The sequence below is a fragment of the Aotus nancymaae genome, unplaced genomic scaffold, assembly GCF_030222135.1.
Source record: "Aotus nancymaae isolate 86718 unplaced genomic scaffold, 86718_ANA_hifiasm-v0.15.2.pri h1tg000049l, whole genome shotgun sequence".
NCBI classification, from domain to species: Eukaryota; Metazoa; Chordata; class Mammalia; order Primates; family Aotidae; genus Aotus; species Aotus nancymaae.
In genome coordinates this window covers 27,373,415-27,433,663 of record NW_026988463.1, presented here as the reverse complement: position 1 = coordinate 27,433,663, position 60,249 = coordinate 27,373,415, and the positions used below count along the sequence as shown (strand labels likewise).

The 60,249-nt window shown below is 49.7% G+C and overlaps 4 protein-coding genes and 1 non-coding gene across 11 annotated transcripts; 3 read left to right on the top strand and 2 right to left on the bottom strand.

Annotated features, from left to right (window-relative positions):
- The first annotated feature begins 2,218 nt into the window (after positions 1-2,218).
- Positions 2,219-4,480, top strand: SEPHS2 (selenophosphate synthetase 2). Its single transcript, XM_012464491.2, has 2 exons — positions 2,219-2,276; positions 2,392-4,480. The coding sequence occupies exon 2, from the start codon at positions 2,397-2,399 to the stop codon at positions 3,738-3,740; it is 1,344 nt and encodes a 447-aa protein (XP_012319914.2). The 5' UTR covers positions 2,219-2,276; positions 2,392-2,396; the 3' UTR covers positions 3,741-4,480.
- A 16,979-nt stretch (positions 4,481-21,459) lies between these two features.
- Positions 21,460-27,809, top strand: DCTPP1 (dCTP pyrophosphatase 1). Its single transcript, XM_012464492.2, has 3 exons — positions 21,460-21,612; positions 22,324-22,434; positions 26,896-27,809. Exons 1-3 carry the CDS (start codon positions 21,512-21,514, stop codon positions 27,194-27,196), a joined length of 513 nt encoding a protein of 170 aa, XP_012319915.1. The 5' UTR covers positions 21,460-21,511; the 3' UTR covers positions 27,197-27,809.
- A 3,989-nt stretch (positions 27,810-31,798) lies between these two features.
- LOC135269147 (small nucleolar RNA SNORA42/SNORA80 family) lies at positions 31,799-31,930 on the top strand. Its single transcript, XR_010337452.1, has one exon. It is a non-coding gene; the product is annotated as a small nucleolar RNA SNORA42/SNORA80 family (small nucleolar RNA).
- Positions 31,931-33,193: 1,263 nt separating this feature from the next.
- Positions 33,194-51,639, bottom strand: ZNF771 (zinc finger protein 771). Of its 6 annotated transcripts, none has more exons than XM_012464499.3 (4): positions 51,536-51,639; positions 44,861-44,978; positions 43,742-43,891; positions 33,194-34,006 (listed from the first exon to the last, which is right to left on the bottom strand). In XM_012464499.3, the coding sequence occupies exons 2-4, from the start codon at positions 44,861-44,863 to the stop codon at positions 33,194-33,196; spliced, it is 966 nt and encodes a 321-aa protein (XP_012319922.1). In that variant the 5' UTR covers positions 44,864-44,978; positions 51,536-51,639. The 6 variants fall into 6 exon arrangements, with proteins under 6 accessions (XP_012319922.1, XP_012319923.1, XP_012319924.1 ...); XM_012464500.3 differs by lacking the exon at positions 51,536-51,639 and adding an exon at positions 48,475-48,576; XM_012464501.2 differs by lacking the exons at positions 44,861-44,978; positions 51,536-51,639 and adding an exon at positions 44,551-44,852.
- A 332-nt stretch (positions 51,640-51,971) lies between these two features.
- Positions 51,972-56,678, bottom strand: ZNF48 (zinc finger protein 48). Of its 2 annotated transcripts, none has more exons than XM_012464493.3 (2): positions 56,225-56,678; positions 51,972-54,756 (listed from the first exon to the last, which is right to left on the bottom strand). In XM_012464493.3, exons 1-2 carry the CDS (start codon positions 56,301-56,303, stop codon positions 52,973-52,975), a joined length of 1,863 nt encoding a protein of 620 aa, XP_012319916.1. In that variant the 5' UTR covers positions 56,304-56,678; the 3' UTR covers positions 51,972-52,972. The 2 variants fall into 2 exon arrangements, with proteins under 2 accessions (XP_012319916.1, XP_012319917.1); XM_012464494.3 differs by lacking the exon at positions 56,225-56,678 and adding an exon at positions 55,525-56,188.
- Positions 56,679-60,249: the final 3,571 nt, after the last annotated feature.

The following is a 60,249-nucleotide window of genomic DNA, read 5'->3' as shown; positions in this document are numbered from 1 at the left end:
GGCATGGTGTAGAAAAGTATTATCAAAGAGGCCCCTCAGCCAGGGGCAGTGGCTCATGCCTGTAATCCCAGCACTTTGGGAGGCCAAGGCGGGCGGATCACTTGAGGTCAGGAGTTTGAGACCAGCCTGGCCGATATGGTGATATCCCATCCCTACTAAAAATACAAAAACTAGCTGGGTTTAGTGGCGGGCGGCTGTAATCCCAGCTACTCAGGAGGCTGAGGCAGGAGAGTCGCTTGAACCTTGGAGGCAGAGGTTGCAGTGAGCTGAGATAGAGTCATTGTACTCCAGCCTGACCAACAAGAGCGAAACTCCGTCTCAGAAAAACAAAACAAAACAGGCAAACAAGAAAACAAAGCAGCCCCTGCTCTGTGGAACTTACAAACGAGAGGGTCAGACAGACAGGCATGGCATTATCAAATGATTAAAGAACAAATTGGCTGGGCGCGGTGGCTCACGCCTATAATCCCAGCACTTTGGGAGGCTGAGGCGGGTGGATCACGAGGTCAAGAGATCACGACCATCCTGGTCAACAAGGTGAAACCCCGTCTCTACTAAAAAATACAAAAATTAGCTGGGTATGGTGGCACACGCCTGTAGTCCCAGCTAGTCGGGAGGCTGAGGCAGGAGAATTGCTTGAACCCAGGAGGCAGAGGTTGCGGTGAGCCAAGATCGCGCCATTGCACTCCAGCCTGGGTAACAAGAGTGAAACTCCATCTCAAAAAAAAAAAAGAACAAATTGTGCTAAGTGCCAAGAGGAGAAGTCCAAAGAACTAAGAGAATGTATAACCAGCAGTACCTGACCTAGTCACTTTTTAACTCAGGTGAGGTGAGTACAGACATAATACAATGTTTTCCTCTTTCCGTTAGGGATATGAGGATCCTTTCCCTGGGCAATAGGCTGAAATTTTGCAAAACACTTCTCAGCTGAGGTTTCCTATGGTCCTTCCTCTAGATCCTAAGAAGAGATTGTGACGTTGGTTTAACAGAAGTGGAGACTAAGGTGCAGAGAGGCTATATCACTTCCTCAAGGTCAGCCAGCTCACCGATAGCAATGCAGACATCAATTAGTCAATCTATTGCTTCCACATCTATTTTTCCACTCTATCATGTTTTCTTTTTGTTTTTAAAATTCTGAAATATAGCATACTTACAAAAAGAGTATGGGAAAATATCTATGTATTAAATATTTATGTATTTAAAGAACAACCATGTACCATGTACCCACCACCAGCCCAAGGAACGGAATTAAACATAGCCCAGAAGCTCCCTATGTAGCCCTCCCCAGAAATGGCCCCTATGCTAAGTGTTGTGTTCATTCTCTTGTCTTTTAAAAAAGTTTTTTTTTTTCTTTTTTTCTTTTTGAGACGGAGTTTCACTCTTGTTACCCAGGCTGGAGTGCAATGGCGCGATCTCAGCTCACTGCAACCTCCGCCTCCTGGGTTCAGGCAATTCTCCTGCCTCAGCCTCCTGAGTAGCTGGGATTACAGGCACGCGCCACCATGCCCAGCTAATTTTTTGTATTTTCAGTAGAGACGGGGTTTCACCATGTTGATCAGGATGGTCTAGATCTCTTGACCTCGTGATCCACCCGCCTCGGCCTCCCAAAGTGCTGGGATTAGTGGCGTGAGCCACCGCGCCCGGCCCTTGTTTGTTTTTTTAGAGACAAGGTCTCACTCTGTCCCCCAGACTGGAGTGCAGTGGCACAGTGACAGCTCACTGCAGCCTCAACCTCCTGAGTTCTAGAGTTCTTAAAATCCATGTTAACATTTCATTATATTAATGCCGCCTGCAGTTTGCTTACTTAAAGGTAGCAGTTTAATTTCTAATTTCTTATTCTTTCTGTTTTTTTCCTTGGGCTATTTGGCCACCCTAGATCCATCACGTGCTGCCAAGTGCCCCTTGGGACGATCCTGCCGGTCATGAGGTTTGCCAAGTGACCGAAGCTCATCGGAGGGAAGACCGATCTTCCCTCGTCTACAATTTGCTGGATTTGGTAAAGTGACTCGAAAGGAGCAGAGTTCCACCAGCCACTGCTAAGAAACTATTTAATATGAAGATGAAGCAAACGAAAGCACGTGACGTTCGGCAATGCCTAAGCAAGCGGTTTTGCAAGCCCGGGGTTGTTGCGCCTTTTAGAGTCTAGGAAGCCCGCCTCTTGGTGGCAGTTTCATTGGATGTTGAGGCTGTCAATCACCAGGGATATAAATAAGGGAGCTCCGCGGCTCCTCTATCAGGAAGACCTGGAAGGCTGCGTGCAGCGTAAGTCTGACCCTGTGAGTAGTGCCGGGGAGAATCCCTGCGGGTACTATTTGACTTTTACTTCATATTAACCTGAGTGGAAAATAAAAGGGCCCTTTCCTCTTCTCCCCTCCCTTCCCTGTCGGGCAGGCGCGATGGCGGAAGTCTCGGCGACGGGCGCCTGCGGAGAGGCGATGGCGGCGATGGCAGCTGCGGAAGGCTCCTCGGACCCGGCGGGCTTGACTCTGGGCCGGAACTTCTCCAACTACCGGCCCTTCGAGCCCCAGGCGTTGGGCCTCAGCCCGAGCTGGCGGCTGACGGGCTTCTCCGGCATGAAGGGCTGAGGCTGCAAGGTCCCGCAGGAGACGCTGCTCAAACTCCTGGCGGGACTGACGCGGCCGGACGTGCGGCCCCCACTGGGCCGGGGCCTGGTGGGCGGTCAGGAAGAGGCGTCGCAGGAAACCGGAGCGGGCCCCAGCCCCACTTTTCCAGCCCTGGGCATCGGGATGGACTCCTGCGTCATCCCCCTGAGGCATGGGGGCCTGTCGCTGGTGCAGACCACGGACTTCTTTTACCCCTTGGTGGAAGATCCCTACATGATGGGGCGCATAGCTTGTGCCAACGTGCTGAGTGACCTCTACGCCATGGGCATTACTGAGTGTGACAACATGTTGATGTTACTCAGCGTCAGCCAGAGTATGAGTGAGGAGGAACGCGAAAAGGTAACGCCACTCATGGTCAAAGGCTTTCGGGATGCGGCTGAGGAAGGAGGGACTGCAGTGACCGGTGGGCAAACTGTGGTCAACCCTTGGATTATAATCGGTGGAGTTGCCACTGTAGTATGCCAGCCAAATGAATTCATAATGCCCGACAGCGCGGTGGTTGGGGATGTGTTGGTGTTAACCAAACCGTTAGGAACCCAGGTTGCTGTCAATGCCCACCAATGGCTGGATAATCCTGAAAGATGGAACAAAGTAAAGATGGTGATCTCCAGAGAAGAAGTGGAGCTGGCGTATCAGGAAGCCATGTTCAATATGGCTACCCTCAACAGAACGGCTGCAGGTTTAATGCACACATTTAATGCCCATGCGGCCACAGATATCACAGGCTTTGGCATTCTAGGACACTCCCAGAACCTTGCGAAACAACAAAGAAACGAAGTGTCCTTTGTTATTCATAATCTGCCAATAATTGCCAAGATGGCTGCCGTCAGCAAGGCCAGTGGACGGTTTGGGCTTCTTCAAGGAACCTCAGCTGAAACCTCTGGGGGATTGCTGATTTGTCTGCCTAGAGAACAGGCGGCTCGCTTTTGTTCTGAAATCAAATCCTCCAAGTATGGAGAGGGTCACCAAGCGTGGATCGTTGGCATTGTGGAAAAGGGAAACCGAACGGCCCGGATCATTGACAAGCCGCGAGTTATTGAAGTCCTACCTCGTGGGGCCACAGCTGCTGCTCTTGCTCCTGACAATTCAAATGCCTCCTCTGAGCCTTGCTCGTGAGATGAAAGAACAGAAGCTGTTTGGGCCGTAGAGCTGTTGTACACAGTCACGGATGGTTCTCAAGAGTTGATTTTAAGAAATTTCCAAAGAAGGCTGCCTGCATAGTGGTTCCAGCTGCCCTTTCTAGGTGATTGGAATGAGCCCATCAAAAGCAGCCTTTATGTACATCCCGAGGCCAGAGTAACATTTTGAACTTTGTGGGGGATGTTTGTTCATCGCTTCGGTAGAGGAGGAGTAGAAATACCTCTGTTTTCTCTTTCCAAAGTAAGATGAGGCTTTTCCAGGTTGAGGGATTTTTCTTTGCACTGAGTCGATTAATTTCTGCACAGGGATTGAGATGATTTATTAAAACCACACACAAATTGCAAAATGAAAAAAATTACATCAGAAGCAAATGAGTTTTGGACCAATACTGTTGATAAATCTAAATTGTTAAGAGAGATCTTATAATGCAACCTCAAATTCTTTGTTAGATTTTACTGAGTACTGGTTCTTTCCTGCTCTGGACAAGAATTGAGCAGCTTGTCATGACTGGGAAAGGAGGACCTGCAACCATCTGGCTTGGTCTCTGTTAATGACGTCTCTCCCTCCAAACCCCATTAAGGACTGGGAGAGGCAGAGCAAGCCTCAGAGCCCAGGCCTTGGTGGTTATTAAGATGTTAAGTTGTTTGCTGCATATTTCGGTGATTTGATCAATAAAGAGTAATTTCTTCCTAAATAAATAAAACTCTTCTGGCTAATGTTTGGCCATTTGAAATTCTACACAGTCTTACAAAACGAACCAGCTGATACATTGAATCTGGCATAGCAGAGAGAGTGTTTTCCCTGATCCTGGTGGATTGGGGGATTTAACACCCAGATTTAGGGTTGCACCTTCCCCCTGAGATGACAGAAAAGGACTCAAAACAGGCATAAGCCCCAAAGGTTAGAGGGTGGGGCAGGAAATAGCAAAAGTGTCAACAATTCTTGAAAGATGGAAAGGAGGTGGAAGAGGGGTAACTGACTTAGAGGAATCCTTCACAGTAGGGGAAGACAAACAAGAAGATGTGTTCAGAAGATGGGGTTAAGGGCTAGGGATAAAAACATATGGGTTGAAAGTTTAAACACAGTAATTAGATCTCTAGCATTCTCCAAACCCTTCTCACCACACAGCCAGGTGACTGCCTCTCACCTATGCAGGTAAAGTTGGGAGCACCACACACAGCAGAGGATAGGGATCCTAATTGAAAATAATAAAAATTTAAAATGAGATTGCCCAACCCCTTCCTCAATTAGCTATTAGAAACCCTGGCCCGGTGGCTCACGCCTATAATCCTAGCACTTTGGGAGGCCGAGGTGGGCAGATCACTTGAGCTCAGGAGTTTGAGACCAGCCTGGCCAATTTGACAAAACCCTGTCTCTGCTAAAAAAAAAAAAATACAAAAATACCCAGGTGTGATGGCTTGCACATGTAGTCCCAGCTGCTTGGGAGGCTGAGGTGGGAGAACATTGAAACCGAAAGGCAGGGGTTGCAGTGAGCAAACCCGGCAGTCCAGCCTGGGTGATGGGAGTGAAACCCTGTCTCAAAACAAAAACAACGGCTGGCCACAGTGGCTCATGCCTGTCATCCCAGCACTTTGGGAGGCTGAGGTGGTTGGACCACGAGGTCAGGAGTTCACGACCAGTGTGGCCAACATGGTAAAACACCGTCTCTACTAAAAATATATATATATAAAAATTAGCCGGGATAGTGGTGGGCCTCTGTAATTCCAGCTACTTGGGAGGCTGAGGCAGAGAATTGTTTGAACCTGGGAAGTGGAGGTTGCAGTGAGCCGAGATCGCACCACTGCACTCCAGCCTGGTGACAGAGCAAGACGCTGTCTCAAAAAAAAAAAAAGCCCAAAGTCACTACCGCAAGGCCTCCCAGGTGAAAGGCTTTATTGAATGAAGTTAAACTTTTTATTTATTTATTTTTTGAGACAGAGTCTCACTTTGTCACTCGGGCTGGAGTACAGTGGTGCAATTTCGGCTCATTGCAACCTCCACGTCCTGGGTTCAAGTGATTCTCCTGCCTCAGCCTCCTGAGTAGATGAGATTACATTGGGTGCCACCATGCCCAGTGAATTTTGTGTTTTCAGTACAGACGAGGTTTCACCATGTGGGTCAGGCTGGTCTTGAACTCCTGATGTCAAGCAATCTGCCCACCTCAGCCTCCCGAAGTGCTGGGATTACAGGTGTGAGCCACTGTGCCCAGCTGATGTTAAGCTTTTTAATGCCTCATTCTTTTTATTATTATTTTTTTATTGTGTTTTAGGTTTTGGGGTACATGTGAAGAACATGCAAATTGTTGCATAGGTACACACATGGCAGTGTGATTTGCTGCCTTCCTCCCCATGCCTCATTCTTAAATATGAGCAGTGAAGGATCACCAGATATGTGAGGAGAGCCTCCAACTTAAAGCAAACAGAAAAAGGAAACACAGAAGAACAATATAGGGAGTAGGAAAAAAGATTTAAAAACATCCACAAGCAATAATTAAAAGAACCAGCCACTTAGAATATAAAGATAAAATGAAAATTTGAAAGTTTTTAGTAGGGAACGCCTGTAATCCTAGCACTTTGGGAGGCCAAGGCAGGTGGATCACCTGAGGTCAGGAGTTCGAGATTAGCCTGACCAACATGAAGAAACACCATCTCTACTAAAAATACAAAATTAGCCAGGCGTGGTGGAGCATACCTGTAATCCCATCTACTCAGGAGGCTGAGGCAGGAGAGTCACTTGAACCCGGGAGACAGAGGTTGTGGTGAACCAAGATCGCACCATTGCACTCCAGCCTGGGCAACAAGAGTGAAACTCCATGTTTAAAAAAAAAAAAAAAAAGGCTTGGTGGCACGCACCTGTAATCCCAGCTACTCAGGAGGCTGAGGCAGGAGAACCACTTGAACCCAGGAGGCGGAGGTTTCAGTGAGCTGAGATCACACCATTGTACTCTAGCCTGGATGACAAGAGCAAAACTTCATCTCCAAAAGAAAAAAAAAATTTAGTACGAGACAAAGTTGCAGAAATTTATCAGAAAGGGGCTCCAAAAGGCCGGGTGCAGTAACTCACACCTGTAATCCCAGCAGTTTGGGAGGCCGAGGCAGGCTTGAGCCCATGAGTTCAAGACCAACCTGGGCAACATAGTGAAACCCTGTCTTTACAAAAAATACGAAAATTAGCAGGGCATGGTGGTGTGGACTTGTAGTCCAGCTTCTCTGGAGGCTGAGGTGGGAGGATCACCTGAGCCTGGGAAGTGGAGGCTGCGGTGAGCTGAGATTGCACCACTGCACTCTAGCCTAGGTGACATAGCGAGACACTTTCTCAAAAAATAAATAAGAAAATAGCCCATATAGTCATAAAAAGAATGAGATCATGTCCTTTGCGGGGACATGGATAAAGCTTTATTCATCATTCTCAGCAAACTAACACAAGAACAGAAAACCAAACACTGCATGTTCTCACTCATAAGTGGGAGTTGAACAATGAGAACACATGGACACAGGGAGGGGAACATCACACACCAGGGCCTATCAGGGGTGGGGGAATAGGGGAGGGAGAGCATTAGGACAAATACCTAGTGCATACGGGGCTTAAAACCTAGATGACAGGTTGATAGGTGCAGCAAACCACCATGGCACTGTATACTTATGTAACAGGCCTGCATGTTCTGCACATGTATCCCAGAACTTAAAGTAAAAAAAAAAAAAAAAGTAGCCCAAAAAGATGTACAATAACAGAAAATCTGCGAAGATCAAATGAGGCAGGAGGTTCAACATCTAAATGGAGTTCTAGAATAAGGCAGTAAAGCAGATGGAAAAAAAGATATTGTCAGTTTTCTAGACCTTAAACGTTGTAAACCACATACTTCTTGAATTCCTAGCATACTGCATTTCAAAAGACCCATGCTAATTTTATTAAATTTCAAAATGCCAGGTATGAAGAAGAGATCCTGAAATAATGATAGCAGATGTTTATATGGTGCATACTCTGTGCCAGGAAGTGAGTGCTTTATATGTATTAACCCAGTCTTCCAAAAACCCCATTTTGCAAATGAGGAAGCTGAGGTACAGGGAGATTAAGAAATTTGTCCAAGGTTGCATAGGCAGTCTTGTAGGCAGTATCTGACTCCAGAACCCATGCTTCTGATCACTATGATCACACACAAAGATGTGGAAATAAGAATGCCATCAGACTTCACAACCTCAAATTGGAAGCTGAAAAACAATAGAATGCCAGGTGTGATGGCTCACACCCATAATTCCAGCACTTTGGGAAGCCGAGCTGGGAGGATCACTTGAGCCTAGGAGTTTGTGACCAGCCTGGGCAATACTGTGAGATCCTACTGCTACAAAAGATTAGAAAATTAAGTTTAGCAAGGCATGGTGGCATGTGCCTGAGGCCAAGGCATGAGGGTTGTTTGACTAACAGAGTAAGACCCTGTCTTAGAAAATAAATAAATAAATAAAAAACATGGCCGGGCGTGGTGGCTCATGCCTGTAATCATAGCACTTTGGGAGGCTGAAGCGGGCAGATTGTGAGGTCAGGAGTCCAAGACCAGCCTGACCAATATGGTGAAACCCCATCTCTACTAAAATACGAAAATTAGCAAGGCATGGTAGCGCGTGCCTGTAATCCCACCTACTCAGGAGGCTGAGGCAGGAGAATCACTTGAACCCGGGAGGTGGAGCTGAGATCGCACCACTCCACCCCCAACAGAGCAAAACTCCATCTAAAAAAAAAAAAAAGAAAAACAAAAATTTTAAAACACACAAAAATAAAGCAATGGCTTCAAGATTTTGAGGGTAAACAATATATAGAAGTCAATAGAAAGCCACACTTTTCAAATAAGTAGAATAAAGTTACTTGGGGCAGGCAGGGTATCTAAATGGCTTCATCCTACGTACTTTTTCTCAAGAGACCACCAGAAGATGTGCTTCAACAAGGAAGTCTCTTCAACAAGGAAGCAGGCCAAGTATGGTAGCTCACGCCTGTAATCTCAACATTTTGGGAAGCCAAGGTGGGCGGATCACCTGAGGTCAGGAGTTCGAGACCAGCCTGGCCAACATGGTGAAACCCCGTCTCTACTAAAAATACAAAAATTAGCCAGGCGTGGTGGTGGGTGCCTGCAATCCCAGCTACTCCAGAGGCTGAGACAAGAGAATCACTTGAACCCTGGAGGCAGAGGTTGCAGTGAGCTGAGATTGCACCACTGCACTCTAGCCTGGGTGACAAAGCAAAACTCCATCTCAAAACAAACAAACAAGAAAGTAAACTGAGAAAGAGGAAAACATGAGATTCAGGAAATGCAACCCAGCACAGGAGAGAGATGAAGGTAATAGCTATACAGTAGGCTTACAGAACAACCAGCTCACACTGGACAGGGAGCCTGGAAGGTTTCCAGAAAGGCCTTCCAGAAAAGAAAAATATGAACTGATATAATAATGATACATTTAATTGTGTGAAAAATTGTATTGGCAGGATAATTGAAGATGTGAAAAGAATTGGTGGCCAGCCATGGTGGCTCATGCCTCTAATCTCAGCACTTTTGGATGCTGAGGCAGGACTGCTTGAGGCAGGAGTTCAAGATCAGCCTGAGCAACATAATGAGACCCTGTCTCTACCAACAACAAAAAGAATTAGTGATAATCATATAGAAAAATAGCAAAGGATGGCTGGACACGGTGGCTCACATCTGTAATCCCAGCTCTTTGGGAAGCCGAGGTGGGCGGATCAGGAGGTTAAGAGATCAAGATCATCCTGGCCAACATGGTGAAACCCTGTCTCTACTAAAAAAACACAAAAATTGCCTGGGCCTGGTGGCTCGCGCCTGTAGTCCCAGCTACTCGGGAGGCTGAGGCAGGAGAATTGCTTGAACCCAGTAGGCAGAGGTTGCAGTGAGCCGAGATCGCGCCACTGCACTCCAGCCTGGCACCTGGCGACAGAGAGAGACTCTGTCTCAAAAAAAAAAAAAAGAAAAGAAAAGAAACATAGCAAATGACAACCAAAAAATGAAGCAACCCAGCCAAAAATAGCTCTGTAAAACAAATCAACCTACCAACTCCAGCCAAAAACAACCTTATAGAACAAATGAAATATAGTCATACTATAGCATTCGACCTTGAATTTTTTTTTTTTGAGATGGAGTCTTACTGTGTCACCCAGGCTGGAGTGCCGTGGCATGATCGAGGGTCACTGCAACCTCCACCTGCTGGGTTCCAGCGAGTCTCCTGCCTCAGCCTCCCAAGTAGCTCGGATTACAGGCGGATGCCACCATGTGTGGCTAATTTTTGTATTTTTAGTAGAGACAGGGTTTCACCATGTTGGCCAGGCTGGTCAGTAACTCCTAATATCAAGTGATCTGCCTGCCTCGGCCTCCCAAAGTAATCCTAGGATTATAAGCATGAACCACTGCTCCTGGCCAACATTGAATATTTACATAGCCAATTATGTAAATACTATTAACATCAACAACAAAAAATAGGTAAATCAATTCAATCCACTTTTCTCCTGCTCAAAGGGCTAAAATAGCTTTCTTGGCAATTCCCCACCCCTGCTACAGATCTCCAACATCATCTCACAGCACCCTCTCTACCCCCTCATTACCCGCTGGCCCATCAGCCTTCCCTGGGACTTCAAAGAAATCAAGATCCTTTGTGCTTGGAGTTCCCTCTCTTTGGAACCTCACCTCAGACTCACCTGACTGGCTCGTTCTCAGTCCTGTCTCAGTTCAAATAAAACCTCTTCATAAAAGCCCTCTCTCACCTCCCAGCCAACATCCAGCCACTCTCCAGTGCATCACCTTGTTTATTTGCTTCATAGCTCTTAGCCTAACCTATAATTCCCTTGAGAATGTGTTAGTTCACTTTAGAATTGTCCCCTTCTGCTAGTATGTGGGCGCCAGGATGGTAGGGATATTCAGTATCCCCAGCAGCTAGAACAGTGCCTGGTCCATAGTCACTGCTCAAAATATACTGAATGAATGAGTGAATGAATGAGTGACTGACTGAGTAGGGTATGTATTGGGGACCCTAGCACCCTTTCTTTTTACTCTTCTGGGGCTCTTGGTGTCTCCTGCAATGGAAGCTGGTACTGCTTTTTCAATTTGAGACTGTAATTCAGGCTGGAGTGCAGTGGCACAGTCATAGTTCACTGCCACCTTGACATCCTAGGCTCAAGTGATCCTCCCACCTCAGCCTTCCCTGAGCAGCTGGGGCTACAGGCACATACCACCATGCTCAGCTAATTCTTTACATTTTTTTTTTATGTAGAGATGGGGTCTTGCTGTGTTGCCTAAGCTTGTCTCAAATGCTTGGGCAGGGCATGGTGGCTCAAGCCTGTAATCCCAGAACTTGGGTGTAGGGTCCAGCCCTACACGGTTCGGTGAGCCCCTCCCTGCTGGTGCAGAGATAAGAAATTGTAGAAATAAAAGACATAAGACACAGAGATAAAGAAAAGAAAGTTTGGGCCCAGGGGACCACTAATCAAAACTCGGAGTTCAGCAATGGCCCTGAGTGTCCACACACTCTGACTTTTATTGAGTACAAAAGCTGGGGGCAGGGAAGGTAGGGTGTAGGTAGGTCGTGGCCTTGGTAGTCGGCGACTGGGGGTAGGGTAAAAGAGGGTGTGGCAGTGATAGGGTGAAATACATCACATGTCCTGCAGGTAGGGGCTCAAGAATTTTCTGTAGCTGAGATGAGGTGAGGGGCATAATGCGTCAGCACTTTTTCCATACTTGTCACAAACACATTAAGATTTACGTTACCACTGGGCGCAGTGGCTCACACATCTAATCCCAGCACTTTGGGAGGCTGAGGCAGGTGGATCACAAGTTCAGGAGATCGCGACTATCCTGGCTAACACAGTGAAACCCCATCTCTACTGAAAAAGAAAGATTAGCCAGGCGTGGTGGCACGCACCTGTAGTCCCAGCTACTCGGGAGGCTGAGGCAGAAGAATCGCTTGAACTCAGGAGGCGGAGGTTGCAGTGAGCCAAGATCCAGCCATTGCACTCCAGCCTGGGTGACAAAGTGAGACTCCGTCTCAAAAAAAAAAAAAGAAAGATTTATGTTACTTTTACTGACTAATTCTTACAAGAAAAAAGGAACCAGGTGCAGAAGCGGATCGTGAGATTGACATGGAACGTGACCACTGAAACACAACATCACACAGAGACAACTAAGCCCCTGGATGACTGCGGGTTTACCTGACACCCATCAGGCCTTACTACAAGAGCTTGGAGAAGTGGAGCTTTCTCCTAACTCCTCCAAGGAAGGAGACATCTCAGCTATTTTGGACGTCTCCTTCCCTGGCTGGCTAAACAGCGGGCGCTATCCCAGCACTGGCGCTGCCGCACAGACAAGGTGCCCTCCAGCAGCCCTTAGGCAGGCGTGACAGAGGGATTAAAGCGTCTTGACTTAGGGTCCTTCATTTCACAATGTCGCCCCAGGTTCACACTTCCGACCTGAGACCTGAGAGGCATTAGTAAAAGAATTAAGATCACCTATGAATAACTAAGATCATCTATGAATAACTAAGAATAACTAATAACTACTATGGTTATATTTCTAGTTACATTCTTCTTCATTATTTATATGGAAACAGGCTGAAGCTTTTGGCTGTTGCCTCAGCACTTATGGGATCTCCCCCTACACTTGGGAGGCTGAGGCGGGAGGATCATTTGAGGTCAGGAGTTCAAGACCAGCCTGACCAACATGGTAAAACTCCGTCTCTACTAAAAATACAAAAAAAAAAAAAAAATTAGCTGGGCATGGTGGCGTATGCCTGTAATCCCAGCTACTTGGGAGGCTGAGACAGGAGCATCACTTGAACCTGGGAGGCTTAGGTTGCAGTGAGCCAAGATCGTACTACTGCACTCCAGCCTGGGAGACAGAGCAAGACTCTCCAAAAAAAAAAAAAAAAAAAACCCTCCCTGCTTCAAGTGATCCTCCTGCCTTGGCCTCCCAAAGTGCTGGGATTACAGGCATGAGCCACTGTGCCTGCCCCTATTTCCTTTTAGGAGGAGGTTTAGGAAGGCTTCTCAGAGAAGGTGGCCTTGAAACAGGGCTCTGCAGGATGGGTGGCATTTGGATCTGGATGTTCACAGAAGGGGGTGGGCACTCCAGATGGAGGGAACTGAGGGAGCAAAGGCAGGGAGGGAAGAGTCCAGAACATCTGTCTGGACTTCAGCAAGTGTGTACAGGGACAAGCTGGAAAAGCAGGTTGGAAGAAGACTTCAAGGGTGTCAGGGACTCTCTGGCCTGAATGAGCTAGGCTGGAGATTCCTAAAAGCCTCTGTCATGACTCCCTCTGAAAAATTTATGAACAAATATTCTAGCAAATTATATCTAACAAATTATAGCAGCACCTTTTCTCCCAATAGTGGAAGGATGTGCTGCAGCATGTGCATGCTCGCCGGGCCCAATCCATCCATCCTGTCATTAAACCTTTATTGCTTGGCACTGGAAAAACACCTTTGATGTGAAAAGACTCAGGCATCCTGTCTCTTGGGAGAACAGGTTCACCTGGGCACAGTGGCTGACGCCTGTAGCCCCAGCATTTTGGGAAGCAGAAGCAGCGGGATCACTTGAGCTCAGAATTTCGAGGCCACAGTGAGCTGTAATTACACCACTGTACTCCAGCCTGGTCAACATGGCGAGACCCTGTCTCTGCTAAAAATACAAAAATTTAGCCAGGCATGGTGGCATGTGCCTGTAGTCCCGGCTGCTCTGGAGGCTGAGGCAGGAGAATCACGTGAACCTGGGAGGCAGAGGTTGCAGTGAGCCAAGATCACGCCACTGCACTCCAGCCTGGGTGACAGAGGAGCGTCGATCTCAAAAAAATAATAGTAATAAATATAAATAAATACATAAATAAAATTAATTATACAGAAAGCATCTCACCATGTTGCCCAGGCTGGTATCAGACTCCTGGGCTCAAGCAATCCTCCCACCTGTTTCCCAAAGTGCTAGGAATACAGACATGAGCCACCATGTCTGGTTCCAAATCTTGGTCTTTTCTGCCTAGATTCTTGTGTTACTTATTCATTTCCAGTTCCTTGACTGTAAGTACTGTCTAAATGATGAGACTGCCACATGTGAATGTCTAGCCCTGGTCTCTCCTCTAAACCTTCCATTCAAAACTTCGCTGCCAACTCGCCACGCCTCTTCAACTTGCCTTGCCCTAAACCGCATGCCTGAGGCCACACATGTTCAGCCCTGCACCTCTTCTTCCCAGCCCCAAATCAGTCGCTATCCACCCACCGGGTTGCCAAACCCTCAAACTCTGTAAGCCATTCTACCCTTTCTCCCATCCCCCATTCAAAACCAACAAAAGCCTCCAAATCTACCTTCAAAATATGTCCTCAAGACATCCACTTCTCTCCATCTTCACCCACCATCACCTGTCTCAAGTAACCATCATCTCTTGCCTGGACAACAGTGGTAACTCATCCCCCTGCCTCTTTTTTTTTTTTTCCTTTTTTTTGAGACAGAGTCTTGCTCTGTCGCCAGGCGCCAGGCTGGAGTGCAGTGGCGCAATCTCCGCTCACTGCAAGCTCCGCCTCCCAGGTTCAAGCAATTCTCCTGGCTCAGCCTCCCGAGTAGCTGGGACTACAGAAGCGCGTCATCACGCCCAGCTAATTTTTTATATTTTAGTAGAGACGGGGTTTCATTATGTTGGCGAGGATGGTCTTGATCTCTTGACCTCATGATCCGCCCGCCTCGGCCTCCCAAAGTGCTGGGATTATATGATCATTCTCCTGCTTAAAACCCTCTGAAGTTGGGCGTGGTGGTTCGCGCCTCTAATCCGAACACTTTGGGAGGCTGAAGAGGGTGGATCACAAGATCAGGAATTCGAGACCAGCCTGACCAACAGGGTGAAACCCTGTCTATACTAAAAATACAAAAATTAGCTGGGTGTGGTGGCGTGCACCTGTAATCCCAGCTACTCAGGGGGAGGCTGAGGCAGGAGAATCGCTTGAATCCAGGAGGCAGAGGTTGCAGTGAGCCAAGATTGCGCTACTGCATTCTAGCCTGGGCGACAGAATGAGACTTTGTCTCAAAAAACAAACAAACAAAATCCCCTGAAGGGTTTCCATAATACTTAAAATCCAAATGAAAATCTAAAATGTGGCCAAGCACAGTGGCCCACACCTGTAATCTCTGCACTTTGGAAGGCCGAGGCAGGCAGATCATCTGAGGTCACCAACATGGTGAAACTCCATCTCTACTAAAAATATGAAAATTAGCCAGGCGTGGTGGTGGATGTCTGCAATCCCAGCTACTGGGGAGGCTGAGGCAGGAGGATCACTTGAACCTGGGAGGTGGTGGTTGCAGTGAGCTGAGATCGCACCACTGCACTTCAGCCTGGGCAACAGAGGGAGACTCTGTCTACAAAAAAAAAAAAAAAAAAAAAAAAAATTAAAATGAAACCTGTGGTGAGTTGGCTTGATCTGACCTCTTTTCACTTCTACACCATACACACCCAACCACTCTCCCTTTTGCTCACTACCTTCCTGCCGCATTGCAATATGCCAAGCCTTTTCTGCATTAGGCATTGGTTGTTCCCTCTGCCTAGAACTCTATTCTCCTTGATTTGTCCTCAGCTTAAATGTCACTTTCTTTAAGGCAAGTAATAGAAAACCGCACTAAAAGTCGTTTGACCATTAAAGGGATTTATTTTCTTACAAAGCCAGAGTCCTAAATTTGGGTATTTCTGGAACTTGCACAATAAGCGGCTCAGCAGTGTTAGGAAGGATCAAGTTCCTTTCTATCTGGCTGACTTGCCAATTTCAGCCTGAGGACTAGGTTTCGTCTCAATCCTCTCTTCACATACCAACATCTAGAGGTAGAAACATCCTGTGTCTTTTGGGATTTTCTTTTCTTTTCTTTTCTTTTCTTTTTTTGAGACAGGGTCTCCCTCTGTCACCCAGGCTGAAGTGCAGTGGGTTGATCATAGCTCACTATAACAAACTCCTGGGCTCAAGTGATCCTCCCACCTCAACTTCCTGAGTAGCTGGGACTACAGGTGTGTGCCACCATGCCCGGCTAATTTTTAAAAATTTTTTTTGTAGAGGGTCGCTATGTTGCCAGGGCTGGCCTCAAAAGATCCTTCTGTAACCGGGTTTTTTCTTGGATGTTGTGGGTTCTTGGCCTCCAACCTCTTAAAGAATAAGCGGTGGGGCCGCTTCAGCTGCACCGTATGCTTGCAAAGTAAAATATCAGACCCAAAAAAGTGTTGCAGAAAGGCAATTTTATTTAGGTAGAGAAAAGAGAAGGAAAGGAGAAGAGAAAGGCTTCCACGAAGAGTGTGGAAGGGAATTCCAGAGGTGAAATCCGGGAGGGAGCTCCCACTGTGTGGGAGGGGATGCCAGAAAGTTGGAAATCCGGTGCAGGTGAAGGAGCACAGACTTTTATCCTGGGAGAAACCCCCACCTTCTCCAAGACCCTGGGCCAATGAAAGGAGTTCCTTAGAACTTCCGCTGGAGTGATTGACTTTTAGTTTCTTCCCGTGCCAGAGAAATTCAAACATAAATCGTTGAATCTCCCAGATGGAGAGAGATGGGAGGGGGCCATGCACCAGGAAATTCTTGCCCTTAAAGCTATGCCCCCTCATGGACCAGGAAAGAGAACACATTCCCTCATTCTCCCCTCCGAACAGGAAAATTTAACTTCTGTTGGAATGGGGGCCTTGATTTTTTTTTTAACTACTTCCTGCTGAAATGGGGCGTAGAAGGGGCTTTGCAGATGAGGTTTCCTCCAGAGGGGAGCCTTTTAGGGGTGCAGGTTGATTTACAGGTTTATGATAGAGCTCACGAGCCAAGGACATCTGGGGTTCCAGCAGCAGGATTAATTGTGACCTTATGGTTTTATAAGAAATTAATATGACCAGGTGGTTAAAGATGAGAGGCTCAGAATTATAAACGAGTCTAAGAGAGGACAGGGCCAGGTTTTTGAAGGTCTTTAGCCCTGTGTTTGATTGATTCTTGAGTTTTATTCTTTTTTTTTTTTTTAAGACAGGGTTTCACCATATTGGTCAGGCTGGTCTCGAACTCCTGACCTCAGGTGATCCGCCCGCCTCAGCCTCCCAAAGAGCTGGGATTATAGGAGTGAGCCACCGTGCCTGGCTGATTCTTGAGTTTTATATTTAAAATAACACTTAACTGGTTTACAAAATAGCAACATTTTTCTTAGAAAGAAACAGGTTTCTTTCCTCTTTGTTGTTAGCAGATTTAGGGCTCTTTTATTTTTAAAGCTATGGCAGCTAAAGAGTTAAGCTGGTTTGCAGAGAGAGCTGCCCTTTGCAGAGAGAATTAGCAACCTGTTTTTGTTATTAATTAACTTTTGAGATAGCTTATAGTAACTGAATAGAGGTAGTAACTTTCTTAATACCAGCACTAAGTTTCCAGGGCAGGAGAGAAATACTGAGAAGGCTGTGCCAGCACCCAGAAGATTGGCTTCCTGGACCTTTATGGCTGGCTTTACCTGGGGCTTTGTGAGGGTAATGGCTTGTGCTGACATTTGTTTCAGGCATCTTCAGTTCTACCATTGGGTTATTTGGTTAGACACCTCAGACCCAGGGGACCTTGGTTCCCAGGCACAGTGTGCTTTCTAGTGATTCCCTTGGCACAGCGGGCATGGATGATGTGGTGGTCTATTTCTTTGGGGACAGTTTTTTACAACATGTCCCCTCAGACCACACCGGTAACAAGTTTTGCTAGACTGGCGGCTAACCTGAGACTTTCTCTCATTTGAGCCCCTGGGGTTTGCTTGCTTGAAGGCTATAACTAAGGCAGCAGCTTTTTTCTCATTTTTCCTGTTCCTTTCAGCCTGTTTGTCTTGGTTTTTATTATAAAACACCGAGGTTGCCTGGTTTAGCAATGATTCAGACTCTGTTTTCCTTCTAAAGCCAGCTTTTGAAGCTTTCTCCTGATATTTGCTGCTGACTAATAAACTTGTCCTTTAGTATTAACTGACCCTTAATAGAGTCTGGTGACAGAGGAGTGTACTTTTTTAAAGCCTTTTGCAATTGCTTAAGGAAAGCTGTTGGGTTTTTTTCTTTTCTTGAGTTATGGTGGATAACATTGCATAGTTCATTGGCTTTTTTCTAGTTTGTCTTAATTTCTTTTTTTTTTTTTTAAGAGATGGGGTTTCACCATGTTAGTCAAGCTGGTCTCGAACTCCTGGCCTCAGGTGATCCACCCACCTCGGCCTCCCGAAGTGCTGGGATTACAGGCGTGAGCCACTGTGCCCAGCCCTTAATTTCTTAAGTATTCAGGTCACGAAATGCTTACAGCTTTAGTCCCCTGTTTTGAATCTGGATCCCAGCGAGGGTCTGTGGCAGGGACTGCCTGTGTACCTGTGGGATATTTGCTTTTATTTTTTGGCGTTATTAGGTTATGTACCTGACCAAGGTACCAAGTGTCTCTAAACTTTTGAGCTTCTGCTAGAGCAGCCTCTTTTTTATTGCTGGATAGGGTTTGATTAAGCAAAAGCATGACATCCTTCTTCTCTAATTCGAAGGACTGACTCAGGCTCTGAAGAACGTCTATGTACTTGTCGAGGTTATTTGAAAACTTTTCTAAGTTTGCCTTAATTTGCTTTAAGTTGGAAAGTGAGAAGGGGGTGTGCACTTTAGTTGGGCTAAATTTTTCTCCCACTGCCTGTAGGGAGCATAGTTTGGGCATCTGGGTAGTCTGATATGCCCTGGCTGTTTCAGCCCTCCCTGGCTCCTATTGGGGTATGGGAGTCAAGGAGCCCTGGTTGGCATTGGTGGAGGTAGTTACCACAGGGAGTTTTACCTGTGGAGGTAGCCCTGAGGAGGGCTGAATAAGGTAAGGGGCACAGGCCTGACAGAGCTGAGGCTTATTCCTCAGGGAAAAGAATAGTTGCACATAGGGGACCTTAAACTATTTACTCTCACAGTTACAATGCAGGTTTAATTGTAGAATGGTGTTATAATTTATACTTTCCTTTGGAGGCCATGTTTTTCACTTAGCAGGGGGTATTTTGGCCACTCTGTTTGGCAGAGAAAGATGAGCTACTTCTTTTTTTGTTTGCTTATTTTTCTTTTTTCTACCCAGATTTTACAACCAATTTTTTGTTTGTTTGTGTTCTTTTTTCTTTTCTTTTCTTTTTTTTTTGAGACGGAGTTTCGCTCTTGTTACCCAGGCTGGAGTGCAATGGCGCGATCTCGGCTCACCGCAACCTCCACCTCCTGGGTTCAAGCAATTCTCCTGCCTCAGCCTCCCGACTAGCTGGGACTACAGGCCTGCGCCACCATGCCCAGCTAATTTTTGTATTTTTTAGTAAAGACGGGGTTTCACCTTGTTGACCAGGATGGTCTCGATCTCTTGACCTCGTGATCCACCCGCCTCGGCCTCCCAAAGTGCTGGGATTATAGGCGTGAGCCACCGCGCCCAGCTTAATTTTTTTTTTTTAAGAGACAGGGTTTCACCATGTGGGCCAAGTTGGTCTCGAACTGCTGACCTCAGGCGATTCGCCCGCCTCCGCCTCCGCCTCCCAAAGTGCTGGGATTACAAGCGTGAGCCACCTCACCCGGCCGTGTCTCTGTCTTTATTTCCTTTTCTCAATCCCTCGTCACCACCGGAACTAAGGGCATCCATGTACAGGGTTGGGGCTAGTAGCCAACAACCTACCATATAGGTCGTTGTGAGGATTAAATGAGTTGCTGTGAGGATTAAATACATAAAATACTTAAAACAGCTACTCTAGTTCCAGTTCATTCCTGAGGTCCTGCTGTATCCTGGAGACACTCTTGTATCCTTAAAATAAATGTGACGTGGAAATTGCCCCATAAACTGCATACCTCGACCATACCTCCGCTTTACGTTGAAACTGCTCTCTGTAACCCTAATGTGACAGGCAAGCAGTCCAAACCAACGCCATTTTGGCCCCTGTGCCATTTTAAGAAAAACTCTGTGCCATTTTAAGAAAAACTAAGACTTGTAATAAGTGACTAAGGTCTGTAATTTTCCACCCTACGCAGACAATGTGTAAATTAAAGCTTATCTTGACTTCTGTGAACCACTTACGTAACAATCGGAATGTCCAAGGTCCCCTGGCCCTCGGAATGTCCAAAGCCCCTCACCCTCACCCCTGCCCAGGAGGTGGTTTACAGGCATAAAAGGTCTTGACACCCTCCTTTCAGGGCCACGGGTTAGAGAGATGCGAATCCTCCGTGGCCGCCGGCAATAAAGACCTTGTAATTTGGCCCAGTCTTTGTCTCAGTGGTGATTTCGCACTCGCTCGGTTACAACATAAATTCCTTTTGGCTGGTAGAGGTGGCTCATGCCTGTAATCCCAGCACTTCGGGAGGCCGAGGTGGGAGGATTGCTCTAATAATCCTCTGTTCTAGCAATCCTCCAGGAGTTCAAGACCAGCCTGGGCAACATGGTGAAACCCTATCTATTAAAAAAAATAAAATAATAGATTTCTTTTTCTTGCTAAAACCAGTTTAAACTTGTTTCTGTTGCAGGTATTCAATTTTAACTGTTGGATAATATCATTTGTATAAATATACCACCATGTACCCATTCTTCCATTGATAGTCATTTTATTTTCAATTGTTTTTCACTCTTACAAACAAAACTGTAATGAACTTCTTGTATATGTCTCTCTGCAACTGTAATGAACTTCTTGTATATGTCTCTCTGCATATATTCATTAGTTTATCTAGGGCTTATACCTAGAACTGCAGTTGTCACAGCCTTGGGATTTTAATTTCCAAAACCTGACTCTGCCTTTTCCTGCACTTTCTTACTCTTTTACTTCCACCAAGCTGGATGCCTCTTTAAACATCGGGAAATCAGAGATAGTAGCCCTAATAAGGGGACAATCATAAATCATTCTTTGTAAGACTACACCTATTCTAGAATTTCATAAAGATCTCTGCTCCTCCCATGGCCAATAACTCAGTGGTTCTGATTTGAAAGCAGCAACTCTGTCTCGCCACCTAGCGTATTCTCTGGTGTGAGTGAGCCTGCCTGGAGTTCTCCGGTGTGTGGGGTTGAGGAGTCGTGCTGGGGACCCATGAGGCTGGAGAGGCCGGCACAGGCCAGACTATAAACGGGCCACGTGTTTAGGGCAATATATGCTGCGCTGGGGCCTACTGCCTTCCTTGGGACAGGGATGGAGCGACCTCCATCGTTTCAACCACAGGACACAGCGGTGGCGGGGAGCTGAAGTGCGACCCAAGACTCGAGTCCTAATCCGGTCGATCTTACTCCACTCTTTCTCTTCAATCTCATCCAAATAGCGTGGGGGTCAGCCTAGAGGGTTCTCAACGTCCTTAAGCCCTGAGAGATTTAATATCTATGCAAAGGGCCCTTCATTTATATAGGGTTTTCCACCTGGCGGACCCTCTTCCGCCGCCATATTCGCTTTGGCGCCCTCTGGCGCCCATAAAGGAAGTGACGCGCCTGCGCTCCCCCCGCCCTTTGCCGTCGTCTCTTCCCCAGGTCGAATTGGTACCTATACCTTTAAGACCTTAAAGCAGGGTCTAGCGGAAATATTCCAGGGCTTGAGACCAGAAGGCGCGCTTGAAGCTCCCTCAGACTGGCCCAGTGAGGGAAGGGGCGGGCTGTAGCAAACTCCAGAGAAGTCATTGGTCTCTTTTCTCAGGCTCCGCCCCTTAAGGCAATAGAGAACGGCCGTGATTGGCCGGAGCTCTGGAGGCGGGGCTTCGAGCGTGGTGCGTGGGTTTTCGGTGCAGTAGCTGCTGCGGCGGGTGGGCGGCATGTCTGCGGCCGGTGGGGAGACTCCTGGGGACACGCGGGGAGAGGGCACTCCTGCTGCGGGTCGGTTCAGCTTCAGCCCGGAGCCCACGCTCGAAGACATGTAAGCAAGCCTGGCCCAGCTCGGGGTGGGGAGGTCGTCCCTTTCTCCCGCGTTTTGGGGAGGGTTCCTCCACGTGGTCGGAAGCGGGCTGGCAGCGGGGCTCGGGTCCTGGCTCTGCGGACTGTCCCCAAGCGATCCTTCTTACCTCATCTGCAAAATGGGCGCAGCGGTGCACACCTGAGGCAAGGGAAATTGGGTGATGCCCCCGAGTGGTACTAGGAACGCCCTTCAGCCTAGCCCTGGGAAGATACTGGCACCCGATACCGCCTCTGGTCTCCAGGCGCCGGGGGTACGAGAGGGTCAAACGAAGTGCTGAGAGGTGGGAGACGTTATTTCTTGCTGGAGGAAATCAAGGAAGGCTTCTTAGAGGAAGTGCCTGTGGAACTACATTCTATAAGAGAAATTGGATTTTGATGTGCGGCATTTCCAGGTGGAGGAAACTGCAGAAGTAGCAGCAGGAGATGGAAAAATGAAGAGGGTTTTGTTAGATTTGGCGAGATGTTAAGGGCGGCTCAGGGGCACGCCCATTTTATAGATGAGGGAACCAAGTTCCGGAAAGTGGACACGACCTGCCTAAGGCCATCCAATCAATTAATTTCAGAATCTCCTAGTCCCAGGCCCCCATTACATACCACTGGGGTACCTGCCTCTGGCCCCTGCATCACCCTCTAACCCTGAGACTTGGGTTTACATCCCTTTTTCCTATTTCAGCCGCCGCCTCCATGCTGAGTTTGCTGCTGAACGAGACTGGGAACAGTTCCATCAGCCTCGGAACCTCCTCCTGGCCTTGGTCGGGGAAGTGGGGGAGCTGGCAGAACTCTTGTGAGTTGATGGAAAGCTTCCTGGAAGTGTCTATGTTGTGGGAGAGAGGAGGGGAACATTTATTTGGTCTTCAGACATTCATGGGTTCAATTTCCCTTCCTCATTGCAAGGCTCTTTGCTGGTGCCGAGCATGCAGAGAGAACTCACGGGTCCTGCCCTCTAGGGGCGCCCAGCCTCCTGGAAGAGAAAGGTGTGAGAGTAGCGGGCAGGAACAAGTATCTATCTAGGAACAAGTAGTGGCAACAACCCTTTTCCTTTTCCTTTTTGGAGACTCTCTCTGTCGCCCAGACTGGAGTGCAGTGGTGCAATCTCGGCTCACTGCAACATCCGCCTCCCGGGTTCAAGCAATTTTCCTGCCTCAGCCTCCCAAGTAGCTGGGAGTGTAGGCACCCACCACCACACCTGGCTAATTGTTGTATCCCTTTTTAGTGGAGACGGGGTTTCACCATATTGGTCAGGCTGGTCTAGAGTTCCTGACCTCAGGTGATCCACCTGCCTTGGCCTCCCAAAGTGTTGGATTACAGCCGGGCCCAACAACCCTTTTCCTTTGCCTCTGGGGCTGAAAGGAAGGTATTCTGTAGAGGACCTTCCTGTGGTATTCCAGACATGGGAAATACATTTGCAGAGACAGTGAGGCAAGAAAGGGCAAGTTCAATTCAGGGAGAATCTGACACTCCTTCAGTGTAAGCATCTCGGGAAAAATCAGGGATTTGGGATCTGTTTTCTCTGATGTGTACCAAGTGCCCAGCGTATCGTAGGCACTCAGTAGACATGTGTTGGATGAGCGATGGGGCTGTGGAGGAGAGGGCTGGGAGATGAACCCACAAAGATAGGATTAGGGCTAGAGCGTGATGGAGAGTTTGGATATGCTGTAGATACTGGACCAGGTATCTATAGGGTAGATTGGATGGATCACTGAGAGAATGGGCAGGGGACACCAGAGAGCTGACTGGTGTAGACCAGGCAAGAGGCGATGAGGCCTAGATCAGGACAGTCACTGGGGATAAAGGAAAATGGACACAGAGATATGTGTGAGGGCAAGTTATTTATTTATTACAGATGTTGCCCAACTGGAGTACAGTGGCACGATCTCGGCCCACTGCAACCTCTGCCTCCCAGGTTGAAGCGATTCTCCTGCCTCAGCCTCCTGGGTAGCTGGGATTACAGACGCCCACCAACGCACCTGGCTAATTTTTGTACTTTTAGTAGAGATGTGATTTCACCATGTTTGGCCAGGCTAATCTTGAACTCCTGACCTCGGTTGATCCGCCCACCTCCCAAAGTGCTGAGATTACAAGTGCCGTGAGCCATCGTGCCCGGCCTTTTTTTTTTAAAGAGGAAGTCTTGCTCTGTCGCTAGGCTGGAGTGCAGTGGAGCCATCATGGCTCACGGCAACCTTCGACTCCCGGGTTCAAGTAATTCCCCTGCCTCAGCCTCCTGAGCAGCTGGGACTACAGGCGAGTGGTACCACGCCCGCCTAATTTTTTGTATTTTTAGTAGAGACAGGGTTTCACCATGTTGGCCAGGCTAGTCTCCATCTCCTGACTTCAGGTGATCCACCTGCCTCGGCCTCCCAAAGTGCTGGGATTACAGGTGTGAGCCACTGCGCCAGGACAGATTTTTTTTGTTTGTTTTTAAGAGTAAGGGTCTTACTCTGTTGCCAAGTCTGGAATGCAGTGGCGTGATCATGGCTCACTGCAGCCTCAGGAGCTCAAGCAATCCTCCCACCTCAGCCTCCCGAGTAGCTGGGACTACAGACGTGTACCACCACCAAGCCTGGCTCGTTTATTTTTATTTTTTGTAGAGATGGAGTCTTGCTGTTGTTGCCCAGGCTGGTCTCAAACTCTTGGTCTCAAGTGATTCTACCTGCCTCAGCCTCCCACAGCACTGGGGTTACAGGTTGAACCACTGCATATGGCCTCATGACAGATTTATGAACATCAGCTATGTGCTAGCTTTCTGCCTTCACAGTGGAAGGAGATTGACAATAAATCAGTAATTTCATTTTAGAAGATCTGGAAGTATGATAAATTCTATGAGGAAAGAACACAAGGTGATGACCCAGCCTGGCCGACATGGTGAAACCCCGTTTCTGCTAAAAATACAAAAATTAGCCAGGCATGGTGGTAGGTGCCTGTAATTCCAGCTACTCAGGAGGCTGAGGCACAATAATTGCTTGACCTAGGAGGTGGAGATTGCAGTGAGCCAAGATTGTGCCACTACACTCCAGCCTAGTCAACCGAGTGAGACTCTTAAAAAAGCAAAAAAAGGCCGGGCGCGGTGGCTCAAGCCTGTAATCCCAGCACTTTGGGAGGCCGAGGCGGGTGGATCACGAGGTCAAGAGATCGAGACCATCCTGGTCAACATGGTGAAACCCCGTCTCTACTAATACAAAAAATTAGCTGGGCACGGTGGCGCATGCCTGTAATCCCAGCTACTCAGGAGGCTGAGGCAGGAGAATTGCCTGAACCCAGGAGGCGGAGATTGCGGTGAGCCGAGATCGCGCCATTGCGCTCCAGCCTGGGTATCAAGAGCGAAACTCCGTCTCAAAAAAAAAAAAAAAAAAAAAAAGGCAAAAAAGGGCCAGGCACAGTGGCTCACCCCTATAATCCCAGCACTTTGGGAGGCTAGGGTGGGGGGGCATATCACCTGAGGTCAGGAGTTCGAGACCAGCATGGCCAACATGGTAAAACCCCATCTCTACTAAAAAATACAAAAATTTGCTGGGCATGGTGGCAGCGCCTGTAGTCCCAGCTACTCGGGAGGCTGAGGCAGGAGAATCGCTTGAACTTGGGAGGCAGAGGTTGCTGTAAACCGAGATTGTGCCACTGTACTCCAGTCAGGGCAACAGAGCAAGACTCCATCTCAAACAAACAAAAGACCAGCCTGGCCAACAGGGTGAAAACCCATCTCTACTAAAAATACAAAAATTAACTCGGTGTGGTCACAGGTGCCTGTAATCCCAGCTACTCAGGAGGCTGAGTCGGGAATCACTTGAACCAGGAGGCAGAGGTTCCAGTGAGCTGAGATTGCGCCATTGCACTCCAGCCTGGGTGACAGTGAGACTCCATCTCAAAATAAAACCCCAAAACCACAAGGTGATGAGCCAGGTGGTGACATCTAGGCTGAGACCTGAATAACAGGAAGGACCTAGCCTGGGACTGATGAGGGAGGGGAAGCGTTCAAGGCAGAGGGAGCTGTGAGTGCAAAGGCCCCGTGACGGTCTGGCTTGTATGCAAGGCGGAACAAGCTAGAGTGGCCTTGGGTGGGGAGTAAGAGAGACAGTGGTGGGCAATGGCCTTGGAAAAGGCAGGGGCAGCCCATGAAGGATAGGAGGGCTTGGTCAGGAGTTTAGATCGTATTCCAAGCACAGTTTGGATTTTAGCAGGGAAGGAGCAAAATATAATTTGTGCTTCTTTTTTTTTTTTTTGAGATGGAGTCTCTGTCACCCAGGCTGGAGTGCAGTGGCGCAATCTCAGCTCACTGCAACCTCCGCCTTCCAGGTTCAAGCAGTTCTCTGCCTCAGCCTTCCGAGTAGCTGGGATTACAGGCATCCGCCACCACACTCAGCTAAGTTTTTTATATTTTTAGTAGAGATGGGCTTTCACCATCTTGGCCGGGCTGGTCTTGAACACCTGACCTTGTGATCCACCCACCTCAGCCTCCCAAAGAGCTGGGATTACAGGTGTGATGAGCTACCATGCCTGGCCTAATTTGTGCTTTTTAAAAGATGGTCTGGTCCTGCCGAACACTCTAGAGTAAAAGAATAAAAGTCAAAAAAAAAAAAAAAAAAGATGGTCTGGGCTGGGTGCCTTGGCTCACACCTGTAATCCCAGTACTTTGGGAGGCTGAGGCCAGCAGATGACCTGAGGTTAGGAGTTCAAGACCAGCTTGGCCAACATGGCAAAACCCCGTCTCTACTAAAAATACAAAAATTAGCTGGGTGTGGTGCCACATGCCTGTAATCCCAGCTACTGTGGAAGGGAGAATTGAGGCAGAAGAATTGCTTGAACCCAGGAAGTGGAGGTTGCAGTGAGGTGAGATTATACCATTGCACTCCACTCCAGCCTGGGCGACAGGGCAAGACTCCATCTCAAAAAAAAAAAAAGATGGTTTGGCTGGGAGTAGAAGATGAGTTAGCAGGTAGATGAGTGGGGAGGCTTCTGCAGTGGTCCTGGTCTGAGGTTTGATCTGGGGTGGTGATGGCTAGGGCTGGGGAGAATTAGAATTGTCTCAAAGCTTTGTCTTAACAAATGAAATGTTCTTTTGGCCATTCCTTGGCCCACGAAGAGACACAGACATCTTGGTATCATCTGTTGGGGTCTCTTCCCCACCTGACTCTTCCCAGGGCCCAGATGGGTTGGGTCGTCCTTGGAGGTGGGCGTTATTACTGCAAGGACTGGCAAAGCCCATAGCCCCAGGTCACATCTGAGTGTGTGTCTGTTTGTGTTCTGCCCCTAGTCAGTGGAAAACCGATGGGGAGCCTGGCCCCCAAGGCTGGTCCTCCAGGGAACGGGCTGCCCTTCAAGAGGAGCTTAGTGATGTCCTCATCTACCTGGTGGCATTAGCAGCCCGCTGCCGTGTGGATCTGCCCCAAGCAGTGCTCTCCAAAATGGACATCAACCGGCGACGCTACCCAGCCCATCTGGCCCGCAGCTCTTCCCGCAAGTATACAGAATTGCCCCATGGGACCATCTCTGAAGACCAGGCTGTGGGGCCCGCGGACCTTCCCTGTGACTCCACGGGCCAGGCCTCAACCTAGAAAGATGGCCATAGGACTTGCAACTCAGGGTAGTGTCTGAAGAACAGAGGGTGGCTTGGCCCTGGAGCCTTTTTCTAGTCTTTTCCGAATAGATCATGGGCCTGAGGCCTCCACTTCCTGAGGTCTGAAGCTCAGCAGCCTCTAGAAGGTTGCTTCCTGATGTTTGCTCTCCCAGTAAAGTGGTTTTGAGTAATAACTTCTAGATTCTTCCTGGATGGCCAGGGAGGCTCTCTGTCTCAGCACGTGATGGTGAGGGGACCAGGGGTGCCTCTGAGCCCCATTCTCGTTTCCCTATTGTACCTTCTGCCTGTAGGGCAGAGAGATCTGGTTTCTAGAAAATTCCCAATAGGATGTCATATAAGTTCCTTCCTCTCCTTTTAGAGATTGGAGACTATAAGAGTCCAGATGCTGGAGCCCGGCTGTCTGGGTTCAAATGCCATCTTTGACACTTGCAAGCTGGATGACATTACTCAAATTACTTAATCTTTCTGCACTTCAGCTTCCTCGTCTGTAAAATAAAAAGAATAGTGCCTGCCCAATAGGGTTGTGAGGTTTCAGTGAGTTATGTGAGTGCTCAGGGCAGGCCTGGCACTTAGTAAACTATAGTTGGTAAGTTTGTGGTCATTGTTATTACCTATTTGCCTTTTTTTATTCTTTATTTTATTTATTGTTATTATTTATTTATTTACTTTTGAGACAGAGTCCCACTCTTGTAGGCCAGGCTGGAGTGCAGCGGCACAGTCTTGGCTCACTGCAACCTCTGCCTCCCAGGTTCAAGTGATTCTCATGCCTCAGGCTCCTGAGTAGCTGGGATTACAGGCGCCTGCCATCACACTCGACTAATTTTTGTATTTTTATTAGAGATGGGGTTTCACCATGTTGGCCAGGATGGTCTTGAACTCCTGACCTCAGGTGATCCGCCACCTCGGCCTCCCAAAGTGCTAGGATTACAGGCGTGAGCCACTGAGCCTGGCTGGTTTACCTTTTTATTTTATATATATTTTTGAGACTGAGTCTCACTTTCACCCAGGCTGGAGTGCAGTGGCATGATCTCAGCTCACTGCAACCTCCACCTCCCAAGTTCCAGTGATTTTCCTGCCTCAGCCTCCCGAGTAGCTGGGACTACAGGTATGTGCCACCATACCCAACTAATTTTTGTAATTTTAATAGAGAGTGTTTCACTCTGTTGGCCAGGCTGGTCTTGAACTCCTGACCTTGTGATCCGCCTGCCTTGGCCTCCTAAAGTGCCTGTGTTACAGGCATGAGCCACCACACCCGGCCTTGTTTGCCTTTTATTCTCAACTATCAGGGGCCTAGAGCAGGAAATCGGGGTCAGGTCTCTGATTTGGGGCAAAATAGGGCTTCCTCCTTGGTAAAAGTAAAGGCTACCCACCCTGCCGCACCAAGGCCAATTTATTGTTTTTCCTCTCCACCTAAAGATAGTGTTGAGGGCTGGGCGTGGTAGATCACCTGATGGCAGAAGTTCAAGACCAACCCAGCCAACATGGTTAAAACCCCATCTCTACTAAAAATACAAAAATTAGCCGGGCATGGTGGCACAGGCCTATAATCGCAGCTACTAGGGATGCTGAGGAAGGAAGATCACTTGAACCCAGGAAGTGGAGGTTACAGTGAATTGAGATAATGCCCTGCACTCCAGCCTGAGCAATATCACGAGACCCTGTCTCAAAAAAAAAAAATGATAGTGTTTCAGGACATGGTGTCTCACATCTGTAATCGCAGTACTTTGGGAGGCCGAGGCGGGCGGATCACCTGAGGTCAGGAGTTCAAGACCAGCCTGGCCAACATGGTGAAACCTCATCTCTACTAAAAAATACATAAAATAGCTGGGCGTGGTAGCAGGGACCTGTAATCCCAGCTACTTGGGAGGCTGAGGCAGAGAGAATTGTTTGAACCTGGGAGGCAGAGGTTGCAGTGAGCTGAGATTGCTCCACTGCACTCCAGCCTGGGCAACAGAGTGAGACGCTGCCTCAAAAAAAAAAAAAAAAGATAGTATGAATGTGTCAGATTTGCCTGTTGTGTGACTTTGGGCACATCACTTTTTCTTGAGATACCTCTGGCTGCCTCCATCACAGGGTAGGCTAATGCTGGGGAAAGGACTTTTAAACTATAGTTGAGCCTTGAGCAACACGGGTTTGAGCTGCGTGAGTCCACATTTGGTTGGTTGAATTTTTTTCAACCAAACATGGATCTATAATACAGTATTTGTGGGATGCAAAACCCATGTATGTGGAGGACCAGCTTTTCCTATATGTGAGTTCTGCAGGGCTGACTGGGGGTTTAGTATGTGTGGATTTGGGTATATGGTGGGGGTGGGGTGTGTCCTGGAAACAGTCCCCTGTGTACACCAAGGGACATCTGTATTCTCCGAATCTACAATGGTTGCTGACTTGCTGCCTCTCTGAGCCAGTCTCCACGTTAGTAAACTGAGGCATTCTCCTTTCCTGGCCTTGCTCTCTTACGTTTCTTAGCTAGTGACTCCCATTCTTATTTCCCAGGTAAAACAGCGCATCAGATTATGTGCCCAAACCCGCCTTTCCTCTGGCTCTCCAATGATAATGGGATCCGCATCCTTCTGAAGCCCTGGTTTCCTTCCTCTCCTTGATTGGGTGTCTGCTTTCCCTTCTGTATGATCAGCTTCTCTTCATTAGCCTTTCCTACCCATGCAGAAAGGACATGTGAGTTCCTTCCCTGTTGACAAAAGCAAAACCATCAGACCTCCAGCAGCCTCTTCAAAGGGTTGTCTGTACTCCCCGACTCTGCTTCCCCACTGTCCCATTTACAACCTTGCCTCCTGGCTGGCTTTCACAATTCCCCTCCACTAAAATGACTCTCACCACTTATCCCCACCCTCATTACAAATGCAGCAGGCACCAGAGCAGCAGCTGACCCTCCCCTCTCCCTGAAACACCTTCCTCTAGATTTCCCAGATAAGATGCTTACCTGGTTTTCTTCCTACCTCTGGCTATTTTTCCTTATTTTTAGTGGAGATGGGGGTCTCACCATGTTGCCCAAGTTGGTCTTGAACTTCTGGCCTCAAGCGATCTTCCTGCCTCAGCCTTCCAAAGTGCCAAGATTACCATGTGAGCTACCACGCCTGGCCTTTTTTTTGTTTGTTTTTTTGAGACGGAGTCTCACTATCGCCGAGGCTGGAGTGCAATGGGGCGATCTCTGCTCACTGCAACCTCCGTCTCTTGGTTCAAGCAATTCTCCTGCCTCAGCCTCCTGAGTAGCTGGGATTACAGGCGTGTACCAGCACACCCGGCTAATTTTTTTGTATTTTTAGTAGAGAGTAGGGGTTTCGCCATGTGGACCAGGCTGGTCTGGAGCTCCTGACCTCAGGTGATCCACTCACCTGGGTCTCCCAAAGTGCTGGGATTACAGGTATGAGCCACCACACCCGGCACTGGCCACTTTCAAGACTCTTCTTGTGTGCTTTCTTCTTGACATGGTGTCATGGACTCCAGACCTGATATCTCTGTTATTGCCAATCACCTTTCTCATGCTGACCTAACATTCAGCATGTTCAGATGGGTGTAACAATTGCCTGCACTTCACCTCCTGTCTTGCTCTTCACCCTGCACCCCCATCTTAGTGACACTGTCCTGCAGTCACCCAAGCTAGGAAATGAAGTCAGTCCCATCTCCTTTCCCTCAATCCCAGGTCCACTGCTGTGAGTTCCAGCTCCGTAAGGCTGTCAGATCCATCTTTCCCTCTAAGCACTCAAGGCTTTGCTACCTTGGGTCCTTTAACCTCACTTCCAAAACCCTCTTGCTTTTTGTCCCCGACCCCCATTCTATCCCAGGGAACATTTGTAAGCTCTAAGGACCCTGGAATGCAGCTTTAGGGGCTTTCTCCATATTTCCGCAACCAGAACTCTACCTTCAAGCCCGAACTTAAAACATCACCTCTGAGAAGAGCCTCCACACTTCCCCAACCCCAACTTTCTTACCTTCAAGACCCAACCTAAACATCCCTTCTGAGAAGAGCCTGTCTTCCCCCATCATAGCACCAGTTGACACTGGACTGCAGGCCCCTGTTTACTTGTCTCTTGGCCCTCCCATTCATTGGTTGTGGCAAAAATGGACAGAAAAGATTTACCTAGCCAGGCATGGTGGCTCATACCTAATCCCAGCACAAGCCACCATGCCCGGCTAGGTAAATCTAGAGGGAGGTGAAAGGATTGCTTGAGGGTAGGAGTCCAGCCTGGGCACCATAGTGAGACCCTGTCTCTACAAAATAAATAAATTTATTATTTTTAAGACAGAGTCTTAAAGTCTTAAAGAGTGAGACTCTGTCTCATTCTTGTCACCCAGGCTGGAGTACAATGGTGTGATCTCAGCTCACTGCAACCTCTGCCTCCTAGGTTCAAACAATTCTGCCTCAGCCTCTCAAGTAGCTAGGATTACAGGCGCCGGCACCACACCCGGCTAATTTTTGTATTTTTAGTAGGGATGGGGTTTCACCATGTTGGCCAGGCTGGTCTCGAACTCCTGACCTCAGATGATCCGCCTCCCAGAGTGCTGGGATTACAGGCGTGAGCCACTGTGTCTGGTCCAAAATAAATAAATTTAAAACAATGCATGGGTTTGGGTTTATGATGGGTCCATCCCCCTGGGCCTCTCATAGTACCCCATGCCAGATCAAACTAGCCCCGAACCATTGCCTGGCCTCTGCCTGTAGCCTGCTGGCACTGAAGTGGGCTGCACAGTAGAAAACAAGAAAAAATAAATGTTGAAAAGATTCATCTATGGGATTTGAAACTTTTATTTTTTAGACACCCTTGCTCTGTCACCCAGGCTGGAGTCCAGTGCCACAATGATAGCTCACTGCAGCCTTGTCATTAGCTGTGACTACAGGTGTGCGTCACCATGCCCAGCTTTTTTCTTTTTCTTTTTTTTTTTAATAGATGGGGGTCTCGCTTTGTTCCCCAGGCTCATCTTGAACTCCTGATTTCAAGAGATCCTCCTGCCTTCGCCTCCCAAAGTGCTGGGGATTACAGCCATGAGCTGCTAGGTCCATTCGATTTGAGATTTTTTTTTGGTTTGGGTGTTTGTTTTTTTTTGTTTGTTTGTTTTTTGTTTTGGCAGTCTCAGTCTCCTTGTGGTTGCCCAGGCTGGGGTGCAGTGGCACTATCTCAGTTCACTGTAACCTCTGCCTCCCGAATTTAAGTGATACTCATGCCTGAGCCCCCCTAGTAGCTGGGATTACAGGTGCCCGCCACACCAATTAATTTTTGTATATTTAGTAGAGACAGGGTTTCACCATGTTGGCCAGGCTGGTATTGAACTCCGGACCCAAGTGATCTGCTAGTCTCGCCCTCCTAAAGTGCTGGGGTTACAAGTGTGAGTCACTACACCCTGCCTGAGATGTTTTGAGGATGAAAATAAGCTATTAAGTTTACATAACAAAGCAGTTAAAACTTTTAACCTAGCGTTAACAGTTTTCTCTCCTTCACTAGACAGAGATGTGAGGGTCTTGCCTTGCTCAGTGCTCTGCCAAATGCAGTGCGTGTCTGATCTTGAACATAGTATATTTATGGGCCCTTTCAGATCTAAGGTTATGAGGACGTAACCAAGGGCCAAGTGTGCCATCACCCCCTACACCCAATACAAATCCAGGTGCCAGGAACCCCTTTTAGGTTTACATCCCCATTTGGTTCCATGACGACTCACTTGGCACCTGAGCCTGGAGAACCCCGACTTTCCTCCTCTCCCCACCCACCTCACTCACAGGCACGAGTGGGGTGAGGATATAATACTTTATTCACTAACAAGGGCCGAGGGAATGTAGTGACGTGGGGGTGGTGAGCACGGTTTCCAGGGACCCCGGCAGGGGATTCTGTCTCCCAGTTCCAGGGCAGCCGGGCCTGCAGTCCCCTCAATTTCCCAGACCCGGAGGCCGGGGCGCAGGAGGAGTCAGGGTTAGTGCAGCCGGGTCGAAGCCCCAGCGCGCCCCTCCGCAGCCCCGCGTGGCTCAGGTGCCCTCGCACTCCGGGCAGCGCTCGGTGGCAGTAGCGGCCGTGGCGCCGGGGGGCAGCTTGAAGTCCCGGCCGCAGCCGGCGCAGATGTACAGGCGGCGCCGCATGTGCGCGCGCCGGTGACGGATGAAGTGCGAGCTTAGGCGGAAACGGCGGCCGCATTCGGCGCAGGGGTAGGGCCGCTCGCCTGTGTGCGTGCGCGCATGCTCCGCTAGGTTGGAGCGGTGGCCGAAGCGGCGGCCACACACAGCACAGCGGTGCGGCTTTTCGCCTGTGTGCACGCGCCGGTGCTTGGCCAGCGCCGAGCTCTGGGCGAAGCGCGTGCCGCAGTCGGCGCATGCGTAGGGACGCTCGCCGGTGTGCGTGCGTCGGTGGCGCGCCAGGCACGAGCTGCCGCCGAAGGCGCGTCCGCAGTCCGGGCACGCGTACGGCTTCTCCCCCGTGTGCACGCGCAGGTGCTGTGCGTAGTTGGAGCTCTGCGCAAAGCGGCGGCCGCAGTGCGCGCATGCGTAAGGCTTCTCGCCCGTGTGGCGCCGCCGGTGCTGCCGCAGGTTCGAGGCGGCGGAGAAGCGCTTGTCGCACTCAGGGCACTCGTAGGGGCGTTCGCCCGTGTGCGTGCGGCCGTGTTTAGTCAGCGCCGACTTCTGCGAGAAGCGCCGGCCGCACTCGGTGCACGCGAAGGGCCGTTCGCCTGTGTGCGTGCGCGCGTGCTTGGCCAGCGTGGAGCGGCGCGCAAATGCGCGCCCGCAGTCGGGGCACGCGTGGGGGCGCGCCGGGTCGGCTGACGGCGCGGGCACCTCGCCCGTGACCTGCAGGGAGAGGGGGGACAGGTCAGCCCTTAGCGGCAGTCCGCAGAGCCAGAGACCTGGGTCTCCGCAGCCTGCCCCCTCTGTGAGCCTCAGTTCCCCATCTCTGAAATAAGAAAGGCCTCGGTGCTGCGTCGCAGGATGGCTGTGCACATCCAGTGAGATAATGCGCGTAACGCACACATCACAAAACCCAGTGGCGTTCTAGCTATTTTTATTAATTCAACCAATATTTACTGAGCGCGTGCAGGGTGCTAGACTGTTCTAGGCACGGGGATTCCTCATTCATTAAAAAGCATTAAAAAGAAAATTCCTGCTATTGGGAATAATGGATAAGGAGTGCCGGTACTGGGGATGCTACAGATTTAAACAGTGTTGTTAAGACACCTTACTGATATAACATGAGCAAAGACTTAAAGGAGATGACAAGGGCCTTGTATTTGCTATATCTGGCTTCTTTCTTTCTTTTCTTTCTTTCTTTTTTTTTTTTTTTTTTTGACAGGGTCTTGCTGTGGCCCAGGCTGGTCCCAAACTCCTAGCTCAAGCAGTGCACCTGACTCAGCCTTCTCAGTAGCTGGGGTTACAGGCACATACCACTGTGTCTGCTCTGGCTTTTAATATAAAGGAGACAGAACAGTAAGAGGAGATGTCAGAGGGCTTTGACCAGGGAAGTGACCATATCCTACACATTTTAAAAGCCTCCCTCAGGCTGCTGGGTTTGAAAACCAAATGGAGTTGGAGAAAACAGAAGCCCAGTGAGGAGGCCACTGCAGCCACCTGGCAAGAGAAGATAGTGGCTCAGACCCAGGCAACAGAAGTGGACAGTGGAGGTGGTGAGAAGTGCCCCACTTCCAGATCTATTTGCAGTGACCATAGATTTAATAAGAGATTAGATGTGAGGTGTAAAGAAAAAGAGTAATCAAAATGACTTCAAGGTTTTTGAGCTTAGCAACTATGAAGGTGGAGTTGCATTTACAGAGATGAGGACGGTGGGGAAGAAGTTGAGAGGGGAAATCTGTTTTGGACGGTGTCGAGGCTTCTTGACATATCTGGAGCTCAGAAGCGAGGCCTAGACTGAAGATGTTAATTGAGAAGCTGTCAACCTATAGATGGTTTATAAAGCCTTGAGAATGAGTAGATGAGATCAGCCAGGGGATGGGCAGAGAGCACCTAGAGCAGCAAGATGGAGAGAAGCCAGGGAGGGAGAAAAGCAGGAGAGGGGCATCCTGGAAGCCAGGGGAAGACCAAGTCCAGGCTCTTCAATCAGCTTTGAATAACAAACACCTGTCATTTTTTAAGCTGTGAAGAAAAAGGCAAGGGTAAAAGCCAAATGCTATTCTGAGGTCTGAAATGAAAAAAAAAAAATCTGAAAATGAGCCAGTTTCACAAGTTCTGGCCTTCTAGAGATAAAAATCAGAAAAAGGAAAGAAATGCCTTATAAGAGGCACATGAAGGGAAAACATTCTGGACTGAGTGAACAGGAGTATTGAGGGCATATTGCTCCCTACTTAGAAAAGAGAACGCTCAAAACTCCAGCAAAATGGATGTCAAGTATCCACCATGGCCAAGCAATTAATTCATGACCAAATGAAATACCTGGGACTGTTAAGGACAAGACAGTGTCAACTCCTCCCATATTTGATCTCCACAAGGTGATTATCATCATCCCCATTTTACAGATGGGGAGACAGGTTAAAAGAGGGTGATAGCAGAGAATAATAGAGCCTTCTCTTTCTGAAAGCTGCAGGAGGACCACTTCAGGACCTTCAAGATCATTTGTCAAAAGGTAGTGGCTTTGTGGTAACCAACTCAGAAACTGGAAAACAACCTAGGCATGGTGGGTCATGCCTGTAATAGCACTTTGGGAGACTGAGGTAGGTGGATCACCTGAGGTCAGGAGTTGGAGAACAGCCTGGCCAACGTGGTGAAACCTCATCTCTACCAAAAATACAAAAATTAGCTGGACATGGTAGAGGGGTGCCTGTAATCCCAGCTACTTGGGAGGCTGAGGCAGGAAAATCGTTTGAACCAGGGAGGTGGAGGTTGCAGTGAGCCATTGCACTCCAGCCTGGGTGACAGTGTGAGACTACGTCTCAAAAAAAAAAAAAAAGAAATACAAAAATCAGCCAAGTGTGTTGGCTCATGCCTGTAATCCCAGCTACTCAGGAGGCTGAGGCAAGAGAATCACTTGAACCTGGGAGGCAGAGGTTGCAATTGAGCCAAGATCGCACCACTGCACTCCAGCCTGGGCAGCAAGAGTGAAACTCCGTCTCAAAAGAAAAAAAAGTCAGGTGTTGGGCGAAGTGGCTCACATCTGTAATCCCAGCACTTTGGAGACCAAGGTGGGTGGATCATGAGGTCAGGAGATCAAGACCATCCTGGCTAACACGGTGAAACCCTATCTCTACTAAAATACAAAAAACTAGCCAGTCGCCGGGCGTGGTGGCTCACGCCTGTAATCCCAGCACTTTGGGAGGCTGAGGCGGGTGGATCACGAGGTCAAGAGATAGAGACCATCCTGGTCAACATGGTGAAACCCTCTCTCTACTAAAAATACAAAAAAATTAGCCTGGCATGGTGGCGCATGGCTGTAATCCCAGCTACTCGGGAGGCTGAAGCAGGAGAATGGCTTGAACCCCAGAGGCGGAGGTTGCAGTGAGCTGAGATTGCGCCATTGCACTCCAGCCTAGGCCACAAGAACAAAACTGTCTCAAAAAAAAAAAAGGAAATTAGAAACTAGGGTAATTTGGGAAATTAGTGACCAACCAAGGGAAATCTGGTTTAAATAGTATCTATACTAATAACAATAGCAGCAATAATCAATAGCAAAGTATTAAACTTTGACAACATTACTTTATGTATGTTATTGTATTAAATCCTCCTGTCACCTGCCTTGAGCTGGGTGTTGTCTCTTTTGATAGCTGAGAAAGCTGAGGCTCAGGGCGATGAAATTCACATGGCCACTGGGGGCCAGGATGGACTTGGGGTGCCCATGAGACCATGCCGTCATTCAGGCTACACTGTCCTGAACTCACACGGCCAAGACGTGACAGAGGCTGGACTCCAAGTCCCCTGGCACATTCCAAGGATTCAAGGTTAAAATACAACTTGATACTTTAAATGGAGAAACCCCACAGCACGTTTGGCATCATCTGAATTCAAGGTCACATTTCCTAGTCTTGCTCTGGTTTTGAAATCTGTTGGTTTATTTCAATAAATCAGCCACTGTGGAGAGCACTTGTCTCATCATATCTACATTTTTCTGGCCCGTTTTTCCGTGGCACCCTTCTTTAAGGTGACTTTGGACAGCCTGAGGGCTTCCTCATGCTGGGTTCACTGACTTCTGAGAAGGAAATTCTCCACACCAGTGTTGCTGATGTCTCCAGCCCAGGAGAAGGGGCCTTGGGTGCCTAAGGAAAAATCTTGGTAAGAGGAGCTGAATCCAGCTCATTAAGACCTCCCCTGCCTCAGTGTCACAAGAAAGGCCAGGTAGGCTAAGGGAGATCAAATTCCCAGTATGAGGCCAGGTGCAGTGACTCACATCTGTAATCTCGGCACTTCAGGAAACCAAGGAAGGAGGATTACTTGAGGCCAGGAGTTGGAAACCAGCCTGGGCAACATAGTTAGACCTCATCGCTACAAAAAGTAAAAAATTAGCCAGGTGTAGTGAGGTGCACTTGTAGTCCCAACTACTGGGTAGGCTGAGGCAGGAGGATCACTGGAGCCCAAGAGTTCAAGGCTGCAGTGAGCTATGATCATGTGCCACTGCACTCCAGCCTGGGTGACAAAGCAAGACCATGTCTCTAAAAAAAGAAAAAACAAAAACAAAAATTTCTCAGCATGAGATATGAGGTGGTATGTGGGCCAACTTTTAAAAAGTCTTATTATAATTGTTATGTATTTATTTTAATGAATATTAAAAAAACAAGAGATCACATGAAACCCACAATTTCATCAGTACTATTGTCTAGATGAGGGTACATTTATTTAACAAAACAATGTGAATCTATTTGAAGAAAAGCATTTATAAATGATGTGAGTACAACATATGAGCAATACACATATGACTGAAACTTGGCAAATACCAGACTAGGTGATCATTAATAGCCCAAGCATGTCTTCTTTCTTTTTCTTTTTCTTTTTCTTTTTTTTTTTTGGAGACAGAGTTTCGTTCTTGTTACCCAGGCTGGAGTGCAATGGCGCAATCTCAGCTCACCGCAACCTCCGCCTCCTGGGTTCAGGCAATTCTCCTGCCTCAGCCTCCTGAGTAGCTGGGATTACAGGCACGCACCACCATGCTCAGCTAATTTTTTGTATTTTTGATAGAGATGGGGTTTCACCATGTTGATCAGGATGGTCTCGATCTCTTGACCTCGTGATCCATCCGCCTCGGCCTCCCAAAGTGCTGGGATTACAGGCATGAGCCACCGCGCCCGGCCCCAAGCATGTCTTAAATTCTATGACTATTAGATTTAAAAATCAGAATAGGCGGTATGTGCAGTGTAACAAGAGGCTACTGTGGACATACAATGTAGTGTAATAATATAATAAACCAGGTATTAGAAGTTAGTGATTTTTATCTTCTTGCTTAAATGTGTTTTTTTTCTTTTGAGACGGAGTTTCCCTCTGTTACCAGGCTGGAGTGCAGTGGCTCGATCTCGGCTCACTGCAACCTCAGCCTCCTGAGTAGCTGGGATTATAGGCGCACATCACCACAGCCAGCTAATTGTTTTTGTATTTTTAGTGGAGACAGGGTTTCACTATATTGGCCAGGATGGTCTCGATCTCTTAACCTTGTGATCTACCCTCCTCGGCCTCCCAAAGTGCTGGGATTACAGGTGTGAGCCACCGCGCCCGGCCTTAAATATTTTTTTTAACCAGGGCAAACATCCCCGTTTCCTCCTTAACCATTACTTCTCTAATTAATAAAATAACTCCCACTTGTTGGGCACTCATCATATGCCAGGAACTGTGCTAAGTGCTTTTTACCAATACTCTCTTTCTAAATTCTCAAATGGCTTTGGTTAGGTACCTTGGCCCTGTTTTATACATAAGGAAATAAGACTCAGAAGTTAAGTGACTACACAAGGCTATACAGCTAATAAATGGCAGAGCCAGGGTTTGAACTGTTATTCATTTTCCAGAACACCTATTCTCTTAATCAAGATGCAGTTCTTTTTTTTCTCTCTTTGAGAACGGGTCTCACTGTGTCACTCAGGCTGGATGGAGTGGCATGATCACGGCTCACTGCAGCCTTGACCTCCCAGGCTCAAGCAATTCTCCTGACTCAACCTTGCAAGTAGCTGGGGCTACAAGGGCGTGCCAGCACACTGGCTAATTTTTATACTTTAGTAGAGACAGAGTTTTGCCATGTCGCCCAGGCTAGTCTCAAATTCCTGAGCTCAATCAATCCTCCTGCCTCGGCCTCCAAAAGGGCTGGGATTACAGGCAAGAGCCATCGTCCCCAGCCTCCATAATGCAATTCTAATCTCATAGACTAGAGTTTGAGGCCATTACACAGCCTGTATCCCTCCCCTGGCCCATTTTTGTGGTCAGAATCTTCCTTCTTTTTGGTACAAACTATTAAACACAACCCCCGTCTTCTAGTTCCTTGCTAGAGAAAGTATGGGCCACAGACCAGCAACATCAACATCACTGGGAACTTTTTAGAAATGAAGAATCTCAAGTCTCACTCCAGAGTTTACTGAACTGGGTGATCTGGGTGCATACTGAAAATTAAGAAACTGATCTAGAAGAGAAAAGAGCTACTCCTGGAGAGAGCAGGGAGCAAAGCAGAAGAGGGCTTTGCGGGCTGAGACCACAGCGGGGCGTGGGATAGGTGTCAAGGGGATGAAGCCAGAATGGCATGAGGTCAGATGGTAAAGAGCCTTGAGTGCCAAGTTTAGAAGCTGAGATCTTACCCTGAGGGAAGCAGAAAACCACCCAAGTGCTCAAGCCAGGGAAAGACAGGTTTGGATGTGCATGGAGCTCCTCTGAGAAAATCTTTCTAAAAGATAGATTCGGTTTTGATGGCAGAGGGAAAATACTCCAGCCCCTGCGTGCAGCGTAATTAAGGCCCTTCTGGACAGTGGCCACAGGGCTGGGCATTATCTAGGATTCACTGAATGTCAGCAATGAGAGGCGCTTTCGAGATCACCATTTCATAGATGGAGAAATGAGGCTCAGGAAGGCCCACAGCAAGCTAATGATCACCCTCGTGGGCACAGTGCTAACAGTCCCTGGGATATATGTATGTAATCCTCGATTCCACCCACCTCCTCCAAATCCAGTCACCCTGATGACACTTCTCAGACTGGCATTCAAGGGTGTGTTAGTCTATTACTCTATTTTACAGATGAGAAAGCCAAAGAAAAGCTGGTAAATGGTGGAGTTAGGACTGCGTGATACCATTCACAATCTGGCCCTACGTACCTTTCATGACTAGTCTTACCAGACCTTCACCACACACACCCCTTGACTCCAGCCAGGTTCCTAAATGGCCCCTTCTCCTCATCACTGCTGCTACCACCTTAGAGCCGGCCCTACCTGGCCTGGTCTCCCTGTAGCAGCCAATAATTCTTCTAAACAGAAAATCCAATCATGACCCTCCTCTGATTTTTGGGTTTTGTTGTTGTTGTTGTTTTGGAGATGGAGTCTCACTCTTGTTGCCCAGGCTGGAGTGCAGTGGTGCAGTATCAGCTCGCTGCAACCTTTGCCTCACGGGTTCAAGCGATTCTCCTGTCTCAACACCCCCAGTAGCTGGGAATACAGGCGCCCACAAGCATACCTGGCTAATTTTTGTATTTTTAGTAGAGATGGGGTTTCACCATGTCCTCAGGTGATCTGCCTGCCTCGGCCTCCCAAAGTACAGGGATTACAGGCGTTAGCCACCTTGCCTGGCCTGTTTTTGTTTTTTGAGACAGGGTTCTCTCTCTGTCACCCAGGCTAAAGTACAGTGGTGCAATCATGGCTCACTGCAGCCTGGAACTCCTGGGTAGTAGCTAGGACTACAGGAATGTTACTATGCCCAGCTAATTAAAAAAATATGTTTTGTAGAGATGAGGTCTCCCTATGTTGCCCAGGGAGGTCTTGAACTCCTGGGCTCAAGTGATCCTCCTGTTCTGGCTTCTCAAAGTGCTGGGATTATAGGTGTGAGCCACCACGTGGGGCCCTTCCCATGATTTAAGGCTTTTGATGGTGCCACAGAACCTAACACAGTATGTCCTGCCCTAGCTTGCAAGGGCCCTATGCCCCCAGACTGCCTTTCCAATCTCATTTCCTCTGAGTCTTTACTTTGCTGTTTTCTCCTCCTGGAATGCCCTTCCTCCTCCTCCATGTGCCAACCCCCCACAAAGCCTTCAAGGCCCAAGTCAAAAATTATCTCCTTTGGGAAGCCTTCCCCAATGCCTTGAGTTGTTTGCCTTCAATTCTCTGTGCCTCCACGTTCACTTCCCTGATCAACCCCAGTTCTCACAGTTCAGCCCAGCAAGGCCTTTGATAAAAATGACTTTAGCCGGGTGCGGTGGCTCACGCCCGTAATCTCAGCACTTTGGGAGGCCAAGGTGGGAGGATCATGATGTCAGGAGTTTGAGACCAGCCTGACCAATATGTTGAAATCTGGTCTCTATTAAAAATACAAAAATTAGTCAGGCGTGGTGGTATGCACCTGTAATCCCAGCTACTCAGGAGGCTGAGGAAGGAGAATTGCTTGAACCCAGGAGCTGGAGGTTGCAGTGAGCCGAGATCACTCCATTGCACTCCAGCCTGGGTGACAGAGCGAGACTTCATCTCAAAAAAAATTGAAAAATCTTCAGAAGGATGACCTTGTCCAAGGTCCCAAGCTTTGGGGAGAAAAATAAATAATAATAGCAACTATTTCCATGTTCATTATGTGCCAGACACAGTTGTAACTCTGTGCATGTATTGACTTATTCATTCCTCACAACTCCAAGATGTAGGTGCTGTTATAATTTTCCTTTTACAAATGAGGAAACAGGCATATAGTGGTTAAGAAACTTGCCCAAGGTCACACAATGGGTAAGTGATGGAGCTGGAAGTCCACCCTAAGCTCTGGAGCCTGTGTTTGTAACTTAGAGGCCAAAAGTGGAGATCATGCAATCGCAGGGCCGAAGAGGCAGACACAACTGGATAATGGGCAGGGGGTGCCGCAACAAACAGAACCAGATAATTACTAGACTGCAAGAGGAGGCCTGAGGAGCTAGTCCCCTCCCTCTAGCACCCACCACGCCCACTAGGGGGCAGCAGAACGTCCTTTCCTAGGGAACTGGCTCCTGGACAGGAAGAATCAGAGCCTGGGCCCCTGCAAGCTGGGCCCCCTGGAGCCAAGCCCTCTGCTGGGACTCAAGGCTGCTCCGGCTGGGGGCAGAGTCCTCTGGGGTTCTGGGAAATGGAAACGTATCTGCTGGCAGTTAGGGTCTCCTGTGGGTAAATTTAATTCATATTCTAATCTCAAAACTTTCAAATACCCTCAGAATAAAAGCCTGACTCCCTGTGTGGCCTGCCAACCACCCGCCCTCATCCACACTACAGCATGGCCGAACCACCCACCCTCGCTGCAGTGCCCTACTCACTCATCTGAGCCTCTACAAGGGCTACTTCTGGCTGGATGTGGTGACTCACACTTATAATCCCAGCACTTTGGGAGGCTGAGGTGGGAGGATCAACGGCGCTCAGGAGTTTGAGACCAGTCTGGCCAATGTGGCAAAACTCCATCTCTACTAAAAATACAAAAAATTAGCCGGGCGTGGTGGCACGAGCCCATAATCCCCAGCTACTCAGGAGGCTGAGCGGGAGAATCACTTGAACCCGGGAGGTGGAGGTTGCAGTGAGAGCCAAGATCGCGCCACTGCACTCCAGCCTAGGCAACAGAGCTGAGCCTCTGTCTCAAAACAAAACAAAAAAATTAGCCAGGTGTAGTAGTGCATGCCTGTAGTCCCAGGTACTTGGGAGACTGAGGTGGGAGGATCACCTGAGCCCAGGGAAGTCAAGGCTGCAGTGAGCTGTGATAGTGCCACTGCACTGCAGCCTGGGTGACTGAATGAGACCCTGTCTCAAACGATAATAACAGCAACAACAACAATAATAATAAAAGGGCCATTTCCTCTGCCTGGGGCCATCAACTCACTTCCTCTCCCAGACTCCTACTGGTCTCACAAAAGCCATCCTTTTACTAACTTTGAGACCTGTGGCCAGTCACCAAACTGCCCTGGGCCTCAGTCTCCTCATTTGTAAAATGGAATAAATGCTACTGACATCATAGAATTGAGGTGCTTAGAACAGTGCCTGCACCTAGAAAATGCTAGGCAAGGGTTAGCTATTGTTACTGTGGCTGTTGAACTAACCTGACCTTTCCCCCACCTCTAAATCTGAGTTAAGTTCCCACTTTTAGGCTTCATCATCCCCCTGTACTTGGAGCCATCACACAGGATTCTAACTGTGTGGTTACTCTTCAGTCTAACCCTTCCATCCAACACCAAGCTCCATGGGAGATCCAAGGACAGAGTTAATCTCCTGCACCCAGCGGGAAGCCTGGCACAGTAGGCGTGACTTCTGTATGATGGAAGCCCAGGTAGTGGGGCAGAAGGATGGGCCAACCCTGAGGTTCTAGGTCTGAGATTCAGGGAAAAGTAGGGGCAAGATCCCTGGCTGCCATCTGAGGGAGGCTGGGCCTGGAACAGGTTTGGGGACAGTGGGCCCCAGGGTGTATGTGACACATACCTCCTTGTTGTCCATGGGGATCTTGAGTTTCACCACCTCATACTTCTCCTCACCCTCATCCTCCTCACCCTTCACCAGCAGCACCATCTCCTCCTGCATCTCTTCCTCCTCCTCCTCCTCTGCCTGCTGTTCGCCAGGCATCTTGGTGTCCTGAGGCGGGGAGCTGGATCAGAAGCTCAGGACCCGCCCCCCCACCGTGGCCCTGGCCCAGCAAGGCGGTGCAGCCGTGGCTTCTCCCGCCCTGCCTGGTCTCCGAATCTGGTCCTCTCCCGTCCACCCCAGCCCGGCCCCACGCTCTGGCACAGCCCCGGGACCAGCTCTGGGGGCTTGCGTTCACCCCACTCATCCCGGCATTCAAGGCCCTGAACAGTTCGAATCTCCAGCCCCCGCAAGTCGCCACCCTCCTTGCGCTGAGTCACTCCTCAGCGCCTGGGTCAGCGACCTGGAGCTCTGCGGCACGGGCTAGAGGCGGAATCGGGGCGGAAACCCTGGGGAGGAGGTGCGCACTCACCAGCCGAAGGTTCGGCGCTTGCGGTGCCCCAGGCCTGGGCGCCGGGCGGTTGGGCATTCAGCGAGGCCGCTGCTCCGGGGGCGGGGCAGGGGCGGGGCCCCAGAAACCGCCGGCCATGGGTCCGAACATATAGCCCCACCCCCTGGGGCGGAGCCCGAAGGACCGGGGCGTCCGGCCAAAACGGCTCGGGAAGGGCGGCGAGCTCAGACCTGGCGTTCTCCGCAGTCCCCCGACTCCCAACCACCTGGAGCCGCCCCAGCGCGGCGTTCAAGGTCCTCGCAGCCAAGTTCCAACCTACCCTCGCGGCCCGTCTCTGAGGGCCGGCTTGGAGGTCTCTGCTGCGCCCAGCGCCTCCGCTCCGCCCGAAATAGGCCACGTGCGCTCCCGCCCTGGCCTGGGCCTCTCGTTGGCGCCCCGCCTGGAGGGCGGACCCTGTTGCCTCCTCACTTCTTCCTTTCCCTCTTTTTACCTCCTCTGCCGTCTTATCTCCTTCTTTCTCGGCGTCGCTTATCCCGCTGGCCTCTGGGATATCTTGCTCCTTGAATATATCCTAACCAAATCAACATCCACCCAAGCTACCGCTATCGCGTCATGCGGGGGGTGCTTACCATGCGCCACCGCTGTTCAGCATCTTACACACCTGGTCTCATTTGATCCGCACAGCGATGGGTCCTGATCCATTTTACAGATGAGCTCATTGAAGTTCAAGGAGGTAAACGAATTTCCCTAAGTTACACAGTAAGGATGTCATAGCATCTAGTATCCTAGGTGGAAAATAGCTCAGAGCTAAATCCAGTCCATAGGGATATCTTGTTTGGCCCTTAGAATATTTTTACTTTAAAAAATCGTTTCAAGGCCGGGCGCGGTGGCTCATGGCTGTAATCCCAGCACTTTGGGAGGCCGAGGCCGTAGATCACTTAAGGCCAGGAGTTCGAGACCAGCCTGATCAACATGGTGAAACCACGTCTCCACTAAAAATACAAAAATTAGCCTGATGCGGTGGTGCACGCCTGTAATCCCAGCTACTAGAGAGGCTGAGGCACGAGAATCGCTTGAACCCGAGAGGCAGAGGTTGCAGTGAGCCGAGATCTCACCATTGCCCTGCAGCCTTGGGCAACAAGAGCAAAACTCTGTCTCAAGAAAAAATATTTTTTATTGGAATATTTCATATAAAAATCTGTATTTTTATATGAAAATACACAAATTCCACTTCCTTCGAAAATAGCCACTTCCCTTGCAAAAACAGGTATCTAATTCTCCCATTTTATGAATGGAGCAACCAAGATTCAGAAATCACGAAGGAAAAGAGAAATAACATTCAGTAAGTGCTTACAAGTCCTATGTTGTCCTTTACAACAGCCCGGTTGGGATCAATAATACCTCCATTGGACAAAAGGGGAAGCTTAGAAAAGTTGAGTAATTTGCTCAAAGTCACACAGCTGGCAAGCGGCACATTCAAAGCTTGTGCTCTTCTATTGCACCGAACTATCTCTCAGGAATGAAGTTATAAAATTGGCTCTTTCCCAGAGCTGGAAGAACGGGTCAAATGCCTGGTTACTCACACACAAGATTCCCCAGAAACCACTTTGGTTGCATTCATTCTCGGAGTATTTATTGAGTCGTCCTATGCACCTGTCACCATTCTAGGTGTGGGAGATGTAGTCTTGAACAAAACATACAAATCTTAGCTCTTGTGGCACTACTCAGGGTGCAAAAAATGTAAACATGTAAATAAGGGAGATAATATTAGATAATGACAGGTGCAACGAGGGAATTCAGACAAGATGATCCAACAGGGAGAGGCTGTGGTGGCAGGGGCTTTTTATTTATTTATTGAGACGGAGTCTCGCACTGTCACCCGGGCTGGAGTGCAATCTCAGCTCTCTGCAACCTCCACCTCCTGGGTTTACGTGATTCTCCTGCCTCAGCCTCCTGAGTAGCTGGGATTACAGAGGCACACCACCACATCCGGCTAATATTTTGTATTTTTAGTAGAGACGCAGTTTCACTATGTTGGCCAGACTGGTCTCAAACTCCTGACCTCATGATCCACCCACCTTGGCTTCCCAAAGTGCTGAGGTTACAGGCATAAGCCACCAAGCCCAGCCTGGCAGGGGCTTCTTTAATGCAGGCGGGGAATGCATCTCAGGATACAATATTTGATTTTTTCTTTTTTTAGATAGAGTCTCGCTCTGTCATCCAGGCTGGAGTGCAGTAGCACGATCTTAGCTTACTGCAACCTCTGCCTCCCAGGTTCAAGGGAATATCCTGCCTCAGCCTCCCAAGTACCTGAGATTACAGGTGCACGCCAACACACTCAGCTAATCTTTAAATATTTTTGGTAGAGACAAACAGGGTTTCACCATGTTGGCCAGGCTGGTCTTGAACTCCTGACCTCAAGTGATCCACCTGCCTTTGCCTCCCAAAGTGCTGGAATTACAGGCATGAGCCATCATGCCCAAGATGGATACAATTTTTTTTTTTTTTTTTGAGACAGAGTCTCGCACTGTTGCTCAGGCTGGTGTGCAGTGGTATGATCTCAGCTCACTGCAACTTCTGCCTCCCTAGTTCAAGCAATTCTCTTGCTCCAGCCTCCCGAGTAGCTAGGATTACAGGCGCCTGCCACTATGCCTGGCTAATTTTTTGTATTTTTAGTAGAGACAGGGTTTCACTATGTTGGCCCTGCTGGTCTCTAACTCCTGACCTCAAGTGATTCACCCACCTTGGCCTCCCAAAGTGCTGGGATTACAGGCATGAGCCACCGCACCCGGTCTGGATACAATATTTGAGCTGAACCTTGAATGATAGAAAGGGTTAGCCATTTGAAAATCTGGAAGAGTGTTTGAGATTATTTTTGAGAGTGTTCTGCCTTGAGGCAGAAGCTTGGTGTGTTTGAGGACTAGGAAGAAGTCTCGTGTGGCTGAATCTGAGCATCCAAGGGAGCGAGGAAGGGGAAATGTAGCAGGGGAGGTGAAGGAGAGGTAGGCAAGTAGGCAGGAGCTAAACTTGGCCAGAACCTAACCTCTAGTGAAAGCAAGGCATCTTGTCCTGATTAAGAGAGAATCAATGAGGAGACTCAGCCATGAGCCTGCCTCTGGCAGGGAAAGTCCCTACTGGAAGGGGCCTCCTGCTGTTTTAAACAGGAACTTGCAAAAAGAAGGGAAAGGGCTTCATCGATTTGTCTGGCAACCATGTACAGGTATCTACTTGCAATAGGATCTAGTTCATGCTGTCAAGGATCTCATAATCTAGTAAAGAAGTTTTTGGGCCACGCACGGTGGCCTCATGCCTGTAATCCCAGTACTTTGGGAGGGATTCAAGACCAGCCTGGCCAACATGGTAAAACCCTGTTTGTCTCTACCAAAAGATGCCTCCTTGAACACTTGAGGTCCGGCGTTCAAGACCAGTGTGGCCAACATGGTGAAACCCTGTCTCTGCTAAAAATACAAAAATTAGTAAGGTGTGGTGGCACACGTCTATAGTCCAAGCTACTTGGGAGGCTGAGGCAGGAGAATTGCTTGAACTCTGTCTCAAAAAAAAAAAAAAAAGAAGTTTTTGGGGCCGGGAGTGATGGCTCACACCTGTAATCCCAACACTTTCGGAGTCCAAAGTGGGTAGATCACTTGAGGTCAGGAGTCTAAGACCAGCCTGGGCAACATGGCAAAATCTTGTCTCTACTAAAAATACAGAAATTAGCCAGGCATGGTGGTGTACACCTGTAGTCCCAGCTACTCGGGAGGCTGAGGCATGAGAATTGCTCGAACTCAGTAGGTGGAGGTTGCGGTAAGCCGAGATCGTGCCACTGTACTCCAGCCTGGGCAACAGAGCAAGACGCTGTCTTAAAAATAATAATAATAAGCCGGGCGCGGTGGCTCACGCCTGTAATCCCAGCACTTTGGGAAGCTGAGGCGGGTGGATCACGAGGTCAAGAGATCGAGACCATCCTGGTCAACGTGGTGAAACCCCGTCTCTACTAAAAATACAAAAAATTAGCTGGGCATGGTGGTGCGTGCCTGTAATCCCAGCTACTCAGGAGGCTGAGGCAGGAGAATTGCCTGAACCCAGGAGGCGGAGGTTGCGGTGAGCCGAGATCATGCCATTGCACTCTAGCCTGGGTAACAAGAGCGAAACTCCGTCTCCAAAATAATAATAATAATATAATAATAATAAATAAATAAATAAATAAATAAGATGCTTGTGGGCCAGGTGCGGTGGCTCTCACCTGTAATCCTAGCACTTTGGGAGGTTGAGGCAGGTGGATTGCTTGAGCTCAGGAGTTGGAGACCAGCCTGGAAAACGTGGTGAAACCCATCTCTACAAAAATTACAAAAGAAAATTCGCTGAGCATAATGGTGCACGTGCCTGTAGTCCTGGATACTTGTGGGGCTGAGGCAGGAGGATTGCTTGAACTTGGGAGGTCGAGGCTGCAGTGAGCCGATATTGCATGCTGCACTCCAGCCTGGGTGACAAAGTGAGGCCTTGTCTAAAAAAAAAAAAAAAAAAAGCTTATGATTTAAAAATACTGGGCAGGTGTCATGGCTCACACCTATAATCCCAGCACTTTGGGAGGCCAAGGTGGGTGGATCACCTGAGGTCAGGAGTGCAAGACTAGCCTGGCCAACATTGTGAAAACCCGTTTCTATTTCAAATACAAAAACTAGCCAGGTGTGGTGGCACATGCCTGTAATTCCAGCTACTTGGGAGGCTGAGGCAAGAGAATTGCTTGAACCCAGGAGGTGGAGGTTGCAGTGAGCCGAGATTGTGCCATTGTACTCCAGCCTGGGCAACAAGCGTGAAACTCCATCTCAAAAAAAAAAAAAAAAAAAAAATATATATATATATATATATATTATATGCGGTATGAGTGATATATGAAAAGGACCACAGAGTGTTTTGGCAGAAGAAGGGTGGGGTAAGTGAACAACTCCTTTGGGGCATTAGGTATCTCACTGAGGAGATAACTGCAAGAGATCTTGAAAGATGAGTGGGTGTCAGGCATGGTGATGTACACCTATGGTCCCAGCTACTTAGGAGGCTGAGGCAGGAGGACTGCTGGAGCCCAGGGGTTCATGGCTCTAGTGCACTATGATTGTGCCTCTGAATAGCTACTGCATTCCAGCCTGGGCAACATAGTGAGACCCCATCTCTAAAAAAACAAACAAAACCAAGATAAGACAGAGCAAGACCCGTGTCAAAAAAATAAGTTTATATTTCCACAAACTACTGCCTCCAGATTGGCAAGGAGGCAGTAGTTTGTGGAAATATAAACTTATTTTCTTGAGACAGGGTCTCACTCTGTCCCCCAGGCTAGAGTGTAGTGGTGCAGTCATGGCTCACTGCAACCTCAACCTCCCAGGCTCAAGCTATCCTCCTGCCTCAGCCTCCCGAGTAGCTGGGATTACAGTGTTTTTTTTGGTGGTGGTGGGGCTGTTTGTTTTTGTTTTTTAGAGATAGGATCTCACTCCAGGATGGAGTGCAGTGGTGTGATCATGGCTCACTGCAGTCTCAACTTCCTGGGCCCAAGCGATCCTCCCACCTTAGCTTCCTGAGCTGCTGGGACTACAAGTGCATTCCACCAAATTTCTTTTCTTTTCTTTTCTTTTTTTTTTGAGAGTCTCGCTCTGTCGTCCAGGGTGGAGTGCAGTGGTGTGATCTCAGCTCACTGCAACCTCCACTTCCTGGGTTCAAGTGATTCTCCTGCCTCAGCCTCCTGAGTAGGTGGGATTACAGGCGCGTGCAACCACACCCAGCTAATTTTTGTATTTTTAGTAGAGACAGGGTTTCACCATGTTGGTCAGGCTGGTCTTGAACTGCTGACCTTGTGATCTGCCCGCCTCAGCCTCTGAAAGTGCTGGATTACAGGCATGAGCCACAGTGCCAGGCCTCATTTTTGTATTTTTTTGTGGAGATGATGTCTCACCATGTTGGTCAGGCTGGTCTTGAACTCCTGACCTTGTGATCTGCCTGCCTCCGACTCCGAAAATGCTGAGATGACAGGCCTGCGCCACCTCACCTGGCCTGGAGAGGCCTTTGGATCACACAGGATTCTCTCCTGCTTGTAGGTTTGCTGGACAGTTCTCACCTCACTTGTAATTATTTGTTCAATGTCTATCTCCTGCATAAAAATAGGTCAGGGACTTCATCTTGTTTATCGTTCTATCACAACACACAGCACACAGTAGGTGCCGCTGTTGAGTAAGTGACTAATTATCCTCAAGAAGCTCATGTATTAGGTGCTCAGAGAGGGGTTGCTCAGAGAAGGGGATTCTAACTAACCCAGGCTGGAGGGTCAGGGAAGGCTTCTTGGAGGAAGTAGTGCTTGAGGTGTTTTGACAGGAGGTTAAAAAGGGGTGGTTAGTGGTGGAGGAGGATTCCAAGTAAGGGAAACGACATTTAAGGGGCCCAGGGCTGAAACTACACAAGTGGAAGGGCTTGAGTGCCAATTAAAGTTAGCCTTTATAGACAGCATGTGGAGATCCAGTGGGGTTTTAATGAGACTGACATGGCCAGATGTAATTTTAGAAAGCAGGCCGGGCGCAGTGGCTCCTGCCTGTAATCCCAGCACTTTGGGAGGCCGAGGCAGGCAGATCACCTAAGGTTAGGAGTTCGAGACCAGCCTGGCCAACATAGTTAAACCACATCTCTACTAAAAGTACAAAAAATAGCAGGGCGCGGTGGCGGGCGCCTGTAATGCCAGCTACTCAGGAGGCTGAGGCAGGAGAATCGCTTGAACCCGGGAGGCAGAGGTTGGCTGAGATTGCGCCAATGCACTCCAGCCTGGGCGACAGAGTGAGACCCTGTCTCAAAAAAAAAAAAAAAGAAAGAAGAAGAAAGAAAAGAAAAAGAAAAGGAAGTTCACTGCAGGCCGGCTTGGAGGGCACACTGGTAGGGAAGGGAAACAGGGAAACCAGCGAGAAGGAACTTCCAGAAGCCTCCAAAAGGCTGCGCTCAGGCCAGTGGGTGCGTTTGCATTTAAATCCAGAAGCCATCAAGAGCCGCAGCCCTGAACGCAGGGTTTTAGGGTTTCGAGAGGGCATCAAATTGGAAGGGGCGGGCAGAGCGGGAGGAGCCGCACTGCAGCCAGCCCTGGTCGGTTTCTAGGGAAGCCAGGCTGTGCTTCCGATCTCGCGAGAACCTGTCCGGGGACTCTTCCCACACAGCGATTGGGAGAGCCGGGGCCGGGAACTTGCGACTCTGCGTTGCCTTCATTGCTCAGTGAGGAGAACCGCCCTGGACTTTATTTTTAAATCCCTGTGGCTGTCAAAACACTAGGAATTGCAGACCTGCTCCTGAGGCCCCCGCGGTGCGCTGGGAAATCCGGCAGGCTTTTCCAGGGGAGAAGGAGCATCCCGTTTGCCCTCCCTTTAGGCCGTGCAGCCGAAGGACGCGTTTCTCGACGCATAAAAAGAGGTCTCGAATGCGGGGTTTCCCAGGTCCCGGTGGGCGGCGCGCCGGCATCCGGGCTTTCCAAGCTGATTCCAGACCTGTGGACCGCCTCCCGCCCGCAGCCGTCGCCATAGCAACAGCGCCCCCCGCACGCCCCTGCCTCCTCCTCGCTGCCCGCCCTCAGCCGCGCCGCGCGGTTTTCCTTTTAAGGGTCGAGCTGGATGCTGTGGCGTAGGTGGTGCCTGCGGGCAGCCAGGCCTCAGGCCTGGGGCATCGGCTGATGGAGCTGGTGGCCGTTTTTGAACCAGACGTCGGAGCTAGAAAGCCGCTGACTACGCCAAGACAACCTCTTTATTTAATGGGCTCAGAGAGCGAAAAATTTACAGTTTTTTTCGCTCAAACACAAAATTTACAGTTTGAGTTTTGCCCGCAGAGACCCCTTTCCACCTTTTTCATGCCTGCGTGTACACACACAGTCCAAGCATAAGACGACAAGCCGCTTATTGGCAAGGAGACACATGGAAATGTGGCTGCCAGGCTCCGGAGCATCCTGGCTTTTCCTCACTCCAGTCCTGCCCTTCTCCCAGCCAGCTGGTCTCTGCTATCCACCAGGACTCGGGCTTGGCACCAGGCTGGACGCCGTGAGTGCACCTTCTGTCTCTGGTCTATTCTGCCAGTGTCTGTGTCAGGGTGGGTTGGCTCCCTCTAGGGCACAAAAGCCTAGGCTCTGTCCAAGATGCCCCTCCACAGGGGCGGGTACTGCCTGCCACACAGCAATATTTGCCCCCCACCCCACCTCATTTCATCACCTTAAATTCCAGAAGCCCCATCACTGCAGCTCAGGTTAAACAAACCCTGGTTCACGTGTTTGCTTAGGAGGCGTCAGTGATGCAGTCAGCCTCACTGCAACCTCAAACTTCTGGGCTCAAGTGATTCTCCCACCTCAGCCTCCCAAAGTGCTGGGATTACAGGTGTGTACTACTGCCCAGCAAGGGGAAAGTGTCAGTTCTTAAAAGAGGAGGCAGCAGGAATTTAGGGTTGAGTCCTCAGGTGAAAGCCAGTTTATTTATTCAACAAGTATTGAATGCTTACTGTGTGCTAGGCAGTCTTCTAGAAGCCGGGGGTACAGCCTGTCCTGGCAAGGTCCTGAGCCCAGCCAGGACAGTTTCCTGAGCTTCAAGGTTACTGTCTCCAATTCCTATTTCTATCTATTCTCCTTCCTCCCCTTTCTTCCCTTCCTCCTCCCTCCCACCACCTCCCAGGCCCTTTCTTCTCTGCTAAGCAGCAAAGCCCCTCCCTTTGGTCTCCTGGGCCTCCACCCTCCCTGGACCCCATCATTCCAGTCCTGTTGGTGGCTCCTCCTTGAGGGGCCTTGCCCTACCATCCCCTATTCCAAAGGGCCTCAGGACCAGGTGCCCCCGCTGGTGTTTGATGCGGGCAGAACTGTCACCAAAACCCTTGCCACACTCTGCACACTTGTATGGCTTCTCCCCCGTGTGTGTGCGCCTGTGTTTGACCAGATCTGAGCTCCGGGGGAACTCTTTCCCACAGAAGCCACACACGTGGGGCTGGCTGGGTCCAGAAGGCTGGGCCCGGACTCGGGGTCGAGGGGCCGTGGGTGCTGGGCCAGGTGGGTTATGTGGCCGCAGGAGAGTGGATGGTGGTGGTGGCCGGGCCCGTTCACCACGGTGGGTGCGGAGGTGCTTGACTCGGGCCGAGCTGTCAGCAAAACCCTTGCCGCATTCAGGACAGAGGTAGGGTTTCTCCCCTGTGTGCACTCGATGGTGTTTCACCAGGTCAGAGCTTCGGCGGAAGCCCTTGCCGCACTCAGGGCACTTGTGGGGCTTGTCGCCCGCCAGTGGTGGGGGTGGCTCCCCAGCCTGTGGGCCCCCAGGCTCCAGCTCCAAGCCAGGTAGGCCAAAAGGCTCACCTGAGTGTGAGGGGCTTCTAGGAGTCAGCGGGGGGCTAGTGCCCAGAGGAGGTGGGGGTGGGCTTGGGATCAGGGCAGGTAGGGGATAGCCTGGGAAGCTGAAGTCCTGGGGCTCCACGTGAGTGAGGCGGTGGCGAAGAAGGGTGGAGCTGAGGCTGAAGGTGCGGTCACATTCTGGGCAGGCATGGGGCCTCTCGCCGCTGTGGGTGCGGAGGTGCTTGACTCGGGCAGAGCTGTCGGCAAAACCCTTGCCACACTCCGGGCAGAGGTAGGGCTTCTCACCTGTGTGCACCCTCAGGTGCTTCACCAGGTCAGAGCCCCGGGCAAACTCCTTTCCACACACATCACAGCTAAAGGGCTTGGGCCCCAAGTGACTGCGCTGGTGACTCAGGAGGCTGCAGCTGAGCACAAACCTCTTGCCGCAATCAGTGCAGATATATGGCTTGTCCTGGCCCTTCGGTCCCTGGGTAGCTGCCGTGGCTGCCCGAGATGGCTGCCGCCTGGGCACCACTGGCCGGGGGAGCTGCTCCCCCCGGTGTGTCCGCTGGTGCTTGATGCGGGCGGAACTGTCGCCGAAGCCCTTGCCACAGATGCCACACTTGTAGGGCTTCTCACCGGTGTGCGTCCGCTGGTGTTTCACCAGGTCAGAACTCTGCCGGAAGCTCTTGCCACATTCACCGCAGATAGTGGGGCGCTCACCAGCAGGGATCCGGGACCGAGGAATCTTTGGGGGACCCTGGGCTGGTGGCCGGGCTCTATAGGGCTTCTCCCCACTATGAGTCCGCTGGTGTTTGATCCGGGCAGAGCTATCCCCAAAGCCCTTGCCGCAGACCCCACACTTGTAGGGTTTCTCCCCTGTGTGGGTCCGCTGGTGTTTCACCAGATCTGACATCTGCCTGAAGCTCTTGCCACACTCACCACACACAGCGGCCCGATCACTACTAGCCTGGCCCCAGCGTGGTTCACTCAGGAGCCGGGGACCTCTGTCCCGAGGCTGAGGCTTTCCTAGACCCTCTCCCTGGACCCATAAGTCATCCCAGGTCTGGATGCCTTCGGGTTTGAGAGAGGCATTTCCTACTTCATGACCTGGGGCCATATCTTCTTCTTCCTTGAACCCCAAGTCATCTTCCTGTGCGTTATGTTCAAACTCATTCGGCTGAGATATCTCCACATTCTCACTCCCTAGACCTGCGGAAAGAAAAGGAAGTTGTATGCTGGGATGGTAGCTCAGTCCTTATCTTTGACAGCAAACTCTCCAGGGAAGACTCCCTTGACAATCTGTGGTGGCAGTAACCCCAATCTCTCTCCTCTCAACTTCTGCTGCACTTACTATCTGTGCCTCTCAATAAAAACTTCTTTTTACTGTGCTTTTAATGTATGCCATTCGCTGAACTGAGCATTACTCTAACACTATGATTATCTCCATTTTGCAGGCATGGAAATAGACTCAAAAGAATTTAAGTCATTTTGCTGGAGGTTAGAAAGGTTATAAAGTAGCAATGCCAGGCCAGCAAGGTGGCTCATGCCTGTAATTCCAGCACTTTGGGAGCCCAAGGTGGGTGGATCCCTTGAGCCCAGTAGTTGAAGACCAGACTGGGCAACATGGTGAGACCCCATCTCTATTAAAAAATACAAAAAGCTGGGCATGGTGGTGCACACCTCTGGTCCCAGCTACTGGGAGGCTGAGGTGGAAGGATCACCTGAGCCCCAGAGGTAGAGGCTGCAGTGAGCTGTGATTGTGCCACTCTAGCCTGGGTCACAGAGTGAGACCCTGTCTCAAAAAAAAAAAAAGAAAAGAAAAGAAAAAAGAGAAAGTAACAAAGCCAGGTGTCTAACTCAAGTCTATCTGACACTCAAGCCCATGTTAATCCCTATATTATATTGTCTATTTGGAAAACCTGGTATTTGCTGTTATTATTTTGTCTTATTATATTAGCCCATTTGGTAATTTCTTACATCAGTTATCCTGTGTGTACTTGAGAGGACCCAGTCACACATTCCTTCCTCAAGAAGCTTAGGGTGGTAGGAGAGATAAGATAAAGTATCAATGGTTATAATTGTGGGTTCAGAATAACTATGTTGCCACAAGAGAGATAGGAGATAAGGAAATAGGAACCGGCATCAGGGCAGAGCGAAGAGAAAATAATGGAGTGGAATGGAAGATAAGGCGTGAAAGCATGTTGGGACTAGCCTGAGCACGCAAGGTTTGGATTGGACACTAGCTAAGGCTTTTAATTAGGAGACAGGGGGACGCTAGGGACAGCCCTACAAAGGCCAGGCTTAGAAGAGGCATAGGATTAGATCTGGACTTAGATCAATCTGGCAGCAGAATGCATCAGCGGAGAGAAAAGGGCAGAGAGGAGGCTACTGCAATTGCCAGGATGAAACCGAATGAAGTCTGAAGTAGGGCAGAGGCAGTGGGGACAGGGAAGGCCGTGGGGGAGGGGACAGAGTCCGTGAGGAGCCCCTTGCGGCCTGGCGCACAGTAGGTGCTCCGAAAGCTCGGCTCCCTCCCTAGGGGTTTGCTCCCCTGCCCCCATCTCCCCGGAGGTACAGCTCACGTCCGATCTTCCTGGGTCTCGGCCGGCCACAGCCCAGCATCGGAGTCCCCGTCAGCCGTTACCTGTCCGTGGCGGCGCACGGCCGAGGCCCTCACCTGTGCGGGCGCCTCTCAGCGGCTCCCTCTCCTCCCGGCCGTGGAGATCCGGGCCCCAGGGCTCTACCGCGCGCTCCATCGCCGGCACGCCGCCCTGAGCAAGGGGACAGACAGCATCCCGCAGTCACACAGCCATGTGTGGCCCGCGGCGCCCGGCCGCAACCCTCTGCAGGCCGGTGCGGGCACCGGGCGGCGTCGGGTCTCAGATCCGGGCGCGGCTCCCGGTGCCCCCCGCCCGCGCAGCCGGCCGCCCCTGCACCTGCTGCTCCTCCCCGCGCGCTGCCGCCGCTCTCACCTTGCCGGCCGCCTCCAGCTCCGCCACCCCGGCGCCCTCCGGAGCTCCTCAGCGGGGTGCAGGCGCCCGAGCCGCCGGCGGCTCCGGGATGCGGGCTCCGCGCCAAGCCGGGAGGGTGCTCGGACCCGGGCTTCCCGGGGGCGGCCGCCGGGGGCGGGGACGGGAAGCGGAAGCGCGGGGCCGCACGGAGCCGCTCTAGGACCTTGGAGGAGCTGCGCGCCTGTGGGGGTCGCCCGCGTCGGCGGGAGCTCGGTGGCCGGCGGGCGGCAGCGTGCTGTCCAGGGGCTACTCTAAGCCGAGGCCGGCGGCCCGAACTCGGTGGTATTAACCGTGTGCCTCCTGGGCTGCAGCTGGATGATGAGGCCCGAGGCTCTTCGTAATTGTGGCTGTGTGTCTCCGGCCACCCGCGCCGACCTCCCGGGCTGGCCAACAGCACCAGCCACCCCGGCCTGGGAGAGACAAAGAAAGAGGGATCCAAAGACGGACCCAGGGAAAGGGGTGGGGGAGAGACCAAGGCAGACAAAGGGCGGCGGAGACCCCAGACGGGGCGGGGCGGGGCGCCGAGACTGGGGAAACAAAGCGGGGCTGGTCCGAGAGGCCGAGGGCCTGGGGTGGGTGTGGATGGGGGGTGGGCTGGGGAGATCGAGGCAGAAGCAGAGGCTAGAGGCGGACGCCAGGTAAATGCTGCTGGGGAGATAGACTCAGACCAGGGGCCCGGAACAGAGACCCTGAGCCAGAGACTCACATCAGAGCCCTGAATCACAGAGGACGCTAGGGCAGAGAGACCGAGGGACAGCGGCTGACCAAAAATACGGCCAGCCAAAGATTGGCCGCTACAGACAAAGAGGTATTGAAACGGATAAGAGATAAACTCATTGAAGCAGAGTCGGAGGAGCAGTAAGAAGAGGCTGGGAGCCTGGAGAGAAACAGGCCCAGGAACAGTGGAACAAAAGACAGCAGTCAGCGAAACAGGCAGACACAAAGAGACAGAGACACAAAGAATGGGGCAGTCAGAAAGACTCTGAACAAGTCGACAGCCCTACAAAGGCCAGGCTCAGGGAGAGGCAGGCTGAAGAAGAAGCCCTGTTCCCATCCTGGTGGGGCCTGGTTAGAGCTGTGTTCCCAGGTTCCCAGGCCCCAAGAGCAAGATCCCAGTATCCGCATTCTGGAAGGGCTTGGTTTTGGGGTGGAGCGTCTGGAGATGTCTTCAGCCCCTCTGCCAATGATGGTTTAATAAACTGTGGTTTGTGTATTAATTCACACTTATTAGCATCTTAGTGCTAAGCCAAGAGTTGGGGATAAAGAGTTGAAACACCTGCAAGATTTGCCCTTAGAGAGCTCCTAGTTTAAAGGAGCAAGTATACAAATCACTGAAATTAGAGAATTTAGCCAGGCCTAGTGGCCTGCCCCTGTAATCCCAACTAGGAGGATTCCCCAAACCTGGGAGTTCAAGGATGCAGATGCAGTGAGCCGTGATCATACCACTGTACGCCATCCTGGGCAAACTGGGCTGGGCCCAGTGGCTCATGCCTGTAATCCCAGAACTTTGGGAGGCCAAGGTGAGAGGATCACTTGAGGACAGTAGTTTGAAACCAGCCTGGGCAAAAAAGTGAGACCTTGTCTCTACAAAAAAAAACAAAAAAACTAGCTGCACATCGTGGTGCATGTCTGTGGTCCTGGCTACACTGGAGATTGAGGCAGGAGGATGACCTGAGCCCAGGAGGTTGAGGCTGCAGTGAACCACGTTTGTGACACTGCACTCCAGCCTGGGCAACAGAGCGAGACCCCCATCTAAAAAAAAAGAGACTGTTAAGGGCATTAAAAAAAAAAAAAGAGAGACGGTTAAGGGTATTAAAGAGCCACTGGGCCCGGCCAGGCACAGTGGCTCACACCTGTAATCTCAGCACTTTGGGAGGCTGAGGCAGGCAAATCACCTGAGGTCAGGAGTTTGAGACCAGCCTGGCCAACATGGCAAAACCCTATCTCAACTAAAAATACAAAAATTAGCCCGGCATGGTGGCATGGGCTTATAATCCCAAGCTACTCAGGAGGCTGAGGCAGGAAAATCGCTTAAACCCGGGAGATGGAGGTTGCAAAGAGCCGAAATCGTGCCACTGCACTGCAGCCTGGGTGACAGAGACTTCGTCTCAAAAAAAAAAAAAGTTATATTGACTAATTCAAGATAATACGGGAGAACAGGAAGGGTTCTACTTTGTAGGAATAAGTTTCTGTGTGCCTGGCATGCATGGATGATAACACTGACAGAAACAGGGACCACAAATCAACAACCTACTGATCACTAGCTAATACCTAGACATCGTCCTGGGTCCTGGAAATACAAAGAAACTCCTCAGGGAGCTCTTGGCCCAACAGGATATGGAGTTGTACAGATGGTGTGACAGGTTCTATGTTGACTCTATGAACAAAATGTTATAGGAGTGTAGTGCAGAGAGAAATACCTTCTGTAGAGTTCAGTGGCTGCAGATACTGTCTTTATAAAACCATTCATGCAGTTTGGTTCTTGGCCTTGTCACTCAACTGCTATTTCACTTTAGGGAAGTTACTTAAGCTTCTGTTTCCCAAACTGTAAAATAGGGATGATAACAGCTAATTTGAATGGTTGAGGATGAATATGTATAAAGCACTTAGCAAAAAAGTATCAGCTATTACTCTAATTGGTTTGATTTCAGCAAAGTTTAGAGTCTGCCTGGAGTGGGGGCTGGATGAACAACCCCAGGCAGAGAGAATGAAATGAACAGTGGGCCACACAGTAATTGAAAACCTAATATGGGCCAGACATGGTGGCTCACACCTGTAATCCCAACACTTTGGGAGGATGAGGTGGGCAGATCTCTTGAGTCTAGGAGTTTGAGACCAGCTTGGCCTACATGGTGGAACCCCATCTCTACAAAATATATAGAAAAGTTAGCTGGGAGTGGTGGCTCACACCTGTAGTCCCAGCTACTTGGGAGGCTCAGGTGACAGGATCGCTTGAGCCTGGGAGGTAAAAGTTGCAGAGAGCTGAGATCATGCCACTGCACTCCAGCCTGGGTGACAGAGCAAGATCCTATCAAAGAAAAAAAAAAAACAAGAAGAAAGAAAGAAAAGAAAACCTAAGACCAGGCTCAATGGCTCACACCTGTAATCCCATTGGGAGGCTGAGGTGGGCAGATCACCTAAGGTCAGGAGTTCGAGACCAGCCTGGCCAACATGGCGAGACCCCATCTCTCTAAAAAATATAAAAATTAGCTAGGTGTGGTGGCACACACCTGTAATCCCAGCTACTTGGGAGGCTGAGGCAGGAGAATCGCTTGAACGCAGGAGCCAGAGGTTGCAGTCAGCCAAGATCACAGTACTGCACTCCAGCCCAGGCAATAGAACGAAATTCTGTCTCAAAAAAAAAAAAAAGAAAACCTAATGTGTGCTAGAAGCTTGAGATCCAAAGATGACTATGGATTATGACCTATTCTCAGAGAGGAAAATAGAGAATAGTTCTGTTTTTGGGTTTTTTTTTTAGATGGAGTTTTGCTCTTGTTGCCCAGGCTGGAGTGCAATGGCACGATCTCAGCTCACTGAAACCTCCACCTCCTGGGTTCAAGTGATTTCTCCTGCCTCAACTTCCCAAGTAGCTGGGATTACAGGCATGCCCCTCCATGCCCGGCTAATTTTGTATTTTTAGTAGAGACAGGGTTTCGCCATGTCGGTCAGGCTGGTCTCAAACTCCTGACCT

What these genes read in the sequence shown, in the direction of transcription:
- ZNF48 (XM_012464493.3), bottom strand. Translation starts at nt 56,303, where the DNA reads ATGGAGCGCGCGGTAGAGCCCTGGGGCCCGGATCTCCACGGCCGGGAG. An exon ending in GCTGAGAGGCGCCCGCACAG is followed by an intron (nt 54,757 to 56,224) that starts GTGAGGGCCTCG and finishes TTCTTTCCGCAG; the next exon opens with GTCTAGGGAGTGAGAATGTG.
- DCTPP1 (XM_012464492.2), top strand. Translation starts at nt 21,512, where the DNA reads ATGTCTGCGGCCGGTGGGGAGACTCCTGGGGACACGCGGGGAGAGGGC. An exon ending in GAGCCCACGCTCGAAGACAT is followed by an intron (nt 21,613 to 22,323) that starts GTAAGCAAGCCT and finishes TTCCTATTTCAG; the next exon opens with CCGCCGCCTCCATGCTGAGT. An exon ending in GGGGAGCTGGCAGAACTCTT is followed by an intron (nt 22,435 to 26,895) that starts GTGAGTTGATGG and finishes TTCTGCCCCTAG; the next exon opens with TCAGTGGAAAACCGATGGGG.
- ZNF771 (XM_012464495.2), bottom strand. Translation starts at nt 44,309, where the DNA reads ATGCCCAACCGCCCGGCGCCCAGGCCTGGGGCACCGCAAGCGCCGAAC. An exon ending in AAGCGCCGAACCTTCGGCTG is followed by an intron (nt 43,892 to 44,252) that starts GTGAGTGCGCAC and finishes TCCCCGCCTCAG; the next exon opens with GACACCAAGATGCCTGGCGA. An exon ending in TCCCCATGGACAACAAGGAG is followed by an intron (nt 34,007 to 43,741) that starts GTATGTGTCACA and finishes CTCTCCCTGCAG; the next exon opens with GTCACGGGCGAGGTGCCCGC.